Consider the following 72,089-nt stretch of genomic DNA (forward strand, 5'->3'; position numbering starts at 1 on the left):
ATGATTCTCTTTGAAAGAAGCTTCATACAATAGCAGAATTAAATGAGTCATGGATTAAAGCCAATGGGTGTATGAAATTAATTTCTTCAGAGATAGAATTTGACTTGAGTCCTTTTCAGTTGTTCAGTACCCATTGACACACAATGCATGGTGGGTAGCAGCAAGTGCCATTTCTATTCCACCAGGCTGGGGCTTGGGGGGACAGTGGAATCAAAAAGGGTTAGCAAGGGTAAGCCTTCACTGGCTGAGCTGAGGAAAATGTCTCAGCAAATGGAGTGCTTAAGGTAGCCAGGAGGACCTTCCTTTCCAGTGGCTCCACCTCACCTAGCAGAGCTGTGTGTAATCCTTAAAGGCCCATAGCCAATTCTGCAGGCACATGATCCTGTCTGGCTGTGGAGCAGGAGAAGCTGCAAGGAAATCTGAGGATGGTGGAAAAGCCAGTAGGCTATAAGGATGTAGAAGAGGGTGTTGAATATTCCCATTCTCAAATAAGGTAATATGTGATTTGAGGTAATCTAATCCTCCTGAGGTTGACTTTGGAATACAGATGTAGGGGACATGGGACATGATGGTTCTCAATCTAGGAGGGTTTCAGGAATCATCAGCAAGGGAGGGTGGTGTAGTTATCCACCCAATGGGAAAGAAAATTGGTTTCACTATGAAAATGAGCCTGGATTTCAGCAATGGAATGCAGCATGAAAGCTAAGGTACACATACTAAGTGCATTTGTTAACAAAATTTGCATGGGATATCACAGATAATAATAATGACAACAACAACAACAACAACACTTTTTCATTTTATCATGTGTACCCCACTCATCTGGGCAGCTTACAGCACATAAAATTTTGTAAAACATTAGACATTAAACATTTCCTGATACAGAGTTGCCTTCAGATGTCTTCTAAAGGTCAGATGGTTTTTTATTTCCTTGACATCTGATGGGAGGGTGTTCCGCAGGATGGGCGCCACTACCAAGAAGGCCCTCTGTCTGGTTCCCTGTAACCTCACTTCTCGTAGTGAGGGAGCCACCAGAAGGCCCTCAGAGCTGAACAATGAGGGTGGAGATAGGTAATATTACTATATTTCTTAAACAACAATAACAGCAACACATTGTTTAGACCCAATAGATACTTTTTAAAAAGTATTTTAACAATAGAAAATTGAGAACTAAATTGAGAACTTAAAAAATCTCATTATTCTTTCTTATTCTTTAATGTTTTGTCATCTTGTCAGATATTTGTCTCTAATTATAAGTACTTAAGCCACACACATTAGTGAACTAGATCATCTGTTGGAACTGCTTCCAGAGATATGTTCCTTCTTGTTGGCCAATCCCTGCAACCACATGTGTCATTCACAAGTGGACAGTAGTGATTGGCTGGCTAGAACATCATTATGTTTGGGCAGAGAGGGAAATCTGCTTTGAAAGTTGTCTCCCAACTGCCTGCAGAATGAACCACCACACTTGTCCCTCCACTTCTGGAGCTCTGATGGTGGAAAGGACAAATAGAAAGTTGGGGGGGGGGCATGTCAGAGGTGGTGGGGGGGGGGTTCCAGATATATTGTGCCCAAAGTTCGCCCCATTCCTCCAGCATAATCCTCGAACTGGGGAAAAATTACATCAGTCCTGGAACTGGCATATTTCCTCCTCCTCCCTCCCTTTCTGTCCTGACTAGTGTGAAAAAAGCAACATTGGGGTTTTGTGTTTCTTTCAGCACAGATTGGCCGTCCTCACCTCATTGGATTGCTCCCTCTGAGGTAGAGCACACAGAAATCATGGATTGATGTTGAATAAAAATAACTTAACAATGACATATTTGGATCAAATTCCTTACCCCTGCGTAAGGGTTTGTTTAACATGTAACAGTGGTATAAACTTTGATATTCCTCTTGCTGAACAGCCTATGATGTTGTATGATGGTACTGCTTTGATCTAATTTTGTTTATTCATTTGATTCATAGAGAAAGTGAGCCCATTTACTATGAGAGATGTGCATTTACATACATAAAACCTTCACATTACCTTCGATAAAGAACAACACATCTATTGCAAAGTGCCTTTGAAAAATTCACTTGAATGCATAATAGGTCACATATTCCCACATAATGAGACAAGATTGCTTTATTGCATAATGAGAAGAAGTGAGTTTGGAAGTAAAATTTGATTGAACTTTAAAATAAGACCCTCACACCAAGTGTATGTGCCCTATGAAGGAAAGAAGGCCTGGATAGGTTGTCACAAGCTGAAAATCCTGCATCGCCTATACAAATCTTTCATGTTACTGCTATAACCAGAATTAAAGGAAAGCCTCCACAAATGAAATGAATAAGTGGTTTAAAATTGAGTTACATCTCTACTGTCTACTTCTGTTGCTTTGAAACAAGCAAACTTTAACTGGAGAAAACAGCAATCAGTCCCTGTTGCCCTCAGATGTTGTTACAACTGTTCCATCATCCCATTGCCTAAAGCTGATGGAAGTTGGATTCCAGCAACATCTGGAGGACCACAGGTCCTCTAGCCCTGTTCTAAAGGGACATGTTTGGGCTACCATTCAGTCGGGAGGATTTTTTTGTGATTCATACTTAACACCCTTTTTTGTTATTTCCTAGGAGAAGTGTACTTTTCAGAAGCAAGCAGACAATAGTTGAATTAATAGGTGACGTACAATTTGCCACCAAATTGCATCCATGTGCAACATGCTTTTACAGCTGTATAAAAATATAAGCAACAGTGGATTATGATTTAACCAGAGAGATCTTTAGAATACGCATATTCCTTTTTTCCAAAGCATGCACGATGCTTGTACTCCTATACTACTCGGTGACCTCATTTATTTTTCATTCCGTCACTGTGATTATGAATGACGATAGGTTTCAGATCTACAAAGTATATCTCAGAAGCACAGTGGTGAAGCTGCATGCTCCACTACCGGGGGTGGAGAGCAGGCGGGGGCATGGCTGGTGCCCCCCAGGGGTGTGACATGTGCCCTGGGGGCGTGTTGTGCATCCTGGGGGCATGACGTGCCGCCTGTGGGGGCATGGTGCCCGGTGCGCAGAGGGTGTGCAGCATGTGTCCGGGGGGGGGGGGATGCCATGATGGCACCCTACCGGAATAGTGGTGCCAGGGGCGGTCTGCTCCCTCCGCACACCCTTTCCTCCGCCAGTGCAGAAGCAATAGTTTTGGTCTTAATGCCTTAAATATATGTTTTATCACATTTGTATGCAGAATTTTCCACACCTATTTAATATTAAAAATAATAATGAGAAGTTAGTGGTCCGGTGGCCATCAGTCTGGCAAAAAAATGGAACCAGTTTCTGCATATTGAAAGGTTTCCCAAACATGGAAAACGTAACAGCCCTATCAAGGGGTACTTTGAAACCTTGTAGAAATCATGTGTAAAGTGGGAACAAAACTGGAAGTGACGGACCCTTCCCAACTGGGGTCCACTCTGTTAGTTTTTATCAGCCCTGGTGAACAGGGGCACAGGTGTCTGTCCAGGCCAAAAAACAAGCATCTTCCAGCCTTTCTAACCATGGAAAGCACATGGAAATGGATTGTATTAGGAAAATTGCTTGTAAAAAGGTGTATCACTGGTATCTCGGGTTACAAACACCTCGGGTTAAGGCCTCCACTAACCTGGAAGTAGTACCTCGGAACCTTTCCTCAGGATGAGAACAGAAATCGTGTGCGGCAGCAGCAGGAGGCCCCATTAGTAAAGTGGTACCCTCAGGTTAAGAAGGGACCTCTGGAATGAATTAATTTCATAACCGGAGGTACCACTTACAGATAGGTAGCCGTGTTGGTCTGCCATAGTCAAAATAAAAAAATCCTTCCAGTAGCACCTTAAAGACCAACTAAGTTAGTTCTTGGTATGAGCTTTCGTGTGCATGCACACTTCTTCGGATACACTGAAACAGAAGTTGCCAGATCCTTCTATATAGTGAGAAGGTGGGGAGGGGGTATTACTCAGAAGGGTGGTGGGAATGGGAGATGGCAGATAGCTGAGATGAGCCTGTTGACGACTCTTAACGACTGCAATAGGTCTTACAGGAAAAGGCAAGGGGTGAGAAGGTGAAAAATGGCTTAGTCATGTATAATGAGATAAGAATCCAATGTCTTTGTTCAAACCAGGTCTCTCCATGGTTTTAAGTTTGGTAATGAGTTGCAATTCAGCAGCTTCTCTTTCCAGTCTATTTCTGAAATTCCTTTGTAGTAAAACAGCTACTTTGAGATCTTGTATAGAATGTCCTGGGAGATTGAAGTGTTCTCCTACTGGTTTCTCTGTTTTGTGATTCTTGATGTCTGATTTATGTCCGTTTATTCTTTGTCGTAAGGTTTGGCCTGTTTGTCCAATATAGAGAGCTGAAGGACACTGTTGGCATTTGATGGCATACACAGTGTTAGACGATTAGCAATTAAATAGTCCCGAGATGGTATGTGTGATGTTGTTGGGGCCAGTAATGGTGTTGTCCGGGTGTATGTGGCAGCAAAGTTGGCATCTGGGTTTATTGCAGGCTCTGGTACCAGTGTCTGTGTTAAGTCTGGTTGTGGTATTATTGTGGGTTAGGAGTTGTTTAAGATTGGATGGCTGTCTGTAGGCAATGAAAGGCCTTCCTCCAAGAGCTTGAGAAAGAGAACTGTCATTGTCCAGGAGAGGTTGTAGATCTCTGATGATGCGTTGTACTGTTTTAACTTGGGAGCTGTATGTGATGACTAGAGGTGTTCTGTTATTTTCTTTTTTGGGTCTGTCTTGCAGCAAGTTCTCTCTGGGTATCAGTCTGGCTCTGTTGATCTGTTGTCTAACTTCATCTGCTGGGTATTTTAGTTCTGAAAAGGTTTGCTGTAGATCTCTTAGGTGAGAGTCTCTGTCTGTAGGTACCACTGTATCTGACAAACCTGCATGCATAAATTTGCATATTAGGAGAAATGTGTACTAAAATGCTAATTAATTTTTTCTGAGAACTATTTAAAAATCACAAACTAATGCTAAAATGTGGTGCACTGAACTGCAAAATGCAAAAAAATTGAGAAACCAATACTAGCCTGTACTGAATATGTGCCAATCAGTTTTATGAGAAGACCCCTCCGTCTCAACTATCCCTTAATCTTTCTAAGGTAAGGGCCAAAGCCTCACAGGCACCCCAGATCATTATTCCACATTCTTAGCCCCATGCAAATAATAGAATAATGACTGTCACGTTCACATGGAGTGATGTGCAGGGTTTGACACACCATTAGTTTTTATCCTTTCTTAAGATATATTCTTTTCATTCCTTACAACTGTTGAAATGTGAACTGGCAAAGTTGCTCAGCACAATGTAGGATCAAATGAATATGCTGTAAGTCAAAAACATTGAATCTATATGTGTCAAGGACACAGTTTAATTTGTTGTCCAGTGTCCAATGGAGCATTCCTAATGCTTACAGAGGAAATCAGACAGAGGAAACATTTCAGACGCCACTTTGCTCTGATGGAGATATTGGCCTAGCATAACAATCACATTCTTTGGTTCCATCACCAGAGAGGGAGGATCCCAGCTGCAGAGAGGTTATGCCCATCCTTTATTATCATTTTTATATGTAACAGGAGCACTCAGTTCTTTTCAAATGAACACTTGAAAGGAAGCCTACATGCATTTAATGGACAGCACCAATTCAAAAGCCATTAAACAAATGGCTTGTTCTCATCTTTGTGTCTAAAATATACCTGATTATTTACAGCACACCATAGGAAAAGAATTCATCACCGGGAATTTATCTATCATTATCCTATTGAAGTGCCCATAGTAAGTGTCTGTTCTCCAGTATGTTATAATAGTCAAAAGCCAATCCATTACTGAAACAGGATATGGGGAAGCTTTCTCAGCAAGTCTGTGAGCTGTCCCCTGTTCCATTTGATCATTGTATTAAAGCTTGACTTTGACCCTTACCTCTTTGGTTGCTCTCCACACTGCGGTCATGCAACACACCACTGAATGATGCAAGCACACACTGTATGTCTGTTAGGAAATAGTTCCATTCCACCTTAAAAGGGTCAGGCATGATTGTTGTGTATCACATCCAAGCACTGTCTTGCTGGGAACTTCTGTTTTGTATATAGCTTTTGTTCCTGCTGTTTTCCTGGACACGGAGGCAAGCAGTCATGTTTTTCCTTTGTTCTGAACTACGTTGAATAAAGCTGCAAATATGCTCTCCTGTCTGAATCTTTCATTGTGGAGACTGTTGAAAGGGTGTGCACGGGTCTTGGAATGTCTCTGAGGCTCGTATCTCTAATTGACTGATGCTGTTCCACAGGAGACCGGAGATCATCCGGAGATGGCTGGGGGCCTGCCTGATGCCTCCGTCTCCCTGGCAGTATCCCAACACTGTCCTTTTGCCAATGATTCTTAAAATGTGAGGTTATTTGGAGCGCTGAGCCAAAACTTGCTCACCAATTTTGCAGGGTCATTTACCGAACGGCAAACTGGAATGCTATTTTCTGCAACTTTTGGAGTTTGTATCAATTTTGTATGTATGTGTACCATTTACCTTGTTTTACTGTATGAGGTTTCTCTGATTTGTGTAAGCATGAAATGGGAAAACCAGTGGCCCTGCACCTTCTGTTGGACTTTAATTCCCATCAGCCCCAACCAGCATGGTAAATGACCAGGTATGGTGAGAGACCAATAACATCTGGGCAGCCACAGGTTCACCATTCCTAGTGTAAACAAAAGCATCACAGTAGCGCAAAGCAGTATAGCTATGGTTTCCAGTTATTCAGGACTCTCTGGAACATTTATGTGAGCATCGCAGGAAAACATCACCAAACTGTAAACCAACACACATTGAGTTTATTGTGAGTGCATGTAAGGCCTTTCCAAAATGCTCAGCCAAGAATCAGTTTTGCATATAACTCTTTAGAATCCTCAAATGAGTAAGAATATCTTCCACTTATATTACCACCACAACCAAGATATCAAGATATATCTCCTCCCACCCCCTGGTTTAGTTTCTTTTAACATGCTTTGTCTATATACACTGAACTGGAAAAATTTCCATAGCCAGGCATATAGCATCATCATTTGCTGAAAATACAATACATTGTTATGAAATTGGCTAAGGGTTGCAAGGTGCCTTAAGGTCAGGGCTTTAATAACAGGATGCTAACTTTCTTAATGACAGTGGATGGTTGCCTGAAGGAGGAATTCACCTGCAGGGGTGAAATCTGAGATAAGTGCTGTATGCATGAGTATGCATGAGAAACTCAGGTTTTGGAGAAAGAATGAGGAAGAGAAAAATGAAAGGTGAGAGATTTGTTTAACTTTGCAATTTCAGCCTTACGTAGGGAAAGTTACAACTATTTTTGCTATTTTATATTATGACTTATTCAAATCCAGCAAATATTTTTCAGATATATTTATTAAACCAGTTGTGATATGTTTGATATATTCATTACAATTTGTAAGTATTTCCTTATGATTTCATCTCAAAGGGAAGAGGGCTGTGTGTTTCTCATTTTTAGTTCAATTGTTTTATTTATCTGTCATATTTAATATCTTTATTTACTTTTCCCACCCAGTGATTCCTATCTACTTTATAAGAATCACAGTAGGGGTGAGCACTGCAAACTTCTCAAATTTGGATTAAAATCTGAGCCGGAGAATTCCTGTTTACTTCCCACTTACCTTCACACTGCATAAATCTCCTCAAGATAGCATCTGACAAGCAAGGGAGGTCCTGCTGGGATCTCTCCTGAACATGCAAAACCAGGTGGAGATTGAGAAAGATACATCCATCACTGAAGGGGAAGCCTATTTTTCTCAAATGCTTCACATGGCTATGAGAGAACATGAACAAAAGAAAAGGTCTATTGGATCAGGCCAAAGGTCCGTCTTGGCCAGTGTCTGTTTCTCACAGGGGCCCAAATCAGGTACATATGGGAAGCCTACAAACAGGCCAAAAACAGTCAGTTCTTTTCAGACAGAATGACTATGAGGAACTTACAACTATTAAGTTCAGTGCCCCTACTTAAGTGGTCACTGATTTCTTATAGGAAGATGTATAGAAACAAAATAATAATAACATAACATCCACATTTCTCCCTGTCATGCTTCCAGAATATTATGCGGTTTGTGATTTGCCCACAGACAGGGACTATGATGGTTTCAGACAGAACATGTTTCACAGAACGGGCATGAAAAGCACAGCTTAATTTTACATTTCTCTTTTTGTATTTAGTTCTAATTGTTTTTGTCTTGCAAAAGGTAAGTTCTGCTCTCATAACTGAAATGTAGCTATTCACAAAATATGTGTGGTAATCTTGAATAAGTATTAGTGCACTTGTAGGATATTGAATTTTTCATTACACATGTCTCGTTTGTGTTTGATTTGCTGATCTCACTATTTATTTCTTTAAAAAATATTTAATCATTGTTCATGTGGAGCAGGCATCAATATTGCAACTTCTTACTTTGAAGTAGTCCTAGCCATGCCAGCAGGACTACTCCAGTGCAATTAGAATGGAGATTGCTGCTGATATGTCTTAGTTATATGCCATGAAGTTATATTGAATGGAAGTTATTGACTAAAAGTAAAAGTTCAAAGTAGAGAACTCTGCCTACTTAAAGTTAAAACAGAAATGGATAACAATAATAATAAACTTAATGATCCAAGAATAAAACAAATCAATGGCCTCATCTAAACTATGCTGCAATAAATGTCCCTTCTCATTGCTTATTCTCTTTCTAATAAAGAAAACCTATTAAACAAACAGATTACAACGGGGTGGGGGGACAATAAAAGACCAATTGGTTCTTTTTAGATCCTCTCGGAAGAATAAAACAGCACTTTCGATTAAGCACACAGATTGAAAGGTAGCAACTCTAGACTAGGAGAAGTGTATATTCGAGGACGATAAACCTGCACAGTGTTATATGTCTTATGAGGGACTTAGGGTGCCTTATTAATCAATACAAGATAACATTTTCAACATTTTACTCCAGCTACTTGTACAGATTAATTTCATGGCATTGTGAACAGTTGCACACAAAAATCTATTTGACCACTTGCTTGTTTTACAGTGCTTATGCATCTCAAAACTTACATCTGAACTTTCTTCCATTATTTATTGTGATGTATCACCCAGTGGAGGGAAAGCTCCTATGATAGATGATCCATAGTAAATAAGCAGACCCTTTGACTTTATTTTAACATTTCTCTTTGTTGTCAACTAGGTACTAGGTTAAGTAACTCTTTGGGCAAGCAGGCACTGAGAACTGCTAAAAAATGCTGCAGTAATACTAGTGGGGGACCATCCAAATAGCATCAGTTGTCAAGTTCAAATCTGCTAAACCAGTTGCTGTGTTTTTGTTTTTTCAACTGCCAGTGATAAATCACCAAGAGCAAGCACTATCCCTAAGCCCAAATGAAACCACGTGCACGCCACAATAAATTAAAAAGTTAAAGCAGGTACTTCCTGAGGATAGAAAACAGAATAAGAAGGAGGGTGGCAAAACTCGTATGGTTGTATAAGATGCATTTTGCTTCAGTTTTGGAAAGTAAGTAATGGTACACTGATTCCCATTTCTGCCCTTAATGGAAGGCCTTCAAGCTTCTGACTACATTCCATTAAAGTACACAAGCCCTATTCATTTGAACACATGAGGGCTTAAGCTGGGGCAGAAAGGAGTAGGCATGCACATGCCAGTCACATCTCCACTGTCCCCACATACATCAGAAGTGCCTGCTCCAAGCCCAACTTTTTTTTATGGAGAGTGGCAAAATCAGAAGAGAGCCTATGAAAGTGTTTGAATGAACACACTTAACAAGACTCTTTGTTGTTGGGAGCTCTGAACTCAAGAACATATGAAGAGTCTGCTTACCAGGCCACTCACCGGTCTTGTCCAGCACCCTGTTCTCACAGTGGTGAACCAGATTGCTGTGGAAAACTGGCAAGCAGAACCTGACCACAAGAGCATTCTCCCTTCCTCTGGCTTCCAGCAACTGGTTTTCTGAAGCATTGTTGCCTCCAGCTGTGGCGGCAGAGTACATCATGGCTACTAGCCATTGATAGCTGTATTCTCAACAAATTTGTCCAAATCCTTTTCTAAATTGTGAAAATATTAGCCAGGATGATGTGGACAGAATGGATTACAAAAAACAGTTTTGATTATGCTAAGTTCCTGGTATTGAGAAGATTTGTACACACGTTCAGGCAGAAAGATTTGATGTGAACCTGACAAGCACACACACTCTTCCTCGGAACTGGTTTAAACCATCCCATGTCTTTTCCAGTGCACAACTAGGGATAGAGATGCATGTTGGGAAACTGTGTACGTGCAGCTACTCACACAGAGTCAATTAAGGTTTGGCAGACAGCCAGAAGGCAGTCTGAAGGAGTAAGTCTGCCTGGTGATAACAGAGACACGGAGACAGCTCCCTGATTGGTCACGCTCTCTCAGGGGAGTGATAATTAATGGCCTACTAACTGGAATGTGTTAGTTCAGTAGTTCAGAGGTTCAGTAGTTCTGTGTGTCAGTGTAGCAGTTGTGAGTCATGTATAGGAGAGCAAGCTAAAGATCCGTGTTCTGTTCCTGTAAATAGTCCACTGTATATAATAAACACCTAACTACAAGTTCCTGGTTCCTGCTTCGTCTATCCTGTCTGCAGCCAAGTCACCAATTGCTTTCGTGGATTCTGCGTTTACTCTGGAGGTCTGGCTAAGGTCCTGCAACTAGTCGGAAAGTTGCGAAACACCAATAGGTTTTGCCAATAATGCACGTATATGTTTTTCCATTTGTGATGCAGCTAAATAACTTACACATCCAAAACCCTATCATTATTTAGTGAGCTTTTCCTTAGGCTGTTTTACAAGCTTACCCATTATATACTAAGAAGTATAATCAATGGGTTTCCTTTCCTCCTTTTTCATGTTCCTAAATTTCCCTCAAGCAGAAGCTGGACTCAACATGTAGCTATGCACCTATGACTAGTGGCACTGTGAAAGCAAAGAGTCAATAAAAATTAGCTAAGCACACCTAACTTCTAAACAATTGCTTCAGCATTACATTTAACTTAATTAAATAAATTCCAACATATATATTCTATACATGTAGAACACACTTTCTCTCAGCAGCTCCAAGAATATATGTGTGAGGGAGGAAACCCCAGCAGCTGTGCAGGCAGGGTGGAGATTCATTTTGCAGATCATACAGTTGTGTGGCAGATCATATCCAAAGCTCCATGAACTTAAGCTTCTGACATTTTAAATTACTAGTACTTCTCCTGCTTTAACTTAGAAGCCTTTCTTATTCCTAAGGGTATAAATAGTTAAGTTAGCTGAAACCCAATTAAACAATGAGAAAAACAATGAAAAGTTCAGCATTGCTTTTCAACAGCATTTCTAGTCAAGCATTCAGAGAAGAGGAACAAGGATAAATATTTGCAACTTTGGGTGATTTCGGAGGTGGAGCGCATCACATTGGAATGCGGCACATTGGCTAGCTTTCTGAATTAGAGGTTCACCTGAAGTGGAAACAATGTGCATCTTGATCAGGCTTCCCCAGCCTGAGGTTTCCAGGTGTTTGTTGCTGATGGGAGTCCAAAACAGGAGACAGAGAAGTCTGTTCTATCTTCCATGTCTTGTCAAAAGGCTATCTGCACCCCATCTTCTTGATTTGCAACCATCACATGGGAATAAGAAGCAAATGATTCTTGAACTACTCTGGATTTGACATTTTATAAAAAAGGCTCACTTTCTTCAGTAGTCGCTTTCCCATGTAACCCACAGCATTTCAATTGTGATAAGTTTTATTTTCTTGCTGTGTTGTCTATTAATAATAGAGCAAAGAAAACATTAATTTTGCATGCAGCATTTTCTGTAGTAGCTTTCTAGGTCACCTCAAAGCTTAAAGGATAAACTTTTCATTTAACTTTCTGGAGAAACTCTGTTTTTAGGTGATAATAATATTTATGTAATCATTTAAAACTGCATGCAGACTAAAGGGTGGGTTTAGGAACCAGGAGAATGTTCCATTCTTCTTTGTCTGTCACAAGCACCCATTATGATGTTGAACCATCCTCACCCCCAGGTTAGATATATACAAAAAAAGAACAAGAAGAGCTCATATGAGCCAACAAATTTGAAGGTTCCACTGGCAAGAGAAATATGATAAAAGTGGGTGCGGTAATTGCATGCACACTTCTCCACATGTCAAGGCTTCTACCACAACTCTGTAGGAACAATGGACCAATTGGCACCAGCTGAAGCCAAATCTTCATGCACAAGCAGTCACAACCCACAAGCGAACACACAGGAACAACTCCGTAAATGGGGACAGCTAACCACCTGTCTGGATTGTGTGCTCCCAGAGATGGCAAAGTTAACAGCCTTCAATCAGCTCTCTTAAATTCCCATGCCTCCCTTATATGGGTGGGCAGAGCTAACAGGCCCCACAAGCACATGACCTAGAGGGGCAAGCAGTTACCATACAGACATTTTGCTACTTAATTTTTGCAACTCAACACATGGGCTGATGTGAACTGTTCACCTGCACTGCAGCTCCTCCTTCTGCAGCCAGTGGTTAAGAGCGGTAGATTCGTAATCTGGTGAACTGGGTTTGCTTCCCAGCTCCTCCACATACAGCTGCTGGGTGACCTTGGGCTAGTCATACTTCTCTGAAGTCTCTCAGCCTCAATCACCTCACAGAGTGTTTGTTGTGGGAGAGGAAGGGAAAGGAGATTGTTAGCTACTTTGAGACTCCTTAAAGGGAGTGAAAGGTGGGATATCAAGTCCAAACTCCTCCTCCTCCTCCTCCTCCTCCTCCTCCTCCTCCTGTCTTCTACATATGCCCTCTAGTAAGATTTCATGGCTTCTCTTCATCTCAGGAGCCACAGGGGGGTGGACTAGATGACACTTGGGGTCCCTTCCATCTCTACAATTCTATGATTCATTTACAATTTTCCACACAATTTCACTGGCTACAGTGGCTTCTATTTTTCAGATTCACAGGATCCTTACATACTTAACCATTTTGTGTTGATCATTTTGTGGTGCTAAGAAGTACAAAATGTATCTGTGTAGAATTCTTAGAAGCTCTGGTGCGGATAACAACGGATGATTGACAGAATGAACCATGATCTGGTAAGATTCATCTACATGCAGCCGAATCCACAGATCTAAATCTGAGCACTAGCATGGGAGATGCAAAATAGGGATGCTGGCACCAAATTGCAGAGTGAACAAAATCCACACCCATCCCTACAGGAGAACTTGATGTAAGTTTCTAATTTGGAAATGAATTGCAAGAAAATTTGATTAGATGAGCAGACAAAGAGGGAAAGGAAAAGGATATGCAATTAGAATAAGATCTATTATTTGATTATTGAAATAAACCCCCATAATGTATTTAGTGTAGTCAAGTTTTTATGTCTGTCTTCAGTACACTGTATTTTATTTTATTGCTATGGCTAGTGGCTGATGCAAATAAAGATTCTTCTGATTCTGGTTTGTAATGAATGGGAAATGTCAAATTCATGGACCAGAGCATGTCCTTTGTAATGAGCATAATGGCTGGATAGTGATAAGCAATGGAACAAACTGGCACAAAATTAACCAATTAGGTATGTAGGAAATCAATTCAATAACATATTAACCAAATGATCAGGAAGAGAATCAATAGACCAATGAAGTAACTAAATAATAAGGTAAGTAGAGATCTGGGTAGGCAATTAAACAAGCAATAAGAGTATATCAGTCAGACAATTAGTTAACCAATTAATTAGTCAAGCAGAGAATTAATTAGATAAAGGATCAATAGATTAATTTTAATTAAACAGTAAGCCAAGCAGAGAGACTTGCAATTCAGTCAGCAGCCAAGTGTTGGTTCAAGAAACTAATATGTTAAAAGGGGAACTGGGGCTTTTAGGTATTAACTAAGAGGACAGTTAGCTGTGGATTACCTTTTGGGTGTCTGAAAGTAATTCTTTGGGAATCTGGGGTCAGTTTTCTACCTGAAAGGATTTCACTGAATAAACCATAGGTCCCTAATTTCTAGCCTGTAGCCTGGAACTTCATAATTTAAACTGGTGTTATGAAGTTGACTTTGTGCATGTGCTTATAAGTATGTAACACACCCTCCCCCTCCCCCCTCTCTGTGTGTGCAAAGTTGCTGTACATATAAGTATAGTGGAAATAGGTTTTTGGAAAATATAAGGAAAAAGTGAAGCGTAAAATAACATCTGTTTAATGCTTGTACAAGTGGTTTCCATTTGGCTAGGAAAAATACAGAAGTGTAAAAAAAAATGCATGTACACTCAAGGGATGTTTATGTAATCTTCCTCTGGCCTCGGTTTTGAAGTTCCACTTTACTAGATATGTTCATTGTAGCAGAACTCAAATGTCAGCATCCATTACTTTTCTGGATTCCCCTCCCGAATTTGGCAAGCTGAAGAGGGGGGCGATTCCTGCTCCCTTTTCTGTCTTTCTCCAGGAACCCATTGCACATCAACAAAGTAAATTTAACAATTCAACAACTCACCTCCCTCAATAGCTTTTGAAAACTATTTTCTACACTATTTTCTGGGGGGCGGGGAACTATTCTGCTGCTGGTGAATTATTATTATTTTAAATCAGCAAAAATATAAAGGCAGAGAAAGTGACAATTATACCTTTAGAAATCCTTTGTATATTTGTTTTGAAGTAACCTCTACCACTTTCTCCCAGGAATGTGTGCATAAAATTACAGCCTAATAGATAAAATATGGTTATATATATATAAGTATGTTGTTTGTTAGAGAAAGAATCATGGTTCTTTTTCTTTCTTTCTAAGACTTAGAAGATGCTAAGGGAGTAATGATAAAAGTACAGCCATTTCTATTGCATGCTTTGTTACAAACAATTTATAACTAAAAACATAATGATTTCTATACATTGGATAACAGACCTTGTCATCAAATTTAAGGGTTTTTTATTTTTTTATTTAGGGTTTCCCACTTTCCTCGTTTTGATTGCCAGGTCTAGAAATACTTCAGTTTGGGCTGTGATTCATCATTCACCAAATTTAACAAAGTGAGACTTACTTCTGAGTAGACACAGGAAAAGTTGTGCTATTAATGAACTATTTATAGACATTTGTACAGGAAAGAAATTCAAATATTTATCTATGTTATGTTTTTGTTAGTAATGGACTGGGTTTTGCATTCATGTACCAGGACCATAAAATTCCAAATGAACCTTGTGGGTCAGCATGAATGCAATTAGCAGTTATGAGGGAAGCTTATCATTATTGGAACTGCAACATGCAAGGAGCAGGAGTTTTGATGAAAACAAACAAAGAAATCACACAACATTTGTCTGAAGCTGCTATTTGCATTGGGATGAGAAGCTGCAATTGGTGCCAATGTTTTCATCACAATGCAAATAGTGAGGGTATTTTTCTATTAAAAAATAGGATCACAGCAGTAAATAAAGGCTTAAACTCTCGTTCTTTGCCTACTGTGTTCCTGACAATCCTTTCCCCTCAGCAGCTTCTATTTGTCTTTTTATCACTGTGCATATCACATGCAAAGACATATTTAACACATCTAGGTTTGCTCCTATGCCCCCATTTAAACTGCAAATCAGCTATGGTGCAACCAGTCTAACAAATGGCTAGCACAATTTCCAACTCATTCGCTGATTGATTATTTACAAGGATTTATCATAACTTCTTATTGATCCTGCTTTTCAAAGCAAACATTTACCCCATCCATCTGCTTTTTTATTTTATTGCTAAGTTTTTACAACCCCAAATTATGCCTGATCTCTCTCTCTCTCTCTCTCTCTCTCTCTCTCTCTCTCTCTCTCTCTCTCTCTTTCTCTCTCTTTCTTAAGGCTGGAGATTTTGGTATGACTTAACTTGCCATCATTACAGTTTAAGTTATCAATGATTATTATACTTTAATGACATTTTACTTTCATGGCAGAAGTTAATCTGATTCACTGAGACAAGCTAATTGCAGTAAAATGTGCAGATGCCTTTTTGATCAGAAATGAATGTATTATTAATATTCTGTCTTCATTATGGGGCTCAGTGAGCATATTGCATATCAATACATTGAACAGGTGGGTGTGATGTTTTGTCCTCTCTCTTTGAAGCCTTCCTTATTTTATGTTTAAGTCACTGACCAGAAAATGCAAAACTCCTGAAAAGATAGAAATAAAGTTAAAAGGACAATTTTCTCTAAATTAAAAGACAAGACACTAATGATTTCAGCTAAGCGTTCTCAACAGGGGACTTTCAAGCTACAACCCGGACTTATTTGAACAGCACTTTAAATGTGCATGCCATATTTTAATTGTGTAATTCAAAGACAACCTCTTTGCATTGAGTGTTAATGGTGAGTAACACTCTTTTTAATTGTTGTTTAAGGCTACAATCCAAACCCCACTCATTGGGGAGTAAGTCCCACTGAATTCAGTAGGACTTCTTTCTGGTTAGGATTGTGCATTCAAAATTCCAGTTATGCCAACAAGAGACTGTTCCATCAAATGTGTTTAATTTTATGGCCTTGAAGTGAAATCCACATACAAAGAGATTTCTTGGAACAATGTGGGGTTTACCCCCAAGCTCCCACATCAAGGGGTATATAATATGTCACTTTCACTGATGGGATACCACAAATACTAGTTTACTCCATGATGCTAAATAGAATGAGGGCCAAATGACACATTATGCGAGAGGCTGTTAGTTGACCTCCCAATGTTGCTTCACTTCTTTTCATTTGTATCTGCTATACAATTGATCCATGACTGATCTTCCCCCAACCTTTTGAAACCGAAATCTAGTTGTGATTAGTTGCTAATTTGTTCAGAACAGGAGGATGCAGTGAGAGCCTTTCTCATCTGTTATTCTCAGTAGTAGGCAAACTTTTTGGCAAGAGTCAGAGCTGGTTTGTAGGCAACAGCCTGGGGTGAGACAGGAACCATGGACCAACCAGTAGCCAGGACCCAAAGAGCAAGACAGGACCGAAAGACAAAACTTGGAGAGGAACTTGTCTGAGGAACAAAAAATCCAGAAGTCAAGACCAAAGAATAGCCAAGGATGCAAGAAAAGGCCAGATCTCAGGAAAATCTTGTTGCCTGAGCAAGCCTCAACTAGAACAGGAATAATTTCTCTTCTCCTTCCTGCTCATGGACATCCAATGTCCAGTCTGCCTGGGTGAGCAGAGTCCTTTCATTGTGTACCTCATGGAGATGTTGCCTCCTGCAGTTCACTGGTTCACTAGACAGAGTAGGTACACACAGATCCAGCAGTTCTCTGACCTTGACAGACACAATTCAAATGCTGGATATTAAAATGTGACTCGAAGCTATGCTAAAATATGCTAAAGTGCATACCTAGCTACACATGGCATAGTGGGATTTTGTCTCTAGTTTTCTGAGATAGAGTGGCAGGGAGCAGTGAAAGCCTGATTCTATGCCACACTATGGGCCGTGTGCCCTCCTACTCTTCTTCCAGAATGCCACAAACTCCTGATGGTGGCACCGATACCAGAGTTTGGCTACCTGTTATGTGCAAGCCATAGCTTTGCAGGGATTACTAGCATGATGTAGGAACAATTATTCATACAACAGTTCCCAAAGTACCACTGGAAGTGCCATTCAGCTTTCCACAATTTTGGGAAGTCGTGGCCTATATCAGAGTGTGCAAGAAGTAGATTGGAATTCGCTGGTAGATTTCCAGGTGATCTGAAGTAGATTGACAGGGATTTTTGACTCCCAACAATACTATTACTTCCTTACACTATACTGTTTAAATTAAGAAAACTGGGGTGGGGGTTGACCAGTAGCAGATATTTGTGTGGAAGGGGTATAATATCAGTTCTGTTCTGGTATTTACAGCTAAGTGATGGGTTCAGAATTATTTAATTCTGCACAACTGCAGTATATATGCTAGTGGCACAAAAAAGCAAATGTACATGAAATACAGGCAAGGGACCCAACTTGAATAAAATACAGATACGCCCCAGCCCACATAATTGATCACAAGATGTGGCACATGCACACCATTTGAAGAGCAATGCCCATCAACTTTTTGGAGAGACCCTTCCCTGTCTCAAATCTGGACCAACCACTGCCACAGCGCTGGCAATACTGAGTTAGATGGACCAGCGTTTGGACTCAGTATAAGGCAACTTCCTATGTTACTATGACTAATGAATTACATGCTTTTGGATTTCTGAAATGTTTGGTGTAAGGTATTCCTTGTATGTACGTATGGTGTACGCATACTTTGATCAATACATTTGATCTTTCTCCTGAGAAGCTTAAACATTTCCCCTGGTAATATATCTATATAATTATTTAAACAGATTGTATGTGTTACTTGCATTAAAAATTGATTCTCTGTTTGAAGGGGCAGGGGAAGCCAAAAGAGAAACAGGATAAGAAGAGTATAAACCCAAGGCCATTGATCTTTATAATAGAGCCTATTTCCTGAAATGGTAGAAAATAGTTAAATAAATACCCAATGTATATAGTTCAGTAAAATAAAATATTTCCATTGCTGCAGCATAATCTGGCTGTAAACACTGTCCCACTTCTATAAATCTGCCCTAATATTCATGGCAGTTTCATTAATGTGCTTACAATAAATATCATAGGGATGACATAAACACATTAATAATACACCACTGCACTTAATAGCTTTTTCTCTCAGAAAGCGAGCTGCAGATTCTCACTAGAGCTAAGGAATCTTGCCCCTGAATTCATTCATTAGTGGAAGAAATGGGCCTTGCATTGTGAGCAGAAGGACATGATTTTGGTATGCGACAGACAAAGGCTCACACACACACACACACACACACACACACAGTCTTTTTCATTCTTTATCATTTTGACAACTTGTTTGTCATTTATAGTTTCACATAAACCAATTTGGAACTTCTGAAAGACGCCTGATTCTCCTGAGCATAGTATGATATAATATGTCAGGCCCAAATCCAAAGTGTTAGACCCATGGTTCATACATACACTTGTTTTTGCCTAAGGTTTTGCTGGCTAAAATACCTTTAGGATGGTGTGTGCATTCTATCCATTCTTGTATTAGATCATGGGTTTCACTTTAGCCAGTTGAAAGTGAACATAAAAAAATACAAATGGGGCGGAGAGTGGCATTCAGATGACAGAGTGTGCCCTTGACTTACAAGGCTACATTTAAATATCTAAAAAGATCTGCTATAAGTACATGTATGCTGAAATATACTCGGAGTCGAGTGTGAATTTCCTGCTCTTTATTCAGCTCGTAGTAGCAATGAATGAAACCTTCCCCAAAACGTCTGCTATATATACATTATTTATACAATGGGCCCCATGTGATTGGGCTGCTCCTGTAGGCCAATCAGGTTGCAGATTCACTTCCTCTAGAAGCCTGATTGGCTGCTCCTGCAGGCCAATCAAGTCGCAGATTCACTTTCACCTGGAGCTGGATTGGGTGGTTCCTGCAGACCAATCAGACTGCTGCATTCTGGATCCTATTGTTCTAGGATTCAGCTCAGTACATAACATATGCATTCATTATGTTCACACTGAGAATCTGTAGAAAGGTTGTGGTGGCTATTGATAGCACTACTTAAGGCACACTTCAGACAAAGTGACTTTTATGCATTAAAGCATAATTTGATTAATATCGACTAATAATTTGATTTGTTAGTCACCAAACGCAAAAAAACAACAACCCCCTTCTAGGGAATGTAGAAATAGAATAAAAATACCAAAATAAAAAGTACCATTCCAGGGAATGTACAAACAGAATATTAAAAAATATAGAAATAGTCATTATACTAACAAAACAAGCAACCCAAGGATCAAGACAAGAATAGCAACAGGGCTATGGCAACCTGTCATAATCCATCAAATGCCTGGAGGGTGGAGTGGGGGAGAGATATTTTAACCTGACACTAAAACGATGCTAAAATGAGTGCCAGGCAGGTCACACTATGAAGAACATTTCATAGCCAGGGGGACACAGATGAAAAGAGTCCCTCTTTGGTCTTGTCAATTTCTCTCACAGAAAAGGGCCTCAGGTGATGAATGTAGAGTCCAGGTTGGTCTATATCAGGAGAGGTGTTTCCACCACTGCCAATCTAAAAGGTGAGAAATGTTGAGGCCACATCCCTGAGCTCTGAGAAAGAGCCATACAATGCATCACAGTGGAAGAGTGGGAAAAGATGGGACAAAGAGAGGAGATGGGCTTTATATACATCTGCCTTTGGTTTGTTTCTAAGAAGGCTTCATTCCTGCAAGGACCATTGGTTGTGGGCTTTCCTGGTGGCCTTAGAAGGGGAGATCGGAAGCTACAAGCAAAAGTAGTGAGTTTATTGTTGGGCAGCAGTAGAGGAGGTACGTTGTGGGCAAAGGAAATTGGCAGCAAGGATGAAGTCCCAAGGTGTGCGCAATTTCTTTTCAGCAGTAATGTTTTATGGCAGAATGTCTTTTTCCAGAACTTCTGTTAAAGTGTATTATTATTATTATTATTATTATTATTATTATTATTATTATTATTATTATCATCATCATTATCATTATTATTTGCAGCAATCGGATTTTGTATGTAAAAATATTGCTTCCAAGCAGGAGAATGTTGCAACATCAACTTTTCGTAGACATGGGGGCTAGGCCAACAATCATCGTACTAAACTGCAAGTCTGTTCAAGGTTGGGCTGAAACACAGCAAAATAAATATTGTTTTATTTTCAATTATATTAAAATGCACAAATGGGATCTGACACAAGTCCAAAATTAGTTATTGTTTATTCTGTGAAAGCATATTCAGGCAAACAATGAGCCAGGTGATTTATAACATCTGAACTACCCTTGTGGTAAAAGAGAGAGGCGGGGGGAAAAAAGACTTACTGCAATGTTCTATGCCTAATTTTAAAGGATTAATTCATACCCTCCAGCATTTATTATTATAGCATTCTATACTTAAGTATTTCTTAATAGGAACCTTTACAAGAATTCCTATTAAGGGGGCTGAAAAGTTAAAATACTCAGCCTCTGCTTAAAAGTTCAATAAATGCTGAGGTATTTTGTGAAAATTGCATGCAAATTGCTGCTATTACCAACTCTTCATCAAGCTTGCTGAGGGAAGTGTTAGTCATCTTTGCTTTTCTCCTCAGACTAGATATTGTGACCAGCGGCAAGGTGATGGGGAAATCTAAATGGGAAAATGAGTTGTTTTTGAAAAGGCAATGTGAGACGATAGTGTTCCCAATTTAGACACACCAAGTTTTGCCCTGGAGATATGGAAAAGATTTAGCAGGACTAGGAAGACTAGTTCTTCTGAGGCCCAATTGTTATTTTTGAGACATGTTGCTAATTATTCCCCCCCCCCAAACATGAGGGCAAAAAGACAGGCTGAGATTTTAGTGATACAGTGGTACCTCGCAAGACGAATGCCTCGCAAGACAAAAAACTCGCTAGACGAAAGGTTTTTCCGTTTTCGAGTTGCCTCGCAAGACGAATTTCCCTATGGGCTTGCTTTGCAAGACGAAAACGTCTTGCAAGTTTGTTTCCTTTTTCTTAACACTGTTAATACAGTTGCGACTTGACTTCGAGGAGCAACTCATAGAACGCAGTGTACATAGTAGCCTTTTTTGAGGTTTTTAAAGACTTTGGTGATTTTTGAAGCTTTTCCAGAACTTCTTTTGCAGCCATTTGGTAAGTTAAGTTTTTAAAACTATTTGGGGGGGTTTTGGATTTTGGGTTCGGGTGTTTGGAATTCAAGGACTTGGTGTTGGGGAGGGGTTTGCAAGAATCTGGAAGCTTGTGTGTTTTTTTCTGCATTTTTATGATTTTTTGTGACCATTGGGGCACTCTGCTGTTTTTTCAAAAAAAATTCTGGATTTGAATTTCTGTGTGCTGGGTGGCTGGGGGAACAGTTGGGGAGGGGTTTGCAAGAATCTGGAAGCTTGTGTGTTTTTTTCTGCATTTTTATGATTTTCTGTGACCATTGGGCCACTCTGCTCTTTTTTAAAAAAAATTCTGGATTTGAATTTCTGTGTTCTGGGTGGCTGGGGGAACAGTTGGGGAGGGGTTTGCAAGAATCTGGAAGCTTGTGTGTTTTTTTCTGCATTTTTATGATTTTCTGTGACCATTGGGCCACTCTGCTGTTTTTTTAAAAAAATTCTGGATTTGAATTTCTGTGTGCTGGGTGGCTGGGGGAACAGTTGGGGAGGGGTTTGCAAGAATCTGGAAGCTTGTGTGTTTTTTCTGGCATGGAGAGGCTGCCAGTTCTGATGTTCCTGCGGCTGAAGACTTTGCAGCGGAGTTCCTGGAGGTTGTGAAGACGGAGGGCTACGTTCCACAGCAGGTCTTCAACTGCGACGAGACCGGGCTGTTTTGGAAGAGGATGCCCAAAAGGACTTTCATCACACAGGAGGAGGCCAAGTTGCCTGGCCAGAAGCCCATGAAGGACCGTCTGACCCTGCTCTTCTGTGCCAACGCAAACGGCGACCTGAAGATCAAGCCCCTGCTGGTGTACCACTCGGAGAACCCACGGGCCTTCAAGAGACACAAGATCGACAAGGAGCGGCTGAGTGTCATGTGGCGATCCAACAGCAAGGCTTGGGTCACACGTGTGCTGTTTGTGGACTGGGTCAATCTTGCTTTTGGCCCTGCTGTCAAGCAGTACCTGCTGGACAACGACCTGCCGCTGAAGGCTTTGCTTCTGATGGACAATGCTCCTGCCCATCCTAAAGGCCTTGAGGTGGACTTGTTGGAGGAGTTCAGCTTCATCAACATCATGTTCCTGCCGCCTAACACCACGCCACTGCTCCAGCCGATGGATCAGCAGGTCATCGCCAATTTCAAAAAACTCTACACCAAGGAGCTTTTCAGGCGATGCTTCGAGGTGACTGACTGCACCACCATCACCCTGCGGGAATTCTGGAAGGACCACTTCGACATCGTCACCTGCTTGAAGATGATCACCACGGCCTGGAACAGGATCAGCCAGAGAAATTTGAATTGCGCTTGGCGCAGCCTGTGGCCGGACTGTGTGGCACCAAGTGACTCTGATGCACCAGAGTCAACAGTGGTGCAGGACATTGTTGCCTTGGGGAGGACCATGGGCCTGGAGGTCATGGAGGAGGACGTCTGCGAGCTGGTGGAGGAGCACGACGACGAGCTGACCACCGTGGAGCTGGTCGAACTGCAGGCAGAGGCTGCGCAGGAGCAGGCCTCACTGGAAGAGGAGGAAGCAACTGAGGAACGGCTGTCCTACGAAAAACTGAGGGACATTTGCCTGAAGTGGAAGGAGGTGCAGACTTTTGCAGAGCAGCACCACCCTGAGAAGCACGTGGCACATGACGTTGGGAACATTTTTGATACGAGGGTCATGTCGCCTTTCAGGGAGGTGCTGAAAAGGCGGATGAAGCAGCACACTATGGACAGGTTCTTGAGCAAGAAGCAAAGAGTGGAAGAGGAGCCTTCTTCGAGTGGTCCCCCAGAGTCTTAGAAAATGTACTGTACACTTTGTTGATTTTTAAATGTTTTTCTGTCATGTTTATAAAGTTAATTTATTTTCCCTTCAATTTTTGAACTGCTCTTTACAGTATGTGTGACTTTAAAGAGCAGTTAATAAACTGTTGTTGTACCAAATTTGGCTTTGTTTGGACTTTTTTTGACCATAGGAACGCATTAATTGATTTTCAATGCATTCCTATGGGATTTCGTGATTCGCAAGACGAAAAATTCGCTGGACGACAAAACTTGCGGAACGAATTAATTTCGTCTTGCGGGGCACCACTGTAATTACCTGATATGGGGTGAATAACTGAATCATTCATTTCCATAAGCAAGCAACATGTTCATAAAGACGTATTTTGTAAGCTTATAATAGTATCAGGCCAAGTGTAGTCCTTTTTCTGTTCAAAATCTTTTGAAATATTTAAGCACTGTCAGCACCTCACTCCTAGTAACATTGATAAGGCTAAACAGATATATTTTTCCAGACTTTATCCAGTAAGCAAGTCTTACAAGGGCAGACCAAAGATCACTAGGATTAGTTGTAGGGTAAATTTTGAAGGGAAATATTCTGATACTTTTAAGAAGAATCTTAGAAGGAGCAGAATCTTAGAAGGAACAGAGGAAATAGTAGTTCATCGTCCAAGGAAAGCTAAGGTGCATTGGTTTTAGAAACAAAAGTCCACTGCAGATTAGAGATGAGAAGAAAACGTCTTAGAGAAGTTCACTATTGGAACAGCTGCTCTGGGAGAAAAGACTGGGCTATGTCTCTAACAGGGATGTTTTAGGTATACTATTATTGCTTTACAGCTATTACATTTATTATATAAACCAGTCTTACATTCTGTAGCTCTACAGCAGGCATCCCCAAACTTGGCCCTCCAGATGCTTTGGGAATACAATTCCCATCATCTCTGACCACTGGTCCTGTTAGCTAGGGATGATGGGAGTTGTAGTCCCAAAACATCTGGAGGGCTAAGTTTGGGGATGCTTGCTCTACAGAATATGTAGCAAGTACCCCAGATCATAGTGTTCATTTGTCCTTTCTTCTTTTTAATGGTTTTTAATAATAATAATAATAATAATAATAATAATAATAATAATAATAATAATAATAGCAATCTAAATAATAGGTTGCTTAAAGCTCATTATTGTTATTCCAAAGCTTACCTTATAGGATTGCTGCAAATATTAGTAAGATCATAGAATTAAGCAGCTGGAAGGGATTTTGGAGTTTCTTCTAATTCAGCCACCTGCTGAATGAAGGACTGCAACTCCAGCATCCATAGCAAGTGGCTGTCCAGCCTTTACTTAAATACCCCCAGTGAAGATAATTAGCAAAAGACTTTGAGTTCACAAGGAGAAGTGTTGTATACATGCTTATTTGTTCGGAAAGTAACTTCACAAATGTATCGATAGCAGTCTGTTAAATCTGAAGAACCCACAATATAGCAACTTATCAGGGATATGGTGGTGCATATGGTACGCTTCATGTAAACACTAATCTACCATATTTTTCACTCTATAAGACGCACCAGACCACAAGACGCACCTAGTTTTTGGAGTAGGAAGACAATAAAAAAAATATCCTGAATCTCAGAAGCCAGAACAGCTGTGCAGTGAAAGCAGCAATCCCTCTTGCTGTTCTGGCTTCTGGGATAGCTGCGCAGCCTGCATTCGCTCCATAAGACACACACACATTTCCCCTTACTTTTTAGGAGGGAAAAAGTGAGTCTTATAGAGCAAAAAATACGGTATATGTTCAGAAGGATCATGTGATTCTACTGATACAGCGCTTTTGGGTCAGTGGTGCCACATCAGAATGAATACAGACAATGGATTATATGAATGTTCTTCACATAAACTCTCACTGTGAAAATATAACTTTTTCAACATGAAGGACTCGAGCATTTATGAATCAGTGTGCAGGGTTGGCCAAAGATACTTTGCTGTCCTGATTCAGCACATAATATAATATGGTAAGTTTATCCCAGGTTCTCTTGCAGTATTTCAGAGGCTAAAGAGGAATTCCTGTTTAGTTGCACACAACCCAAGGATTGTGACTCAGACTTCATTAGCTTCTCTGAAACATGGGCACAGCAAGTTATTGTTTGGGGTGCTGGGAAGTATCTATTTATTTTTAAAACTATTTATATGCTGCTATTCATAAATAAGTATAAGAGTGGCTCGCAACTGTGATACATAAAACCATACAATTAAAACTATATAAAATGTTAAAATGAGATACCAGCAAACTGTTATAAAAAATATCTATTCTTAATTGGCAGAAAGGCCTGGTGGAATGTTTTCACGAGGTGTTTAAAGGTTGAAACAGAAGGTGCCTGCTGAATCTCTGTTGTCAGAGCATTTCACTGGACTGGAGTGATGACGCTAAAAGTTCAGATTCTTGTTGCTGTCAAATGAGCCGCATCAACCTGGGGAATGGCTGGCAACACTCCTCGCAGCACTTGATCCATGACTGAGCTGATAAGGGTTCAAGCATTTCCTACTATACAGTGGACTTAATTTGTTCTGGCATTTGTAAATTAATTCAGCCTCAAGATTATCAGTGCACAGGCTACAGTGAAGAGGCTATTCCTGCCCACGAATGTCCGTAGCTAGTGAACCAGACAAAGCTGGTATAAGGCACTCCTAGCCATACAGGACACTTGGGCCTCTAGTGGCAAAGATGTATCTAGGAGTACCCCTAAAATATGCACTTGCTCCTGTTGCGCATTTAGCATATTAACTGCATTGCAGAAAGCGTGCTGAGGAGACCACACGTTCAGGAAACAATGAAGAAACACAAAAATATATTTTGCTTGGCTTTAATTACAAAAACAAAAACTCCTCTTACATTAAATCTATAAGAACAACCCATTCACCAGGGTACTAAGAGAGGTACATGCTGCTCTTTATATACTATTCCCAAATGCTGACACAGCTTAATTGACACAACTTAACAGCACCTGCTATTACTGCTTCAAAACTAGGTCATGATATTTACTCTGGCCTTTAAAGAGATACACATCTTGTGAAACAATAATGAACCTTAATATTTAAATAAACCGTTCAACAGCTCCTTCAGAGGAAGTATAATACCATCCAGAAGAGGGAACTTGCCTATCTCCTGGACACAGGAAACACTTACACAAAGAGCCACCACCACAGTTTATTTGCCCTCATCCAGTCCACCACCATATCCAGTCATTGATCCAGAACATTCACAACCTCTCCTGATTCAGATGTATAGAGAAGTAGAGCTATGTTTCATCAGCATACAGCCAAACCTCAGTTGTCAAACGTAATCTGTTCCGGAAGACAGTTTGACTTCTGAAACGTTCGACAACTGAGGCACACCTTCTGATTGGTTGCAAGAGCTTCTTGCACTCAAGCGGACATTTGGGTTCCGAAAAACGTCCGAAAACTGGAGCATTTACATCCGGGTTTTCGTCGTTAGGAAGCAGAAATGTTCAAAAATCGAGCTGTTTGAGAACTGAGGTTTGACTGGACTGATGATCTCTGTGGGAACCAGGAGGAAGCTTCTAAATTGTGAGAGAAGTCATCCCAAGTACAGCAGCTTCCCACTGTAGAAGTTCAATGTAAATGAGTAAAGGCTGAAAAGGATGGGGCATCTGAAGCAGGGCCAGTGAGCATGTCCCTGCTCTCCACGTCCCATGCAGTAGGGGAATGAATGAAAAAAGGGCTCTATTTAAGGCCTATACATTCTCACGTGGAGACACGGGTGGCGCTGTGGGTTAAACCACAGAGCCTAGGACTTGCCGATCAGAAGGTCAGCGACGGGGTGAGCTCCCGTTGCTTGGTCCCTGCTCCTGCCAACCTAGCAGTTCGAAAGCACGTCAAAGTGCAAGTAGATAAATAGGTACCGCTCTGGCGGGAAGGTAAACGGCGTTTCCATGCACTGCTCTGGTTCACCAGAAGTGGCTTAGTCATGCTGGCCACATGACCCGGAAGCTGTACGCCAGCTCCCTTGGCCAATAAGCGAGATGAGCACCGCAACTCCAGAGTCAGTCACAACTGGACCTAATGGTCAGGGGTCCCTTTACCTTTACCTTGTACATTCTCACGTGGTAGTAACTCCCCTTCTAAACAGTGGGAAAAGAATGGAAAATTACTACCAAGTGGACATGTGTAGGGTTGTACAATAAATTACTTTTGTTTCAAGCATTTGCAACCTTGTGCTATGTCAGAATACTCAAGTCTATTCTTTTGCATGCAGGCTGAACCATTGTTTCTGATGCAATGACCAGATCTATTCACAAAGGCAAATATGCACTGCTTTTTCTCTTCCATTGGAGTGATTAGGCAATCTTTTGCAGGTGAAGAAGGTGACTGTGTGCATTAGAGCTCCTGAGCCCTGTATATATTGCTGGATTGACTGAGGTATCTTATTAAAGAGGAAGAAGTCAGTGTAGGCTAGCCTAAGGACAATAAATCTAACTTCAAAGAATAAAGTACAAGTGAGGAACTAAGCATAAATCAATCTGAAGTCCAGAAACTGGACTTGAAAACATGAATTGAACATGGCTAAATATAATCATATTGCATGTCATGTAATTTTTGATGTCTGGCTGATATGCATCGGAAATACAGTGAGCACTCTGGTTTTTAAGTAATAAAATAAAATAAATTCTTGCTTTAAGAATTTGTCCCTTAATGTTGCTTAATGGATTTGTGTTAGTCTAATGGATCCTTAATAACCCACTGGAAAGCACTATAATATATGCTTAAATATATGTGAGGTTGGGGGAGGATTGAAAATCATGTACTGTATATAGTGTTACTTCGAAGCACAACTGATCTAAGTCACTCAGCTCCAAGTACATGTTTAACTTTAAAAATAATCCTATGTCACACATCTCATCTATATAATGTACCAGCACACACAGCCAAGTTCAGAAAATGGCCATAATGATAGAATTTATATAAAGATACAATGTATAGCTGATGGTAGACCTAGCCACTGTCTGGATAAGAGACCACTTGGAAACCACATGGAAGCCAATGTCAGCTGTTTAGATAAGCTCTGCTATTGTTAACCTTTTGGCACCAGGTTAAAACTGATCTGTTTGCCTGGAAATCTCAAATGTTATTATTTTGATGATTCTTTTAGCTGGCTCTGTTCTTAGCTCTGTTGAGCCTGTTCCCATTTCCTATTGTTGTTTATCTATATGCTAGTTACATAGTTCATTTCATGCTGTGCCCTGCCCTGGTATTTCTGCTGATGGATTATAAATATTTTAAAATAGCATAAATAATAAAATAATAAGTGCTGCATAAATGTATCAATAAATTCAAGTGTATCAAATGGCAAATGAGGCCCCAAATATCTGGCAGACTGCCTCCCTCCTTAAAGATTCTCTTGAGCAATACACAACAATCTTGGTGGTTCTATCATTCTTGGAAATTGGGGGAGTGACAGTCAGAGAGAGGCAGCCCTAAATTGTGGGTCACCCTCCCCATAGAGGTGCAGCTAGTATCTACATTGCATAGTTTTTGCTGTGTGCTGAAGACATGACTCTTTACCATGGCCTTTGACAGTAAATGTATTTTGTTTAGGGCAGCCATGCTCTTTGGCTAGATTTATATTGTTCTGATTGGAACAGTGGTTTTGTTTTTTTAACAGTTCTTGCTGTTTTATTTTACAATAGCATACATTATTTCCCTGTGAGCTTACGGGTAAAGAGCAAGTTAGAAATCTTAAAATAAATACGTACATGGCTTACCTGTATCCCATGAGCAGAAAAAGGAGTGGAGTTACACTGTTTAAGTCATCCATTAAAGTAGGACTGGGAGACTTTCCTCAGCCCAAGGGCTACATTTCCTAGAGGGGCTCCTTGCCAGTCAAGGGTGGGGCCCAAAGTCAAAGTAGGTGAGGCTAGAATCAAAATGGACAGGGAAGAATACAAAATGTGGAGGAGGGGGAGAACCACACACACCACCTTGAGATCCTTGGAGAAAAAGTTGGGAAATAAATGCAAAAAAATAAAAATAAAAATAAGGGAAGCTCGTATAGGGAATTGCCATCTTCTGTTTGTTCCAACACCTGGAAATCAGGAACTCTGAACGTGAGAGTTCTTTTCTCAGCAATCACAGCTCATAATCATTCTGCCAAGCCTCTCATTTTCTTTAGTAATCCACCTATGCAAATTTTAAAGCCATCTATGCTGGCAGCCATCCCCACATCCTGTGGCAGTAAGTTTTACAGTTAATTATGCATTGCTCAAAGAAGTATTTCATTAATATGTGCTGGAGTAAAAACAAACAAACAAATAAGAGACAAAATAATTTAGATCTCTTTCTGATCTCACACACTCTGCTTGAAACTAAGAGATAAAGAATTTGTCTGTTCTCAAGCATGCCAAGATCACTCAGCTGCATTCTTAGGCTGAAGGAGAGTGCAAAAATTTATATTTCTTCTATTCTGTCTCCTGTTCATGAACATAAAAAACCTCCACTATTTTTCAACATCTAATCTATACGAGAAGTCTCTAGTTAACTCTGTTCTATCCTATAATAAAATCTGTATGCTTGGAATTGTTTTTGCTTTATGTGAGCTGCCACAAGGCTCTGTGGCTCTAGGAGGATTCTTTTCAAACTGTCATGCACATTACATCAAGGAATGTGCTCACACTCAGTATTCACTGCATGTTTTCTTTCATCACAATGTCATATTTCCAGATATTGTTGCACTGGGAAATATTTCCTGAGAAATATATATCATCTATATTGAAAGGGAGCTGAATGCTCCTGATTAAGAACCTTGTTTTTTCTTCTTGTTGTGTGATTCCAAATCAGAGGCCTAATTGAATATTCCTTTTCACCTTCATAAGCTGTGATACCTTCAGGGCTGTCTTCTCCCATAACACCGTACATGCTGCCTGAGAGCTGGTGTTTTATATGGTGAACACTGTTAATTTGTATTTGTATTTGTACCTCGCCCATCTGGCTGGGTTTCCCCAGCCTCTTTGGGCAGCTCCCGGCAGAATAGTAAAAACACAATAAAACATCAAACATTAAAAACTTCCTTAAACAGGACTGCCTTCAGATGTCTTCTAAAAGTCCGATAGTTGTTTATTTCCTTGATATCTGAAGGGAGGGGGTTCCACAGGGAGGGTGCCACTACCAAGAAGGCTTACTGCCTGGTTCCCTGTAACTTTGCTTCTCGCAGTGAGGGAACCAGCAGAAGACCCTAGGAGGAGGATCTTAGTGTCTGGGCTGAGCGATGGCAATGGAGATGCTCCTTCAGGTATACTGGGCTGAGGTCATTTGTAGGTTTAAAGGTCAGCACCAACACTTTGAATTGTGCTCAGAAACACACTGCGAGCCAATGAAGATCCTTTAGGAACAGTGTTATATGGTCCCGGCAGCCACTCCTGGTCACCAGTCTAGCTACCACATTCTGGTTTAGTTGTAGTTTCCAGGTCACCTTCAAAGGTAGCCCCATGTAGAGAGCATTGCAGTAGTCCAAGTGGGAAATAACTAGAGCATGCACCACTCTGGCAAGACAGTCTGCAGGAAGGTAGGGTCTCAGCTGGTGTACCAGGTGGAGCTGGTAGACAACTCCCCTGGACACAGAATTGACCTACGCCTCCAAATTTGGACCTATGTCCAAAATGACTCCCAGGCTGCACACCTGGTCTTTCAGGGGCACAGTTACCCCATTCAGGACCAGGGAATCCCCCACACCTGCCTGCCCTCTGTCCCTCAAGAACAGTACTTCTCTCTTGTCAAGATTCAACCTCAATCTGTTAGCCGCTATCCATCCTCCAACCGCCTCTAGACACTCACACAGGACCTTCACTAGTTCTGATTTGAAGGAGAGGTAGAGCTTTTGAGGCTGTTGTTATATTGTAGTTTTATTCTACGCTATGGTATTTTGTTTGTTGTAAATTGCTTTTGACCAATGCAAATACATTATGTTGGGCTATAAAATATTTGAATAAATTTGTGTGAAGCTCTCTAGTTAGAACTATTACAGCTTAATGAACACACATGACTCTTTAAGAACAGATGAATATGTAAATTTCAATTTTTTTCAGTTTCTCACTTCCATATACTTCAGTTTGCTGAATTTTTGCACCAGCCTTGGTTTTTTTCTTTTTTAAAAAAAATTGCCAGCATTTTAGTGTGCATTTCTGCTAACATGCATATTTTTGTATACAATTAAGTCTTAATGCGCATGCTCTTGCAATAAATCCCTCTAAAATAATGTATTTTTGTATGCTATTTTCCTCTATTATATGTGAATTTGTACACATGTTTTGGATGGAGAACTTCATTGCGAAATTCAGAGAAGTGCAAAGTTTTGAAGAATTATTGCCTTTCGGTTTGCTTTTGTCAATTTGGGGGTCCATTCAATGTGCTTAGTTGGCCAGTGCACCAGTGTTAATTGGGTATTCTAATCAGGGTTAAAATTCAGGAATAAAATGGAAAGGACTCATATCTGTAGGAATGACTTTACAGTGGTGCCTCGCAAGACGAAATTAATTCGTTCCGCAAGTTTTGCCATCTAGCGAATTTTTCGTCTTGCGAAGCACGGTTTTAACGGTTTAACAAAGTCGCAAGACGTTTTCGTCTTGCGAAGCAAGCCCATAGGGAAATTCGTCTTGCGAGGCAAATCGAAAACGGAAAAACCTTTCGTCTAGCGAGTTTTTTGTCTTGCGAGGCATTCGTCTTGCGAGGTACCACTGTATTTTTTCCCCCAGAAGATATTTATTAAAGTTTTTTAAAATATAACAATGAAAAAAATAAAAAATAAAAAAGAAACAAAATGCAACATAAAAACAGTTAAAAAACAAATAATTTTCCATAATATATCTTCCTTACGCTTATTTCCCCAGACCTCCTCATACCTCCCTTCTTTGTATTCCACTTCAATTTGTTAGTTCAGCAAATCCTTACCATTAAGCTTTTACCCATTTATAAACCTTTTGTTTTCGTATCTCCTAAAGCATTACAGCTGGAAACCCCTTAGTTTCTATCCAACATCCTTCTAACATTCATTAATTTTACAATATTTCTGTAAATAGTCTTTAAATTTCTTCCAGTCTTCTTTCACCAACTCTTCTCCCTGGTCTCGGATTCTGCCAGTCATTTCTGCCATTTCCATGTAGTTGATCACCTTCATCTGCCATTCTTCCAGAGTGGGTAAATCTTGTGTCTTCCAATACTTTGCAATGAGTATTCTTGCTGCTGTTGTAGCATACATAAAGAAAGTTCTGTCCTTCTTTGGCACCAATTGGCCGACAATGCCCAGGAGAAAGGCCTCTGGTTTCTTCAGGAAGGTATATTTAAATACCTTTTTCAGTTCATTATATATCATTTCCCAGAAAGCCTTAATCTTTGGGCACGTCCACCAAAGGTGAAAGAATGTACCTTCCGTTTCTTTACATTTCCAACATTTGTTATCGGGCAAATGATAGATTTTTGCAAGCTTGACTGGGGTCATGTACCACCTGTATATCATTTTCATAATATTCTCTCTTAAGGCATTACATGCCGTAAACTTCATACCTGTGGTCCATAACTGTTCCCCGTCAGCAAACATAATATTATGTCCAACATCTTGTGCCCATTTAATTGTAGCAGATTTCACCGTTTCATCCTGAGTATTCCATTTCAACAGCAAGTTATACATTCTTGACAGATTCTTAGTTTTGGGTTCTAACAGTTCTGTTTCTAATTTTGACTTTTCCACCTGGAAGCCGATTTTCTTGTCATATCTGTAGGAATGACTTTGGAAGGGGAGGGTAATGGAAAGCTTTGGTGGCATGGGCACTGGGTGAAGGTGAAAACGGGTGCAAAGCAGGATTCCAGAATAGAAGATGGGTGAAAAGTCAGCTTAATTGTTGCATGGGCCTGGAAATAGAAGATTTAGGTGGTTAATGAGGGGTGGCAATTGAAGCACAAGTACAGTGGTATCTCGGGTTACGAACTTAATTCGTTCCGGAGGTCCATTGTTTTTTTTAATATATTTTTTATTAACAGGCCAATCAAATCACATTAATTCCAAATCACATTAGTTCCAAATTATACAGCCAAATTTTTAAATTTTTTGTTGGGGGTACCCATACTTCGAGCTTCGAAAGGGATCCAAACATCACTCTTGCTGCTGCTTTAATTACACAATTCTGTCCAGTTCTGTCCAGATAGTCTCTTTGTTATTTTCCTCATCTTCTTGTTGTTATCATATATTCCTTTCTTTGTGATCTCTGATAATCTTCACAAGCGGGTTGCAAACAAACATATTCTGTGTGGATTTTACACTCTCCAATAGTCATATCACATAAAGGACAGACGCCATTTCCACACCTCTGCAAAAAACATTCCCACAGTCTGTCCGTTGATTTCCACCGGCTTGCCAATCTATATCTCAGGGGGGACCTGCCAGGTCAAGATCACATTCCGATAACCATACATTCACATTCTGATGACCCTGGTCCTCCTCCCCCTCATCCTCCGGCAAGCCTGTCTTAACGGAAGTCCATTTTTAACTGTGTCATAAAACTTTCCTTCCATTCCCCGCTGTTTCCACCAGTCCTCTCTTTGATCAGTAATTCATTTCCACACAGTTCTTAGCTCCTGCTTGTGATTAGTAATTAGCAACGATTCTTCTCTCTGGAGGGGAGGGTTATTGGTACTCACATAAGACAAAATAAGAAAGGTTTTTTCCTCCCCCCCTTTCCGTTTCACTCCAACATACCAGTCTTTTAATGATGATTCTTCACTTGATTTATTTGTCCAACCCGTCGCTCCACTTGCAGAGACCCCATTAATCAGCAGTCTTTACTCCCGATCTTCACTTGATGTATGTGCATTAGCTTCTTTCCAATTATATATTTCCAATTATATATTTCATGCTAATGCGAACCAGTGCGCTATTAGAGACAGCGTCAGGGAGAGCCGACGTCACCCGAGGGCTTTGTGCCAAGTGTCCTCACCCCCTTCTTTCAAATCCGGGGGTGAATTATGGACATAGCTGGCAAGGCAGTCCCCCCATTCCCTGGGGGGGGGGGCAAGGAGGCTGCATACTCCCATCACAGCCTCTTAATTACCTCGTGTGGTTTGGAGAGATGTTATCGTCGGCCATCTTCCAATGCGCCCCCTGGTGCCCCCCCCGAGGTCCGTTCTTAACCCGAAACCGTTCTTAACCTCAGGCACGCTTTTGCTAACGGGGCCCTCCACTGCAGCCGTGCTGCTGCCGCGCTAGATACTGCTTCCGGGTTAGCGGAGTTTGTAACCCGAAATGCTTGTAACCCGAAGCTTTTGGGAGCTTTTGGGAGCCAGTGTGGTGTAGTGGTTAAGAGCGGTAGTCTCGTAATCTGGGGAACCGGGTTTGCGTCTCCGCTCCTCCACATGCAGCTGCTGGGTGACCTTGGGCTAGTCACACTTCTTTGAAGTCTCTCAGCCTCACTCACCTCACAGAGTGTTTGTTGTAGGGGAGGAAGGGAAAGGAGAATGTTAGCGGCTTTGAGACTCCTTAGGGTAGTGATAAAGCAGGATATCAAATCCAAACTCTTCTTCTTCTTCTTTTGTAACCCGAGGTACCACTGAAATAAATATATATATATATATATATATATATATATATATATATATATATATATATATATATATTAGCTTGCACTCTCACCAGAGCAAAGACACCGTTTAATGTTTGGCAGCAATGTCTAGTGCTCTGTAGCCACTATTTTCATCTGAGTGTCAGTATGTACATATGTATATAGCAAGGTAAGGGATCACTCCATATGTTTATATTGTATCTGTGATGGACTAGACACACTCTAATAAACTTACATTTAAGAAATAAAGTAGCAGTTGGTTTGGAGGCAGATTATTTCTCTTTTACAATTTACAAGACAGGTTTTTTTCCATATTAGAAAGTGAAATCAAGGTGACTGAATCAATCCTTGGCCAAAGTTATGCAATATTATGACATGCGGCCAATGGAATTTATGGGATTTGATGTTCTTTAATGTGCCCCTTCTTTCCATGGAAAATATAAGTCAACCAATTGTTTTGTTTTTTTACAGAACCCAAAAAGAGAGAAAACTTGAAAGCAAGCAACTAAAAGCAGATGTGGGGCAGGACAGCAATCTTAGACATTAGACAAGCCACTTGATCAGAAATGTATGTCTGAAGTTGAAGTGTAAATTGAGCATGAAATCGTCAGGCACAACATTCATGTGCCTTGAGATGCAGCTACTTAAAGCCCCAACCTCAGAAACCCCAGAACTTGAAAGCTCAGTAGAACTGCACTTTTATGCGGAATTGAGTAAGAGAGAGTTGGATCAATGGTCAGGATATGCAAATAGTTATGCAAATGTCCAGGTCACTCAAAGTCTTCAGTACTTGCTGCAGAAAGTAGTAGTTACTGTACCAATATTTACAGATGGCAATTACCATTTTCATTTGCTGGTTGAATTTCAATAAAAAATGGGACTCTTCCACTGATGTTGCACAAATCTTCCTCAGTTAAGTCAGCACTTTTCTGCATGCAGAAAATAATTACATCTGAAAGTAGGTCAATGTACTGCTATTATATGCATAGAAAAAGGAATCACAGGCGCTAGTACAAAATCCAGACACATTACATTTTTTTCCACACCTAGAAAGAAGTTAATAATGTGTATACTTAAAATAAAGTTCTGCATGTTGATTTGGAGCATGGTGGCAAAATTTAACAAGCTGGTTGGATGTATACTTTCGCTCAAAGCTGTTTAGGGAATGGCTCTTTTCCAGCAATTTCATCATTTTTCTAGCACTGACAAAGAGTGACATTTACAAAGCATTAGCCATGGGGAAGTATTTTGGGTGGCTGGGGCAATCCGGTCAGATGGGCGGCATACATATAATGAAATTATTAAAATTATCATCATCATTATAATAAAATAGCTTGCTAGTGAAAGATGGGGTTAAATCTGTGTGCTAGAGTCCTGACAAGAAATTTTATTCCTTGTAGTTGCTGCTATTATTATTAAAAGGCTCAACAGCAAGTGATGAATTAGAATCAAGTCTAGGTTGGGCTTAAATATGTTGCTAGAAGGGTTCATTTATTTATTTTAAGAATTCATATCCCACATCTTTATGGAAAAATATGTGTTTCAGGTTGGTGTATTCAAAAAATCTAAATGCCACAATGCAATATTAAAAGTGTATGTCAGTAAGCAAAAACAAAACAAAACAAATAACTGAGAGGGATAAAGGAACCAAACCAGCTAAAAATGCAGCAGTTTAAAATGCCAGGTTTTAATCTGGTGATAAAAAGAATGGAATGGGTTAAAACACACACACACACACACACACACACACACACACACACTTTATTTATACTCCTCCCCCCCCCCCCCAATGTTCCATCCTTCTAGCACTCAGGCACTTAGGGCAGCTTACAACCATTTCAAATCATGATACACAAAATCACCACACAATTCTAAAAAAGCAATTTAAAAAAATCAATGCATTAAATACGTAACATGAAAAATACATTTGGTGTAGTGGCAGGGAACACAGATAATGCTCAGCATGGGATACATGCAAGAAAGCTGTCCTGTGTAGACCCCACCTACTTGTGGAATACCACTTCCTCCCCTTCCTCTCTGAGCAACCCCAACTCTTACAGAAGGTTGTGGGGACGGGGACCCAGAACAGATTTGGAGGAGCAGAGAAAGTTCTTTTGCACCAGCGGAACTCCTTGTGCAAACAGGATGACTTCATTGACCACAACCTCAGGGGGGGGGGGAAGCCTGTTCCACCTTAAGGGTTAGTTCCTAAATCCAAAAATCCTCAGTCTGAATCACACCATGCCTGGCACCCTCTTCCCTCTGCTAGCATTGTCATTCTCACTTGCAGTGTGAATGGTACAACGCAGGGGAAATTGCACCATGTCATTCTGCTGTATTTGCTTAAGGCACTGTGAGCAACAAAGAAATCAGCTATGCCACTGCTCCCATACATTGCATATAGTAATATACAGTAAGATTGTATGGAGACTGAGCAGGAAATATTTTTTCTCCTTCTCAAGCATTAGCAGCATTTGTAACTATGTCAAGGAGAAGAGACTCTCTGCCATAAATACATATCTTCTACACATGCTTGTAGGATCAAGGAACCCATTTCTTTTAACAACCTTTTCTTGCAACAGCAGTAACTCTCTTTTCAAATATTGCCATGATATATTTTTCCCCTATCTGTTTTTAAAAAGAATGCTTATTTGGAAGTCTGTTTTAGTGTTCTCTCTGTTGAACTTGCTTTAAATTCTCTGATCACTATGAGGCAGTGTGTGTTCTTTTCCCTACACCGTCATGAAAAATGCAAATGTTTCAGTGTTGATATTGTATATCTCTTGTGACTGGATGAATAGATATATATAACTGAAGAAAGCAGAAACTAAAATATGCCATTTTGAAAGCTATGGGGAAAGGCTGATATAAATGTTCTATAACCACTTAAAAATATAAAAAAGTACATTTTAAATATTAAGATAAAAGTAACTCTTACCCAGTTGAATCTGTTCATTCTTTGAATAGTACACTTTTTTATCTGATCAAAACAGTGCTTTTATCTCCATCTTCCCTGCAATTTATATATAATGTTGCCTACTGCCTAGTTAGTAGCAGAAGCGGGGACAAGACCCGGTGTTCTGTCTTTGTCTAATTGCAAGACACTTTTGTAATGGTGATATCCAATGAGGCCATACTCTGAATACATTGACTGAAATAAATTAACTTAAGGACTAGTGCCTGGATGCGGTGGTGGGCTGCCCAAGTTTGCGACCAAAGTACGTATTTTTGACATCCAGCATAGGAAGGGTAAGGGCATTGACTACAATGTATATATCTATACAAAGAATGCTCTGCTGTTTTCCCTGTACATATTTTAAACTTGCTTGAGTATAAAATACACAACTTCTGGCCTCCTCTCCCCCTAACGGAGGTCTATATGTTCCACAAATTTCAATGCAGTAGTAAATAAAAAGGATAGATGATTATAAACTCTCTAAGTGCCAGAAACAATAAAATTATCAATAAACCACAATATATTCCAGCCATGTAATCTGTGCAAAAATGTGCATTCTGTGGTAAAGTGTGCCTAAATGTTCATCTTTTAGTGAAAATAGTACACAAGAATACATTCTAATACAGAAAATTGTTTTGCGAAATTGTGTATATTAGGCAAAATTGCATACATACTGATATTCACCTACCCACTACCCAATGACCAACCACAAACAAGGATCATTTTCTGGTAAAAGAATGCAATATTTGTATTTTGATTCGCTACGCAATTAAAATTCTTTAGGGAAGCTTTTAATGTTTAACAGACTACTGTATTTAAATACTTTGGTGGAAGCCGCCCAGAGTGGCTGGGAAAACCCAGCCAGATGGGCGGGGTATAAATAATAAATTATTATTATTATTATTACGCAATTAAAATCTTCATCCAGTTCATCTAAATCTCTGCAGAGATGGCAGGCCAAATGGCCTAGGAATTTTGAAAATGGTTGCTTCCTGGGGGCATCTTATTTTGTTTGATGCCTTTGCAAAACTGGAATGCAAGAGGTTTCAGGTGGCAGCTATGCCCTAGGAACCTGGGGCCCATTTTCTGCCTTGTGGCAACTTCTCTTACATAGTAGCTATCTGTGGAGACAGTGAGCAAAAGGATCTAAACTGAAGCTGAGGACTTGACTTTTGGGACTCAGCCCAACCATGTTATTGTTATTGATAATAATAGTTATAATAAAAGTATCTATGGGTGTATTTGTTTACGTGATTGCTGTGCTCCTAGATGATGCACCCTTTATTTCTCCCTCACCCCACAGTGGCTGCACCTTTGTTGTGAGTGGTCATTTAGCTCACTTGCTACAAGAAGAATGAGTTTTTCCATAGCTCAAAAGTTTAGGACCAAAGATAGGTGCTATCCTGAAAGTGAGCTGGAGATTGCTTTCAAAACAGTAGCTTGTAGGTCAGATTCAGGCTTGGAAATCTATTTCTATTGTATTTCTGAAAGAGAGCACATATTAGAACACTCCAAATGACAGTGATTTCAAAGCCCATATGTGAAATAAACAATCAATGTTCAGAGCAATTGCGGGGGGAGAGGATTAGAGATGATACTACAGACTTCACAATATAATTGCAGTTAAAAGATCATGAAGGGCAGAGGTTAGAAGAAAAAATGGCTTGGACTTTTCATTCTGCCCTAACCCTTTGCTTCTCTCAACAACCTCCTTCGCAGCTGCATTGATTTTTCTTACTGTTTTTCTCAAGCAGATAATTTCTCTCCCTGAGCAACCAGTTATAGCTATAGCATGGAGAACTTTTCCTTTCTATAAAACACCTTCCAGATCAGTGCTTCCATAATAGAGGTAAAATGCTAAAGTCGTTGATGCTTATTTTTATAAGTCATTCCATGGAAGTTGGATTGTTTGGGTGTTTAACCCTCCTTTAGGTCTTAGGAAGTCAATTTCATCTGTACCGTAATGTGAGACCTTTGCTAAAGTTATATGAATTCTATAATATGCAATGCAATGCAGCCATAAATACAGCTTTTATTCTGCTGAAAAGGCTCTTTTAAATGTACTTCACTATATTGCGTTCTTCTGTTGCATCTGGAACTCTGTATACACAGGGGCCTTTTCAGATGATTGTTTGTTTATTTGTATGCCACTTTTCCAGAAAATTGTGCCCAAAGTGGTTCACATGATAGCAATTGAACAATAAGTAGAACTATTCATTTAAAAACACAGAGAAACAATTTGAAATAATCCTAATATCAATAAATACAAAAAAAATCCATATATGTGTGTGTGTAAAGCAACATGAATAAGCTAACCTAATTTAATAGTTGAAACTAAACAACATTGTATAAGACAATAGAAAGAAGCTATCCTAACTAAATAGCTCAATCTATACAGTAGAGAAAATAACAGCAACATGAAAATATAATAGTAGCATAGTAAATAACACCATGTTCCAGATGATCCAGTGATTTGGTTCCCAGACTCCACCTTCAGCATCCAAGAACCCATTTATATCTCTCACCTGTGGTTCAAGAACTTCCACCCTGGCTCTCACCCAGAAGGCTCATATGCCAGCCATTATTGTGGGTTCCCACTCCACATAGCGAGCAATATCTTTTCTTCCACACCAAGTAACATATGCTCTTCTAGGCTGGAGCTCATAAAGTCTCAGGTGTAGCAGCTTTCTTCTTTGGGTGAAGGGATATTCCTAGCAAGCCAACCACCACCTCTGGGACTTGCTGCAAGAGGAGACAGGTAGGTGAACAATTGCTGGCTAGGAGGTGGTCTGAGACTCAATAGAAAAGAAAGCAGGTAGTACTAAAATGACTAATGCTGGTCAGGAGGTGGACACCAACTATAACCTCCCCAAATCCTATACTACTGCATGAGGAGACCAGGAGAACTTTGGCTGAGTCAGAAGGTTTGGCCAGCTAGCTCTGCTCATGAAGAACAAGAGTAAGAATTTTGCCACAACTGTAGCTATTTTCTGCGAGAAACCTATGTTTACTTAGAGACATGCTGCTCCACTTGGCCAGCCCCAGTGGGATAGCCTCAAAGAGAGCAGCACCAAAGGGTAGTTTTCCCCTTTGGGTCACTCCTTCAGGGTGTGATGAAGGCAAGGGCACTTCACCTAGACAATTAGTTGTGGATGGGTTTGTTCCTAGGTGAGAAATTGGAATGGATGGAGGAAGATGTGAATTAGCCTGGTTCTAAGGCTGCAGTGGAATGCCAGGAAGTGGAATCTGTGGTGAGAGTGTGGATAATGCTCATAGAAGAAGAAGAGGAGGAGGAGGAATATTTGATATCCCGCTTTATCACTACCCTAAGGTGTCTCAAAGCGGCTAACAATCTCCTTTCCCTTCCTCCCCCACAACAAACACTCTGTGAGGTGAGTGGGGCTGAGAGACTTCAAATAAGTGTGACTAGCCCAAGGTCACCCAGCAGCTGCATGTGGAGGAGCGGAGACGCAAACCTGGTTCACCAGATTACGAGTCTACCGCTCTCAACCACTACACCACACTGGCTCTCGCCAATATAGATGTATATTCTGTGTGTTTGGAGGTTATTTTGTGACTTTGTGACTTTGTATTGCTTTGATTGATTTTATATTTATTGTATTTATCATTTGTATTAATATTCTGATCACTGTTTGGGGGGCGGAACAGCAGCTTTGGACCAAAAAGTGGTATATTAACATAACATAACATAACATAACATAACATAACATAACATAACATAACATAACATAACAACATAACATAACATAACATAACATATGACATTGCATCACATCACATCACATCTCACCAAAAAAACCCCAATATGATAATTCCAGTTTTGCCAAATTTACTAATGGCTCGGTGCTAGCCTGAATTTATATAATAGTCTTCCCCAACCTGGTGCCCTACAGATGTTTCGAGCCACAAATACCACCACCCTGCCCCATCAGTCCTACTTGCTGAGGCAAATCAGAACTTGAGTCTAACATCATCTGGAGGACGTCATGCTGAGAAAGGCTGCTAGATGGAATGAAGGCTGCTGACTGAAAGCTAGATGAACCAGTGATCTAATTCTGTATAAGGCTGCTTCATTTGCTTGCCCTTATTTTGCTCCATGCTATTTGTAGACTATTTTAGATGTGGGAGTCTCAGTTGTGCTCAACAGAAAAAAGCATGGTTTCATTTTCTTTTGAGTGCCGTTCCCGCTTGGCTTTGTGTGTTTCTCAGTAGCTAGACTGTGTAAATTTTTAATGTCCAAGTGCACAAGAGCATTTGGTGCGTAATAAAAAACACACACAACCTAGTGAAATATGCTGATGAAATATTAATTGTCAATGAACACCTTTGTCTCGGGTGAGTCTCTGTATAAATTAGCATGTTGCACAGAAAATGACTTCATACATTTTAGTACTATAAGTAATTATAAATGATTAAAGTGGATGAGAATGCAATTAATAAAGGTTAAATAGAACTCAGCCATTTCCCTCTCCACCTTCTCACATGCACATAATATGCAAATTGCTAATCCATTTCTTGGAGCATCCTTTTGACTTATACCTTTTCTCCCACCCAACTGGTCCTTAGGTAGAAATGTTTTATTTGGAATTTTGGCAATTCCCTCCTCTTTGGGGTGCCACTGATAACTGGGGCTAACTACCATCATAAGCAGAGATGTTGGATGACATGGGCTTGAATTTCCTTAGGTTGCTATGCTTCAAACAAACTTGTTCAGGATATTAGGTTGCTTTGTGCTACATTTCTCTGTAGCATTTGGTTTAACTCTCCTTGTTGAAGCATTTCAATGGACAGTACTGTGTTGCAGTGCCTGGTACTGGGCCTGCTAAGCCTGCATATCAACCATACTCAGCAGTTATGGTACTTCTAATGCACAGAGTAGAGCCCCCATGCTGGGTTGAGAAGGATTACACTGTTATGTCTGCAATTTTTTGTACAAGCTGCTTGGAACATTGTGCTAGATTGTGGACTTCGGCCCCCTGGAGGTTGATAAAAATAACAGGAAAACACCCATTAATTCTGTTGTAAACTTTACTGTCTGTTTACAGCATACTGGGATTTTATCAGCTGAGCAAGTGGGAGAAGGAGGAGTGGCTGATTACTGATCTCTTCCTTCTAGATTCAGGATTCAGGGGTAGCCAAAGTAGTGCCTCTACTTTGTGGACTACAACCATCAGCCCTACCTGTATGGCCAGTGGTGAGGAATGATGGAAATTGAAGTTCACAACATTTGAAGGGCACCATGCTGGCTGCCCTAAGATTATACAGCCTCTTGGCTCCTGCATGCTGTTATGGCATCTGTCTCATCATGGTTTCCAGCAAATGTATTGATTGCATCTCCTAACAATTAATATTGATAGCATCATGCTGAAATCAGTTGCCAGCTACATCCATGGATTTTAGTGGAACATTATATGCACATGTAGCTACCCTGAGAATTCATTAAAGGATAGATAGAAATAGTCAGTGCTTTTTTTCTGGGGGTACGCAGGGGTACGCATACCCCTAAATGTTTTGTGAATCTAAGTTTGGCATCATTGAAGGGCAGTATTTCAATATGAGTAGAAAAAAAGCACTGGAAATAGTCAAACAAATAAATAATAAACTGGAATAGGCTGAGACTTTATTCATTAATTGTACAAAGATGTGCTAGTCTTTTAATGCGCTTAGGTTCTTACTTAAGGTCAAGGCATATTGCATCCTCAAAGCTTTTTCTCCAAATTTCATTTGTCATTTCCCTTCTGAAGGCAGATGCCTCAGAAGAAAAGGACCTTGAAGAAGGAATTATGATTAAAGCAATAACAACAATTGTATTCTCTATTCTTCTGTAAGGCTGTATCAATATGTCTGCATTTTTCTTGTTATCACATTGTCCATTGACTGTCAGACGGGAATGCGTTATAAAGATACCTCCAGTGGCATCAGCCTATCTAGTTCATCCGTGAACAACATTTTCTTTTAATTGACATGGTAGGGGTAGGATGGGTTCTTTTTATTTTTTTATTTCCTCACTCAGAGTTGATGAAAAATATGAATTTCCCTTTTTAGAAATACTGACTAGAAATATAAAAAGATGTTTTAAATGCAACTTGCATTGTTTGAGACATCCTATTGGCTTCAAAGCATGAATCAGAAGCAGCAAATGGCTCATTAAAATAAAAATGTCAAGCCTAAAAAAAGAGTTCTGAAGGACTATGAAATGTAAACTTCTCTTTTAAATACCATGACATTGCTAGCTCATTAAGTAGGGACTAGAAATGTTAACTAAGCTGTCAACTGGAACTCCAGATGAGTTAAGCAGAAATAGCACTCTGATTTAGCCACTGGATATAGAGATTTAAATACCACCTCTTTGTACCTAATTTTTCTCCTAATGAACAAAAGGAGAGACTTTTTAACTGCAGCATATTGTCTGGGCACACATGAGTGGGTGTCACATTTAGCTATTTTTAATATAAGAAGAGAACGGACAAGGTGTGTGTTAAAACATGATGACAATTGGAGGAAAGAAATATCTCAGTCTGCAAAGAAGGAGACTATAATGGTGCAAAGAAAAAGGGATGTTTGAGGAAATCAGCCTTTGAACTTGCCTCATCAGCACGAATATACAGATTTGAAATCAATGAACCATCAGGCTCCATTTTCATATGGGTGAACATATAATATAGGGTGATAGAATTTAGCATTTAAAGGTCTCAAGAGGGAGATGTTGGAATTACTGCAACATGACTCCTTTCTGCAACACTGAATAGCACTGGAAGTTGTGGGTCACATGTAGGGATATAAGACAGCATCATTTTTCATTCTGCCATGTATGTTACATGCAACAATGTTTCTGTTTCACTGCAGTTCATCTTCAGTCAAAAACAAAATTATATCGGTGCAAAGTTACATTAATGTAAGAAATTTACATAATCAATTACAAAATCCCTTAAGTTACATTGATAATGCAATGAAACGAATGGGTTGGAATAAAACAAGGGGGGGGGGGACAAAGCAAATGCTGGTGGTGGGGATGCAATCAATTATATATTGCTTGTAAACTCAAAGCAGCAATGATGACAAATACTGATCATATTTGCTGGATTGAATTAATAAGTTATCTGATATATTCTTATCCATATTGGAAGATGGATGGGATAGAAATCTATCAAATAAATAAATGAATACAAATCTTCTGGAGCCAACGTGGGATACTATTATCATAGGGGATATTATTCTGAATGAAAAATACATTAGTCTAACAGTATTTACTATTCTATTCACTTATTAGCTGTCAGTGATTAAAGTTAATATCTCTGGAGGAGACTTTCTGTCTGAAAATTAGACATCAATTGGCTTGTTGCACTCAGCTTAAACTACAATTAACTTTAGCTTTTTTGAGGATTCAAGCGACATTCTAAAATCTGAAGAGTACCAGCATCCCTATGGGATATATATCTACATCTATTTCTCGATCGATCGATCTAGGAAGGTCTGTTTCATTCTCTCATGTATGCTCACTTCACCTGCCAGATTCATTTAGCCATAGGGGTCCAAGCTGTCACTGTTGTCTCTTTTAGTCTAACAACCATACTTGCGACGAGTGGTGGGTGCAGGCACTTACCTGACCTCCCAGAAGATGAGTTGCTGCAGCTTCCCAGGAGAGAAGAGGGGTGAGGCAATGACAAGGTCAGTGTGGTGCAAACGAAATGGCTAAGCCAATCCAGCACTCCTGCTGCTCACCTTGCTGCCTCGCCTCTCCCCTCTCCCTTCACAATAAGTTGTTGTTGTTGTTTAGTTGTTTAGTCGTGCCCGACTCTTCGTGACCCCATGGACCAGAGCACGCCAGGCACTTCTGTCTTCCACTGCCTCCCACAGTTTGGTCAAACTCATGCTGGTAGCTTCGAGAACACTATCCAGCCATCTCGTCCTCTGTCGTCCCCTTCTCCTTGTGCCCTCCATCTTTCCCAACATCAGGGTCTTTTCTAGGGAGTCTTCTCTTCTCATGAGGTGGCCAAAATATTGGCGTCTCAGCTTCACGATCTGTCCTTCCAGTGAACACTCAGGGCTGATTTCCTTCAGAATGGATAGGTTTGATCTTCTTGCAGTCCATGGGACTCTCAAGAGTCTCCTCCAGCACCATAATTCAAAAGCATCAATTCTTCGGCGATCAGCCTTCTTTATGGTCCAGCTTTCACTTCCATACATCACTACTGGGAAAACGATAGCTTTTACTATATGGATGTTTGTTGGCAAGGTGATGTCTCTACTTTTTAAGACGCTGTCTAGGTTTGTCATTGTTTTTCTCCCAAGGAGCATGTCTCTACTTTTTAAGACGCTGTCTAGGTTTGTCATTGTTTTTCTCCCAAGGAGCAGGCGTCTTTTAATTTCGTGGCTGCTGTCACCATCTGCAGTGATCATGGAGCCCAAGAAAGTAAAATCTCTCACTGCCTCCATTTCTTCCCCTTCTATTTGCCAGGAGGTGATGGGACCAGTGGCCATGATCTTTGTTTTTTTGATGTTGAGCTTCAGACCATATTTTGCGCTCTCCTCTTTCACCCCTAATAAAAGGTTCTTTAATTTCTCCTCACTTTCTGCCATCAAGGTTGTGTCATCTGCATATCTGAGGTTGTTGATATTTCTTCCGGCAATCTTAATTCCGGCTTGGGATTCATCCAGCCCAGCCTTTCGCATGATGAATTCTGCATATAAGTTAAATAAGCAGGGAGACAATATACAGCCTTGCCGTACTCCTTTCCCAATTTGGAACCAATCAGTTGTTCCATATCCAGTTCTAACTGTAGCTTCTTGTCCCACATAGAGATTTCTCAGGAGACAGATGAGGTGATCAGGCACTCCCATTTCTTTAAGAACTTGCCATAGTTTGCTGTGGTCGATACAGTCAAAGGCTTTTGCATAGTCAATGAAGCAGAAGTAGGTGTCTTTTTGGAACTCTCTAGCTTTCACAATAAGTAGCAGCAACTAATTAACCAGGAGGTCAGGTAAGCATCTCTACTCCACTGTGGCATTTACTGGTTACTTGTAAAGACCAAGAGTGTCCAAATGTTGTCATAATTGGCTTCTCCAAGAAGCAAATAACTTGAAAAGGGAGAAGAGAGTGCGCTTGTGCGTGGTTTCTGCTCATAGGCTTCCCATAGGCATCTAGTTGGCTACAGTGAGAACAGGATGCTGGTTTGGATAGGCCATTGACCTGATCCAGTAGGCTCAACTTATATTCTTATGACTTTTAACCATTTATCTAGTTTAGTCTTTATCTTACTGCCATAACAATTAAATGGTTAAAAAACAACATGTGTAATATATGGAATTGCCTGCCTTCATCATGCAAAGTGAGCACCTACAAAATGTTTAGCACTGAAACTGTGGGTGTTATAGAGCAGCTTTCCCCTTCCTGCTGCGCTCCCGGTGTCCCAGAATCCCTGACTATTGGGAAAGCTGGTCAGGGCTGATGGGAATTGGAGTACAAAACACCAGAAGAGCACGAGGCTGGGGAAGGCTGTTCTATTGAAAGCTTATTTTATCTTGTTACAAAACCTGAGGAACTTAAATGTGTGTGAAGTGCTGGTTTTGACTGATAAAGCCAATGGCTCAGGACAGTAATACTTCAAGAATCATCTCCCCTCATATGAACTGATGCAGACCCTGTCATCATCATCTGAGGCCCTTATTTGTGTGTCTCCTCCACAAGAGGTTTGGAAGGTGGCAAAATGAAAATGGGACTTTTCTGCGATGACTCCTCACTTGCTTTCTTTAGGGAATTATGGTATGTGTTTTTGTGTTTTAAATTTTAAACCACACTGTGATCTCCAGATGAAGCGTAGTATAGTGGTACCTCTGGTTGCGAATGGGATCTGTTCCAGAGGTCCGGCTGCATCCTGAGGAATCCGCAAACGGAGGTGCTGCTTCTGCACATGCGCGTGGTGCATAGAGTCCTTCTGTGCATGCGTGCGCAGCGAAACCCAGAAAAATACTTCTGGGTTTGCCGCGTTCGCATCCTGAAAGATACAACCAGAGGTGTGCGTATCTAGAGGTACCACTGTATACAAATTTAATACATGATAATAACAACAATAATAACACTGGGCAACAATTTTTTACTTTTTGAATGTTGTCTAGATTTCTACAACTGATTTAGGGTATTTTTGTACTGCTGAATCAGGAAATCCATCTCCATCAGGTCAGGTTTACTGTAAACTGAATGGTGGGCATTGATAAAGGTAAGTACATGTAAATTGCATGTTGCTTCACCATTTTTCAAACTTCAGGGCTTGAACTTCCGTTTCTTGGAACTCCAGCAATGCTCAGCGGCAGGGAGGTCTCTCTTCAGAGTCCAACAGTAGTCAGCCATCATGACTGCGTCCCAGCGACCCTGATACCTGGTCTCCATCTCTTTCATGTCCTGAAGGAATCTCTCCCCCTCCTCGTCACTCATTGAACCCAGGTTCTCAGGAAACCGGTCCATATGTGAAAATAGGTAGTGCATCTTGACGCTCATGTTTCAGCCCAGGTTTCTGAAAGCAGTCAGCATGTTGTTGACAAGTTCTGCGTAGTTTCTGGCCTTATTGTTGCCAAGAAAGTTCTTCACTACCAGAACAAATGCCTTCCACGCTTCCAGTTCCACTTCGTTCATTGAGTTTCTGAACTCTGGATCTCTGGTGAGCTGACGGATCTGAGGACCGTCAAAGATGCCAGCTTTCAACTTCTCCATGGTCAATCCTGGAAAAGCCTGGCATAAGTAAGTGAAGCAGTCACCATCCTTGTCCAGAGCCTTGGTGAACTGCTTGATTAAGCTGAGCTTGATGTGCAGTGGTGGGAAGAGTATTCTGTCTCTGTCCACCAGAGGGTCGTTGATGACGTTCCTTTCTGTGCAAGGCACCAATTCCTCCCACACAGGCCAGTCCTTCGTGTAATGCTGAGCACGGTCCCTACTATCCCACATGCACAGAAAACATGGGTACTTGGTGAAGCCAGACTGTTGTCCCAACAAAAAGTTCACCATCTTCAGGTCAACACAAATAAAGCACTTATGCTGATCATAACCAATTTTCTCCAGCACATACTTCACCGCTTCATAGTTCTCCTTCAGTGTACTCGAGTGAGCCAGGGGTATAGAGGCAAACTGGTTGCCATTGTGTAGCAGAACACATTTCAGTGATCACTTGCTGCTGTCAATGAACAGTCTCCAATCTTTGGGTTCGTACTGTGGCACTCCAAGCTTGAGCAGAAGCTGCGTAATATCTGCACAGTACACCAAGTCCTTCTCTTCCGAGAAAAAACGGAGGTACTCTTGATGCCTGTTGCGGAAGAAGCTGATGCAAGCACTGTCAGAGAGGGGGTTTTTCCCCTTCAATCTGGATGCCAACAGTTTGGCAGAGTCCTTTGACAAGCTGAGGTCGTGAACTAGATCATTCAACTCCTTTTGGGAAAATGGATGTGGAGCATCATCTTCAAGAACCACTTCTTCTTCATGTCCTTCAACACTGGAGGCATCTTCGTCACTAATGTCAGGAAGTTCTCCGAAGATAGGCACTGGAATTTCATCACAAGGAGCTACAGGACGACATGCTGATTGAGGATTAGGATACTTGAGGCTGCTCCGGTTCTTTCTGTTGATCCCACCAATTTATGGAGCCACACCAATTTATGGAAGATTTCGAGGTTTTATGACTTCAAACTGATCCCTTTTCAACATAATCACCCAGAACTATCGGACCTGAATACTTCTTGTCATTAAAATAATCATTTCCAATCAAAACAGTTATTGGACATGGCATTTTACCCCCACCAACTTCTTCTAAAATGCTCCACACAAGCGTACATGTGAACAAAAACGTAAAAAAAGACATGTGGCCATAGCTCAAAAACTCGACCTGATTGAGCAAAACCAATGTGATTTTTGGATTCAGCGCATCAGATTCGTCCTAAATCAACTGAAAAAACGCAGGCAACAAATTTGTTGTTGACCAGTGTAATCTTCCTGGGAATTTAAAGTAGTCAATATATTCTTATTCTTTATTAAAATTGTATACCATCCTTCATCCAAAGATCACAAGGCAGTTCACAACATAAAGATACAAAAATAATCTTGGAAAGCCTATGGAAGGAAGTTATTGCAAACTGAACTCAAGTATATTTCACTATATATGAAATAAATCAGCATTAAAAAGAAGGGAAAATGCTGAAGTGGAAGGATCCAAGCATGTCCTGTGCTTCTCTTGACAAACCCACACTGCCTGTTAAGCCAACTGTAGTCTGACGCTGATGAATTTCTCCCAAACTAATTAAGAAAACTGGACTTAGATATTGGAGGTTGAAGAAGAAGACATGGAGGAGGAGAAATGAGAGCAAAGCTGCAGCTTTAAGATGATCTGAATTACAAGTCTGAGAAGGTGGTATTATTTAAAATGTCTGTGTTTTAATGGTGGCACAAGAAATCATTTTTGCTAGTGGCAGTTTTCTATGCTTCTGCAGCATTATGAACTTACAAAGATAACTATGACACCCATGAACTTTTGAAGAATAAAGGACAATCTCATCAAAAAGGTGTCATATGTGAGGTACTGGACAGGCCAAAAGTATTATACACACATTTTAGAGAATATAGGAGCATCTGAGCCTCATACAGAAACTAAGGATTTGATCCACATTTAGTCAGGCTTAGAGTCAATGCTTTGAATTCAGTAGGACATGTTACTATGATTAAGTCTGCACACCACTTAAAGTGTTTGCATACTTTCCCATTCTTTAGTTAAATGATGTCTACAACTTTTCTAAGATATCATCATTTGGAGGCATATAAATGAGCTCAGCCATATACACAGATTTTTGAATATGGGCAGGGTGAACCACTAAGTGTAAAAATCGTCATAAGCACAGTCACCTACATTTATAAGTAGGAGTTTCACCTAACTTAGAAATGTGCTTAGAAACTTAGAAATGTGCACATGGATCTATTTTTGAGATCCAGTTGTTGATGAAGACTTTTGAAATGACTGGAGAATTGTGAAATGCAAATCAAGAGGCGGTGTGTTGTTCATGTGGACTCTCTTCAAGTTTCTGTGCCAGCAGTGCCTGACAAAATTTACTAACTCAATATGTTTCCAGAAATTTACATATGGAGGGAAAAGGAGTCTTCCGTAAAATCTGCAAGTTTTCAGAAATGTGAAAGTGTAAATTACAGCAGCATTTCATTCTTCTTCAGAAGGCAAAAGCAGAAGCAAAGAGCATATTGCATTTTATTTGTTTTAACACTGGGCATAAAAGGAACATTGGTTATACATCTGAAAACAAATGGGGTTGTAAAACCATCGTGCAGAGGAAACAAAGTACACAAAATAGCTATATAGTGCAGAATGGAATACCTGATGTATCTAACTGCTAACTAATAAAGTTAAACAGAGCATTGATTTATCGTGCACTTTAACAGAAGAGAAGTGTTTCGATCTCATCAAATATAACAGTACGTTTTAATGTAATCTGGTTTATTCAGAAAAGTTATTGAATCACAGTGCTGTCGGTATCTTTAATTAGCCAGTTAAAGATGCAACTGAACCATTTTAAGCAGTGCTGTGATGCACCGATCCGGCTAGCTGAAATGACTTGTTTTCAAGTTATCTTTTTACCCCCTCAACATCTTTCCCAGGAATGATCCTACTGTTAAAGTTAGAAGTTCAATGTACATAAAATGCTGTGTCTGAATGCATTGTATTTAAGATGCTGTAATGGGAAGTTTACCTTAGACAAAAAAAAAAAGTTACACTCTGGCAAACAGCATCAGAGAAGAAAGGTATTTTTCCATTAGAGTGACATAAGCTACCCAATGATGCTTCTCCAGAAACAGAAGCTGCAGAGCTCTCACAGCAGGAAGATGAAACTTGAGAAGCCTGTGAGTGCTTGTTTGGAGATTGTTAGCAGCAGCAGCTGTGCTTGCAGAGAAGTTTGGTAATGATGACCAAGCTTAAGATCTTCCTTTGGGACCAGAGAGAGGAAAGGAAGGAAGCCCTTTTCTTGTTTGCAAGGTTACTTTGTAATGTTTATCTTATTGTAGCTAGTATTTAAACTAGCTTTGAAGCACATTCTTGTGGTGGAGAGAATTAATTTCTACACAAGATCCAGATCAGGGATTCCACTGAACAATTCTAACATCATATAATGCCCATCCTGAGGACAGTAACAGTATATGTGTGGCTGCTGGGCTGCTTCCAAGCATGTACCTTGTCTTTTCAAAGGTAAAAAGGGGGCAAGGAAGAAGCCCTTGGACTCCCTAATAAATAATAGTCAAATGTCCACCCCACCCATTCCTCAACATGCACATTCCTCAAAACCACAAATATTTTGTGTGTCTGTATACTGTTTTCATATTTCAAGAATATAATGGTCAGCCCAGCCCTTGTTAATGGAGTCATACAGGAAGAGCAGCCACAGAGCAAGGATAGAATATAACGCAGAAGTGATCTGAAAAAGTCTTCTAGTCTGCATGGTCTTCATTTCATGTTGTTCCTTTTAACCCACTTCATAACATATACCAGAACTTCTCTGTATTAATGACACAATAAAGTATTTGCATTTCTAGGTATAACAAAATAGAAGTGTTTCATGTATTAGGAGTTACAAAAATTATGTTCTTAAATGTTCAAAATAAACCCATATGGAATCATCATCATTGTCGTCATAATCTATTGTGAGATTTCTATTTCTATAACTGGAAATACACACATTGGTGTAGAACATAATCATAAAAACATATGCTTAATAAAAACACAAGTTCAACAAGTATTTTCTAATAGCAATAAGAACATACAACAGACACTATCAGCAAAACAAAACACAAACACTTTGCAGGAAGAGCAAAGATGTGCATTGTAGTGGTAAGAGTGTCAGACTAGAAACATGAAAACCAGTGTTCAAGTCCTCACTGAGGGGCTCACAAGATGACCTTGGCCTGTCTGTTCACAGGGCTGCTATGTGGGTGAAATGGCGAGAGGGAAGAACCATATACAGTGGTACCCCTGGATACGAACAGGATCTGTTCCGGAGCCCAGTTCGCATCCTGAAGTAAACATAACACGCAACTGTGCGTCTGCACGTGCCACGTTTCGCCACTTCCGCACATGCGCGTGGCATCATTTTGAGCGTCTGTGCATGTGGCAAAACCTGGAAGTAACACACTCCATTACTTCCGGGTCGCTGCGGAGAGCAACCCGAAAATACTTAGTTTGAAGCTACTTCAACCCGAGGTATGACTGTATACCACATGGAGCTCCTTGGAGGAAAGATGGGGTAGAAATGCAACAAACAAACAAGATTTTGCCCATCACAATCTCATCACAGGACAAACAAAGAAGGAGCCTCACAAATTCCATTTGGGAGGACATTCCAAGTCACACCCTCATTTGCTGTGCTCATTCACCAAATCTCCGGAGACGAAACTGAAAGCAAGACAGTGATTTGTTTTTTTAAATTCACAGGCAGGGCCTACATGGGAGCAAATATTCTCTAAGGTAACCTGGCATGTTCATATGAACTATATCTATTCTACATCTGTGTTTGTTTATAGGATTATATAGTTCCTTGTTATTAGAATGTTAGGCCCTACTCTTGCAATGTTTTATCACTGAGGTGAAACACAGAGGAAATTGTTCCAATGTGGGGAGGGCGAGGAATAATAATACTGAAACAGGTACAAAGCACTTTTCTTGCTTGTTTTACAGTTTACTTACAAGTTGGCATCTTCACTAATGCTTTATAAGAAACTATGTAATATTTAAGAATTGAATCAAATTTAACCCCTTTCAGCGAGTCGAGCCCTAACTACCAAGGCTGACTATGAATTTATGATGTTGCATAATATAGAACTCATTTGCTGGAAACAGGGTTGTGGCTTACCATTTGAATATTACATTGCCCTCCTAGGGCTAATATCCTTGATAGCAATGCCTTACATTCAAATATCAAAGAGCTAAAACCTTGTGTTGAAACCATTTCTTATTTGCTTATGCATTAGATTTTTTTGCTCCCACACTTCTTTTTTTGAATTGCTGCATGCAGTTGAGAAAGCGTGTTCTCACTAAAGGAGAGCACGTGTTGCGGATGGGTCAGACAAAGCACCCTGTATTAATTAGGTGGATGGGTTTAAGGGGCCTACTTTTGGCTGGAGTTGGTGTTGCTGGGGTAAATTTGATGTGGCAATTTTAGGGGAGGGGTCAGAGGTTATTTAAGGAGGGTCCACAGCAGGGTACTTTCTCTTTCGCTGTGGACAACGGATCTAGCTGGACACAGTGAAGGACTGGTTGTATTAAATAACCATTTCTCTTCTCCTATCCTTTTCCTCTCACCCCCCCCCTCAATTTGGTACTTAATCTCTTTATTAATCATTTCCTTACTATTTCTAGATTCATTTGCCTGGCTGCATTACCCCTTGGCAGGGCCTTTTGGGGGGCTGGGGGGGTTGGGGCGACCCTAATCGCTCGCGGCCTGGTCCGCGGCTGAGGCACTGGTCCCCGGCCTTACCCCTGGCACCTGCCCCCCACCCCTGTTGGGTCGGGCGGCCGGGCAAAAAACGTTAATTTAGCGTTGATTTATTTTCAATTTAATTTGTTTTAAAAGGGGGACCGCGGCTCTTACCTTCCTCGTCGCTGCGCGGTGCGCTCCGGCGCGCTCGGCTCGGCGCGCTGCCGGCCCGACTTGAGGCCTTGTTACGGCCTTCGGAGGCTCGGGGCTGCTGGGGCCTTTTCCCCCCTTCTGATCTTGGTGGCCGGGATCGGCCGTGGGGGACGGTCCCGCGGCGGGGCGGCGCGCATCGGAGGAGGTGGCGGCCGGCGCTTCCCTGACCCCCTTGCCGCGGCCGACGGTTCCTGCGTAGCGCTTCGGCGCGCGCGCCGCGGCCTAGCCGGCATCGGGCGGCGGGGGCGCCGCGGCGGAGCCGCTGGCTGTCTGAGCCCCATCCTGCGCCCAGCGGTATTTAGGGCTAATTCGCCCGGTTTTGGCAGCCAGGGCCTACAGGCCTTACGTGCTGGGCTAGGTGGGGGATCGCGGGTGGGCAGTTTGGCGGGAGCGCCATTTTTCACTGCTACCCAATTGTGTGGTTGGTTGCCCCCAGTGGCCGTTGGTGGAAGTGCAGCCTGTATTGGGTTTACTTGCAGGCTGCGCCACCTGGTGGTCCTTTGTATGTTTACACCCCACTGAAAGTGTTCAACTTGTGGTCCACTGGTCTGGTGGGATTTGACTGTTGCATTTATTCGTGTGTAATTTTATTTATTTTAATTTTTATTTTTATTTTTTTTATTTATTTTTTATTTTTTTATTATTTTTTCTCCACTTAGTAGTAGGTATGGCCTCAAAACGGAAGGCGTCTGAAAGGCCTAGTACGGCGTCTTCGGCGAAGAGGCCTATAAAGGGCCCGTCCCAAGCATTGCGCTCACCTGAGCCGAATCAGTCACTGCGCCGCATACAGTCTATGGTCACGGGCTTGGCCAATGACCCCGCTGCTTTGGCTCGTGTGGAAGCTGAAATGGGCGTTATGTTGCAGCGATGCTCAACTCCATCGACTTCCTCTGCAAGGCCTGCACTTCCTGGAGGCGCTCCATCGCTGGCTGCCTCATCTAGTGACGATGAGAGTGATTTCATAGCAGCTGGAGGCTATCTGCCTGATGCCTCTGGTCAGCCCCCGAGTTCACCTGAGCTTCCGGCCGCCATGACTAGGGGCCGTAAAGGAACTAGGGGTACTGCCAGGAGGAGGGCGTCTGCCAGGGGGAGGGCAGCCCGCGCCACTGGTGTGCCACCCTCGCGGGTGGCAAGGGCGGCTTCTGGTCACTCACTGGTTGTTTCTTCTCAGCCTATCTTAAATACAGATCAGCAAGGTGACGCTTCCGAGTCTTCGGTGGAGGACAGCCTGCTTCCCCCCCCCGAAAGTTTCTTCTGGGGGTCGCCGCCGCCGAAGAAAATCCAGGAAGCGTGCCAAGAAGAGTCGGAGGGACACTTCATCCTCCCTTTCAGGTACCTCGTCCTCTAGCTCCAGTAGCGATGAGGAACCTTCTCTTAAGCTCTATTGGGGCTTTGGGGAGTCTTCGGGACTTCCAAAATGGGCCTGGGAGCGGAGGGCAAACTCCCACAGGGCTAAGTATGGGGCAGTACTGGAGTGCCGCGATGGGGCTTTGGTTCCTGAGGTGAGAGTGGCTACCAATTCGGCTAGGGACCTCATACCCGGTGCCCACTTGTCTACCAAACTCCGCTCTAGGATTTTGGATGGCCGTTACGTGGACATATTCAGTCTCGCCCCCCCATTGGAGGGCCAAGATATTCAGGAAAAAGGTTCAGTTGCCTCTAGAAAACGACAAGCGGTGGCAAAGGCAGACAGGACATTCGAGCGGTGGCTTGACAGTTTTCAGGTTTTTGCCGGAGTGGTATCTGCAGCTTACCCTCGGAGATCTTTGCACCTGTGGGTGTATTTGTCTATCGTACGTTCGGCATTTACGATGGCAGGCGAATCGGCCGCGATTTCATATGATGAGAATTTTAGGCGCAGGGCAGCCAAGATTCCCACGGCCCGATGGGACCGGAAGGATCTGGATGTGTGGACCACTTATGTGGCGCCGCGTATTGACAAGAAGGTTGCGGACCCAGCGAAAGCCAAGGCCATTCCCATCAGGGTGGGTCGCAAATTGTTTTGCTGGGATTATAACAAAGGAACCTGCCTGCGACAATATTGCAGGTTCTCACACACATGTGAAAAGTGCTCTGGCAACCACTCTGCATCAGCTTGCACGGGAAGCCGCCGGTCCTTTCGGAAGGGTGGGGGCTCTCAGCAGCCCCCAAAGGCCGCTTCTCCGGCTCCTGCAGGCGGAGCAGCCAAATAACATCCTGTACTCCTTAGCCCAGACCCCGGTGCGGCTGCAGCCGCTCCTGGCGTTATTACAGTCATACCCAGACAGGAAGTCCGCCTCTTATTTGCAGAATGGTTTTTCATTAGGTTTCAGGATCCCAGTGGTTTCTTCCCCGGTGGCAAGGAACCCAGTGAACCAGAAGTCGGTTTTGGATATGCCAGAGGTGGCTCGAAGGAAAATTGGGAAAGAGCTGGCCTTGCATCGGATGGCAGGCCCTTTTGGGGAGCCCCCACTTCCGAATCTGCATATCTCTCCGTTGGGCATTGTCCCTAAGAAGGCCCCAGGGGAATTTCGCCTAATTCATAATCTGTCGCACCCCAAGGGCACATCAGTAAATGATGTTATTCCCCCGGAGCTTTGCACGGTGAGGTACGCTTCCCTTGATCAAGCGATCAAGATGGTTCGGAAGTTTGGGCCAGGTGCCCTCTTGGCGAAATGCGACATTGAGTCGGCATTCCGTTTGCTTCCCATTCATCCCGATGACTTCTGGTTACTGGGTTTCCAATTTGAAGGGGGATTTTACTTTGATAAGGCCATGCCAATGGGCTGCTCTGTAGCCTGTGCGGCCTTCGAGTGTTTCAGCTCATTTTTGGATTGGGCTTTGCGCAAGAGGACTGGTTTAAGCGGTGTCACTCATTATTTGGATGATTTTTTATTGGCCTCAGCCAGTGACACGGGGCACTGCGTTAAACTTTTGCAGGCCTTTGATGAGCTGACACAAGAATTGGGCGTGCCATTGGCTGCGGAAAAAACGGAGGGTCCTGCTACACAGTTGACTTATTTAGGTATTTTGTTGAACACCGTGACCCAGACGTCTAGTTTACCGGCGGACAAGATAATTGCGCTGAAGGCAGTGATTAAGGAACTGTTGCCTCTCAGGAAGGTAACTTTACGTCAGCTTCAGTCGTTATTGGGCCACCTGAATTTTGCCTGTAGGGTGGTCGCCCCGGGGCGACCCTTTTGTTCCCGTTTGGCCAGACTCATGTCAGGCTTGAAAGCACCGAGGCATAGGGTGCGTCTGTCACGCCAAGTGAAAGCTGATCTGCAGATTTGGTTGGAATTCCTGGAGGAATTCAATGGGGTGTCCTTGTGGCAGGACACCCTAAACCTTCGCACGGATTTTCAGGTGCATTCTGATGCGGCAGGGTCTTTAGGGTTCGGCCTGTATTGGGACGGTAGGTGGTGCGCGGAGCCCTGGCCATCAGCTTGGCGTGGGGAAGCGGTAGTTCGGGACTTAACGTTTTTGGAATTCTTTCCTATTGTAGTGGCTGTTTACTTGTGGGTCGAGCATTTCAGGGACCGCCGAGTTTGTTTTTGGACCGATAACCTGGCGGTGGTGAATGTGCTAGCCAAGCAGTCTTCACGGTCCCCCAGGGTATCAGCCCTGTTGCGGGCTTTTGTTTTGCATTGTCTACGTTTTAACATTGTGTTTTCTGCCCGTTTTGTGCCTGGTGTGTCTAATGTGATTGCCGATGCTCTGTCCCGTTTTCAGATGGAGCGGTTCAGATCCCTGGCGCCAGAGGCTCGAGAACGTCCGGAATTTTTCCCGGATCACCTCTGGAACCTTGGCAGCACTTAGTTTTACAGGGAGTAGCTGCATCTGTTGCCCCCTCCACTTTGCGGTCTTATGAGAAGGCTTGGTGTGATTTTTTAAAGTTCATTGGGCAGCCGGAGTTGGGAGGTGTGGGTAAGCCCCACTCTACTTCTCAGGTGCTCCAGTATCTGGCGCACCTGTTTCAGAAGCATCGGGCAAACAGGACGCTCAGACTGCATTCTGCAGCAATATCCTTCTTTAGTAAGGCATTCTTTAATAATTTGTATGAAAATAAAGTTGTGGCCAAAATTATGCCAAAAACCTTAAACAAAAATTCATGTGTGATGTGTGAGTTATTGGGGTTAAGGGTGTTTTGGGGACCTCAGCACGCAACAGCCTTACTCACCATTTTACAGTACGCGCATAAAAAGTCTTTAATGTTGCTTTCTAAAATTACTCTGTTAAACTGTATTTCCCTTTTAGTGAAGATATAAATTTGTCCACAAATGCACCCAAATGAAGTCCTCTTCATGACTTTAGAAATTGGAGGATCAGTCCATTAATTTAAGTACCGGCTTGGACTAGCTCCTTATTATAATAATAAACATGAGGTACAGTCCCTCACTTAAAGGAATTGCAGTTGAAGTGCATGGGAAGTGTAATAAGTTGTGCACCAATTACCTAATATCATGATTATGAAAGAGATGCCAGGACATCATTTTATCCGGGAGGTCAAAATGCTTCCAAAGGGTTTTCAAACAAAATTTTAACCAGTGTCTGAGTATGGGCCTTCTCAGACCTACCTCACTTTCTTCCTGACAAAGAGATTTGCTTTTAGTATGGAGAAGTATTTGATCATGTGATCCTCAATTGCAATTGGAAATGGTCTATCTCCTAAGTGACAATTAGGCAGACAAACAAAATCTCCTAATATTTGTGGCAATGGTCTGCTTTGTGTTGATTAAACAGGGCATTTTGGAGAAACTGTCCCTTCAGCATCTTATTTATTTACTGGCATTTCTTATTTATTTACTGACAATCCTAGGTTGAGTAAGAATAGCCATTGTTTTTGACAACTGTACCCTTAGGACTATATCCCTTTACCTTTTATGTCTATGTATTTACTATGCAAAACCCCCACTGCATTATTTTAAATCTCCTGATTTTGGTTGAGTAAATAGGAAATGTTTTTTAAGCAACACAACTCTTAAGTGGTTTTAGAATTGCTTGTTTTCCCTCCTTCATTTCTTGAATCTCAAATGGTTCTCCCATTAGTTCCAGCATTTGTTTACAATAGCTGGTGTATTGCTTTTGACTGCTGGTCACTGATAGTTTATCCTGTCCCTGTTTCATTACTGCCTTACTCTTTGTGGCTGCAAATGATACATGTGTATAGCTAATATGAATGACAGAAGCACATATTCATTCATGGGCACAGTAACTAACATGTACTTGTTCAACAATAGGTACAGCAGTGTTTAGTTTTCATACTAGTTATTAGTTATACTAAAAGATAGCTGTGTCCTTATTTTTTCCCTGGTGCTCTCATATGCCTTCAGCTCGATTGTAGACTGTGTGTACTTTCATTCAAGGAGTGATGGGGGGTCTATTCAACCTGGCATGTCTCTGCTAAGACAAAAGTGAGGCAGGTCCTTATCCAAGAGATGTCGTTTGTAGATGATGCAGCCTTGACAGCACACCCTGAGGAAGCTCTACAGAGACTCATCAACTGCCCAAACCTGCAAGGAGTCTTACCATCAGCCTGATGAAGCTGGGAGGAGTGCAGAGAGAACAAAAGCTATGGTGCATCTACTGCAGCACAACCATATGCCTTTATCTGTCCCACCTGCAACAAAACATGCCTCTCCTATATCGGTCTCTATAGCCACATCAGGCACTGTAACCTTCCAACAGTTTGACTTCTGTCTCCCGAGACAGACGGATTTCAGCAACAACTATGACTTAACTGAATACATACTCAATACTCACTTAGCAAGAAGAAAGCATTTCCTCCCACTCCGTGACTGGGGAGCCACATAATGTGATTGCTTACATGTTTAGGTAAGTGGAGGGATGCTTCCTTTATATACACTCATTCAAACCTTCTGTATTTACATAATTTGGTTATTGTTTGGCAGAGTTTTCATTGTCATAGTTGAATAAATATTACCTTTTCACCATTACTCTGCTTCTCAAGGTGTGTTGGTAACAAAACATTGTTCCTATTTGTTAGGTATAAAAGCGCCAAGTGAATCTTCATAATACAAGTAGTTTATGGCAAATGCAAAATTTCTTTGATTCCTAGCAGTGATTAAGCCAGGGCTCTGTAGCTTTGCTGACCCTTGGTGCCTGAACAAGATCAGGGTGCATCCTAGAGTACATTCTCTTGAGCCATCCCAGAGCCACTCTCTTGTTCCCACACTTCTTGTCAGGTCAGAAAGTTGTGTGTTAGCCTGCCTTCATTTCCAGTCATGACAAAATGTGGATTTCAGTCACAGCACTGGAATATTGCTCCTCTTCCCAGACTTCTTGTTCGTCTCTTCCTTCCTCTCTAGCTTAATTTCATTTGGCCTAGTTTTATATGCTCCCAAGGCTCCTGTGGCTGTTTTCTGTAGATGTAATAAAAGAAACCTTTTGGATTAGGTTCCCATAAAAGCTTGCCCACTTTTTTATCAATTTATTTGATAACAGTTGAGGCACACCATGCAAAGAGTTTTCTCTTTGCTAGGGCTGCATAAGGCTATTTTCTTGTGAGTGCGTGTCCCAAAGATACCCATTAAATCATCCACGTTACATCTAGTCAATGAGTTACACAGAACTGTAAACGGGGATGGGGGAATTTACCAATTGCTGCTTGTTTTTATGAAGCCTCTAACAGTTTCTGGCAGCCTGTAATCTCGACAGGTTGTTAAAACATGCATTAAACAAGGCTGTCATCAAACCTGGCTTTTACAGTTCTCACCCTCAGATGCATTTGCCGAAGTGACTTTTGTGGAAGCCACACTACTCAAAGGCATAGCTTAAGTCATATCTTCAGTCATTGGAAATGTCTTTTGTGTGCTGAATGTCTTTTGCCGGCTTTTTCAGAATGCTTTGTGTCTATCACTTTGAACATTTGGAAAAGCAGTATAGAAATTTAAATATACAAATTATATATACTATTCTCTCTAGTGCCTACAACAAGCTTAACATGACACAACACAGGACAAAACACTTCACCAGCTGACAACAGATACCACACAGACTGGAACCTGGATGGAATCCTTAGAATTGTAATATATAATATATTAATAAATTGGGTATACATATTATTTCCTTACACCAAATATGTGGAATTTTTGGTTGGACTCCAAGTCCAACACAATATGTTGAGCTGAAATAGGCCAATGTGACAAATAGTGGAGAACAGTGTGTTTCGTGTAGAAGCACAAAGTGGTAGTTATATTCCATGTTCAAACATAAACAGCAATTTGTCCTCATTTTATGAGCTTATTTCTTATATCAAATGCAGGTGGAATTTCTCTTTCATTCATAGACAGCAGTGGCTGGCCACACAGGATGGTACCTTTCTCCCCAAACCGGCATGGATGCTGCTTATTGAGACAGTGTAGAGCAATGGTGAGATTTATGCAGACACATTGGAGGGGACTCCAATAGTGTGACTGCACAGCCCGATCTCACAGTTGTCCGGCCTCCACCCCCACACCCAAGCATCCTGATAAGCATCAGTGATGTTGGTGTTGGAAGGAGATCTCTGCATTGTCATGCTGGTCACTCTTGTTTACAAAGACAGAAGCTGGCAGCAGTTGCCTTTAAAACCATGTCCCTGAGTATGCAGCCTCCTTTTTCCATATATCCTCCATGGCTATGCAGATATCCCCTTGTAAGAACACTGCTTCTGAGCTTTGACCTTATAGAAATTAATTAAAATGCCTTCCAATTTGGAAATACTAAAACCGGGGGTCATTTTGATGATATGTGGAGAGCAAAAGGAAGACAAGATTTATAGGACTTATTCAGTGCAGTAATCCTTCTCTGGGTGACCACTGCCCCCCCCAACGTGCCCTGAAATGAAAATAGCACCTACAGATACCCAGAAGAGCACTACCACTTAAAATCGCATTATACACACCATTTATAGGATTGTGTACATTTGTGTACATCCCAAAACACAAATGATAAGTGTAGGAGAGAATACAACCATTAGATGCAGAAGCAAAGTAATTAATTACAAATTTACTTTAAAGACGCCAATAGGAAAGCAGAGTTTGTGAATGGAGAAGAGAAGAAGACAACATATCTATCTAGGAATGGCCTATTTCCTATGTCAGCATCATATGTACTCAATCCTAAATCCACTCCATCCTAGTTTGTTTATTTCCAGGGTCCCAGTCCTCCCCCCATATGAATGCTTGGAACCCAAGCACTAAAGCAGCATCTCCCATCATATCAACCACCATATGTCCTACAACTGGCTGGTGAGACCCTGCTTGTAGTGCCAACACTTGCTGGTTGTCATTGAACCATGACAGGGCTTTCTCTGTGGTGGTTCTCCACCTGTGGAATGTGCTTCCTAGTTAAGGTGCATTTGCCTCCCTTGTTACTAACGTTCAGGAGAAATTTAACACATTCCTGTTTACCCATGCTTTCGGTGGGTTACAATCATAGAATCATATGCTGTTCCTGGCAAACATGAAATTATTTACTCTGAGCGTATGCAATAATTTTTGGGTGTTTGTATTTATTGAGTTTATATCTCACCCTATACCTGCAGGTCTGTTTTTATTTCATTTTGAATTGTATTGTAAAATTTAGTAAATAAAGAACCAACCATAAAATTTGAATTGAATGAATTTCTCTTCCATTTCTAGGTCTATTCTTTTATCAATTGTGCTCACATGGCTATGTTAAATGAATTCAGTTTCATGTTAGCAAAATTAGATATAATGCACATTTATGGACCTTTTCTCTTGGCAGCTGGCTGTTGTTAATGGTTGTATTAGTTTAAGTGCTCCTGCCATTTTCAAGGAGTGGTACAATTACAATAAATGGGGAAAGCTTTCAGTCAGTTATCTTTAGCCATATATCAAAGATAAAAATAATAATAAAAGAACTGGGAGAAATTGAGAATAATGTGTTGACTTACCAGTAGAATGTGACATTATTTTTTTCAGTGATGCCAACCAGGTTCATAATTCCTTGGCTTTGAATACAAAACTCAGTGACATTTATTATTTGCCATTATCCAAAGTGAGCATTAGAGGCCCCAGCCAGAGAAGAGATGCTCCCTCTTACTGACTCACTAGCATCCACCCACCAGCACGCCCCTGGGTATTCTGGGTCTGGCAGCTGCAAGGAAGGAAGGATATACGTTAGTTACAGGAGGACCTATGGTTGTGACTGGCAGTTATGAATAAAAGTGGAGGAAACCTTGAAACAAAGTCTACATCTTCCTATACAAGCGCAGCATGACACTGAGAGTCTGTTAATCCATCAGAGCAAATACAAGAGGGAGGGAAGGAAGGAAGGAAGGAAGGAAGGAAGGAAGGAAGGAAGGAAGGAAGGAAGGAAGGAGAGTCTTGTACCTTAAAAAACAATAATTTTATTATTTATACCCCACCAATCACTGGAGTAGGACCAGCTGCCTGATACAGTTTCTACCCAAATGCAATTCTGGTTTTAAACGCAGTATAAGGAGTCTCTATAGGAGTAGATTGTATTTTAAAATGGGGTTTCAGAGTTCTTAGGGTTTTTTGAATGTCATTTAGATTTTTCAGTTTCATTGTTCTGTATGGGACAATGACAAATAAAGATATCGTATCGTATTGTATCGTATCAATAGCCCTAGATGGTACATAGCTCTGCCTTTAATGCTGAAGCTCTGTGGTTCAATCTCTGACTTCTCCTGGAAGGTCTGGCAATGTCCCCTGCGTGAAACGCCACTGAATCTCTTTCAGTCATTGTAGGCAATGCTGAGCCAGATGGACCATTGCTCTTATTAGGTATCTCACAGCTTCCTAAGTTAATAAGACGATTCATGGACCTCCAGATGTTGTTGAATGACAATTTCCATCTTCTAGCCATTGGCCATGCAGTGACTGGAGGGCCACAGATTCATCATTCCTGCCTTAAAGACTAACAGGTTTGTTTTGACAGGTTGTAAGACATCATTAAAGCACCACAATTTTTTTCTTAATAGTAAAAAAATATTTTTTCTTTGTAACTGATGTAACAATAGCCACCTTAGGGCTGTGGACTTAGGCTGTGTTTTTGAAGCAAGTGTTATAAACCATGGTTAGGGGTTCCTATGTAAGGGAATAACACCTTCTTGTGTATCTGCTCACATAAGTAGACTAGCATTCACAGAATGGTAACATATTGTGTTATTGGCAGTGGAACTGCAATAAATCCTATAATGGTGATGATACCCTGCCCATCTGGAGGATAGGCTGCAATCTCTATTTATTCCTACTACCCCCTTAAAAAGTAGCCTTTTTTCACACTACCTTTACAGTAGAGTACTTCTTGCCTGCTTGGAAACTATTGCCTTCATGTTTCTCGAAGGGACAATTTAATCTTGGAAGTAGCCGGAACCTGGGCTCTAGGAGCTACTGCCTGAGAACCACAGGAAGAAGCCTGATACAAATGCTCCCATCAACACAATATAGATAATGTACATGTTACATCAAAAGTGTTGCTTGCACCAGAGATATTAGCATTTAAAGCTGGATGAGTTTTCTTTTATGGAGGGAGCAATTCCTTTGACTCCACAGAGCACAAGGATGAGTTATTTACCACCAACCCACTATGATCAAGACTTTGTCAATCACTATCTGCAGCACAGGAGAAATTCCCCCCCATCGCTATTTCAGTGAGGGAGGGAAGCAACTCCCCATGCTTTGGTACTAATGGGAATCAGACCCATCCCTGCTCCAGATTAAAGAGGTGGGGGAAAATCCTTGATGTTGCTGCATGTCACATTTTTAAACTACTATGTGGTTAGGCTGTTGGACCCCACAGTTTGGAACCCACAGCCTGCCTTTCATCCAGATCTGCAATTCTTGATACTTTTAGTCAAGTGGCAAGTTGATAAAAGTGATGAAAGCTACAAGAAGCCCTTATTGGGAAAAGGTGAATGGCACAAGTGTACATGAATGACTTCACCAGCATTTGAATCAACAATAATGCTTTTGGATTACTGAAATATGATAATGATGATTTGGAAAAAAAAATCCTCAGTGCTACAGCTCAGCAAGCCTTCACTTTAATGGAAGGGATAATAATATACAACAAGGAAGATTTTAATAGAAGACATAATAATATACTGCACAACAAAGGAGAAGTTGTGATTTGGATAAATACACAGTTTGTGCACCTCTGGATGAGTATTGTAAGCAATAGCTTCCAGCAATAAAGCTGGTGACTGATTTTGGTAGTGTATTGACAATATAGAATTTATTATTTGTTGCTTTAATAAGATGTTAACCACAACTCATGCTCCCCTAAGTAGCTGTAACATAAATCCTTTCTTATAATACTAGAAGAAGACGAAAAAGCAGCAGCCTTTGTGTCAGGTATCTGTTTTGTGTTCACCTGAATGTCAATTTACTGAAATGTTAACGGGTGCAGGGAAGACTTCTTAATGTTTTTAAATGCTTACAGAAAGTACTAGCAGTGTCAATGAGAAAAGCTTATAATTAGGTAAGGATGTACAAACCTCAGGACTCTGTTTTTGCTAAGGGAAGAAGGAACATGGTCTTTTATAGAAGGGTAGCTAAAGATGTATTTTTCTACAAAGTTTACCCTTTCGGATGTTTCTGAGCTGCTCCCCTTATCTATGCATGACAAAATGTGAATCTGAGCAGTTGGTGGTAAATCAAGGAATGTATAATCATATCTTTGGCATTCTACTAGCAACTTGATTTAACAGGCTTTGTATTGGAAGCACAATTTTATATTTGTATTTTAATGAGATGTTTTGATTTAAAATAGCTTTTATTTGAATATTTGTTTATGTAAGACAATACTGTTGCAAACTTGCATTGATATTCAGACAGATCAAAATATGTCATGGTTTATCACAAAGGACAGAAAGAAGGCATGAAGTCTTAAGGTGGAAAAAAAACTCATTAAGATCCATTGAAGGCATTGGTAAAGGTAAAGGTAAAGGTACCCCTGCCCGTATGGGCCAGTCTTGCCAGACTCTAGGGTTGTGCGCTCATCTCACTCTATAGGCCGGGAGCCAGCGCTGTCCGCAGACACTTCCGGGTCACGTGGCCAGCGTGACAAGCTGCATCTGGAGAGCCAGCGCAGCACACAGAACGCCGTTTACCTTCCCGCTGGTAAGCGGTCCCTATTTATCTACTTGCCCCCGGGGGTGCTTTCGAACTGCTAGGTTGGCAGGTGCTGGGACCGAACGACAGGAGCGCACCCCGCCGCAGGGATTCGAACCGCCGACCATGCAACATTGGTAGTATATTCTTAAACTTTAAACATAATCTGCATAATTCAGATGTGATATTTCCCCTCTTCAGCCTACAAATAAAATGTTAAAATAAAAGCAGGACAGGCTTAATTACATACAAGGGATTTACCAATGTGGTGTTTTTGCTGAACAGAAAGAAACACATCTAATTGCTGGCATTGCATCATCATGATATCATCTCAGTTGGAATATGATCTATGTGGCTATGGAGTACCCTTGTGCTTATAGGTCACAGATGTAGTTTTTTGTATATAAAAATATATAACCTACAAGCTGATGTCAGATGTTACTAAAGGAAATCAAAAACTGTATTTGGAACTTCAGTTTCCTTGCATGTAATCAAGCATGAAGAATTTGGACTTGTGTTACAAAACCCAACCCACTCCAGCAGCCAACTATTTTTTGCCTGTTTTGGAGGTGTTCCTGAGTTTAACGTGAACTTCTAAAGCAAGAAGCCACCTCTGCTCATGGAGACTCACTGTGAGTTTTACAATCCTGATTTTGCAAATCAGGGCACAGCTCATTGTCAAGTTAGAGAGACAGGATTGATAAGGGAAGCCAAGTCCAGTCACAGTCCAAGGTCACACAAGGAAGCCAAATTCCTTCACACAAAAATACAGTAACCTTCCAGTCCCCACTTTAGGCTCAGCTACTGGCTATCAAAGGAATTGGGTCTACTCGTGAGGAAGGTGCTGTCAGACAAACCCTCTGATGTCTGTCTGCTACCTGGTCCTGTGCCTTCATATGCTGCTAATCTCTTGTACTTGAAGGTGGCTAAGCTTCCCTCTCTGCCTCTGAGACCACACTCTATAAAAGGAGGCAGCTGTTGTGGGTGTTGTAAGGCCTGAGGCTCCTAGTTCTGTCCTGCTGTTGCCTGACCTATTCTGTTTCTCTGTGTGGTTCCCTTAAGAGAGCACCAGGTCTTCCACTGAAGAGGCTTCTAGTGTGGGAATGACCAAGACTGAACACCCAAATAGGGCTAATGTAAATGTATAAAGAGAGAGTGATGATGATGATAAATAGGAGAAAACTTTCAAACCAATTGTAGACTATCTTGGCTGTGAGTCCTCAAAGACATGCTCCTTGCTTTGCAGGTCTTTTCCCACCTGGTTTGTGATGGAGGAGCCCTGACTGATGCCCGCTGCAAAAGCTGAGACTGCTGAACAGATTCTTGGGCTGCGGTGTGGCTAAGGGGCTTTTTTTTTTTTTTTTTTGTAGAGGCAGGGGCTGTTGCTGTTAATTACCGTATATCATTTTTTGTATCTTCATGTTTTCAATATTCTGAGGGGAACCACCCAGAGAGGCTTGGGAACCCAGTCAGATGGGCAGCATATAAATAATAATGATAATAGTTGTTGTTTCATTATTAATGTGAAAATTATTCAGTTTGGTTGTGTAGTTTTATTTATATGACTACTTTTCTTATGTTTGTAATTGTGCTATTTCCCCCCATGTTGTAAGCTGCCTTGAGCATGGTTTTAAGTATGGAAAGCTGGCATATAAATAAAATGATGTGTGTGTGTTGATAGATCCTCAAGGATGCGGTGCACTTTATGACACTGCCCCAATGTTCCCAAATGTCACTGGTAACTTTGAGTGTAACTCTAGTTTTTACTGTGTGCATCTAAGGACAGGGAGTGCATTCTGTGAAACCCAAGAAAATTGCATTGGTGCTGATATGTTAGTTATATAGGTAATAGTTTCTGTTATCAGCTAAATAGTAATGCCAAGATATTAGTATTTTATGGGGAATGATCTTCCTATTAAAGCATAATGAGCATAGTTACAAAGTCATCATTAGCTTCAATGGCTGGATATGTAATTGACTTGTAGCAACACATCAGCAGATGCAATCTAATATGGTACATAGTGAAATGTATTGGCTAATTTGATTAGATTCATGCCTATAAAATTTAAGGTGTTTGATAATGACAGTAGAAGATCTTATTGAACCAGTAGATAGGCACAAAGCAAGGGGTAAAGAATATAGGGCAAAAGTTGTTGGCTTCTTGGCAGATTTAGCCCTCTGAATTATACCACCCTGACTCTGACAGTTTCCCCATAAATAAAAGGGAGGAGAGGGGAAGAAATCTGTGAACATTCCTCATCTGGCCCATCTGGCAAAATCTGATACTAAATTTTAAATTTTGGATTAGACACAATATGAAATTGTGCCTATGTAGTAGGCATCATGAGACGCGGGTGGCACTGTGGGTTAAATCACAGAGCCTAGGACTTGCTGATCAGAAGGTCGGTGGTTTGAATCCCCGCGATGGGGTGAGCTCCCGTTGCTCGGTCCCTGCCCCTGCCAACGTAGCAGTTCGAAAGCATGTCAAAGTGCAAGTAGATAAATAGATAAACATGACGTGGAAGCTGTACGCCGGCTCCCTCGGCCAATACGTTTCCGAGCACAATTCAAAGTGTTGGTGCTGACCTTTAAAGCCCTAAACGGCCTCGGTCCAGTATACCTGAAGGAGCGTCTCCACCCCCATCAGTCTGCCCGGACGCTGAGGTCCAGCGCCGAGGGCCTTCTGGCGGTTCCCTCATTGCGAGAAGTGAGGCTACAGGGAACCAGACAGAGGGCCTTCTCGGTAGTGGCGCCCGCCCTGTGGAACACCCTTCCAGCAGATGTCAAAGCGATAAACAACTATCTGACATTCAGGAGACATCTTAAGGCAGCCCTGTTCAGGGAAGTTTTTAACGTGTGACATTTTACTGTATTTTTGGTTTTTATGGAAGCCGCCCAGAGTGGCTGGGGAGGCCCAGCCAGATGGGCGGGGTATAAATAATAAATTATAATAAAGCGAGATGAGCGCCGCAACCCCAGAGTCGGTCACGACTGGACCTAATGGTCAGGGGTCCCTTTACCTTTACCTAGTAGGCATCATATTCCTGAAATCATACCAGAAAAAGAAATATCTAGTGGATGTTGATAGGATTTGGATTGGTAAATATCTATCTACTGAACACCTCAAGATGAAAAATGGCAACCACAAGATCCAACAATAACAGAGTGCATGCATAGTCGGAGGCTATGTTGTTGTTGGAACTTCAACTCCCATCAGCCTCAGCTGAATTGTAGTCGGGCAACATTTGGAAGGCCAGTTTTCCCACCCCTGGTTTAGGCCATGGAGCAGTTGAATGTGGAAGAAGTTTATTCCTTGTGAACAGCTGGAGAATTAAGGCTGCAATCGTGCATGATCCAGGTCAACAGGAACAAAATACAGTTGCGAAAGAAGGTACTTTTATCAAAACCATTTTATACCATCTGCATGCTTTTCAAGTTCCTAAGCGTATCTAAATGAAACAATTGATCATAGGAGAAGCAATGCATTTTCAGTCAGTCTTGTTTCCACATAGTCACTTTAAGATGCAGAGAACTTTTCTTTTTTACCAAGGTGAAATTTAATTCTCCCATATCATATAAACCAGCAATAAAATGTTAGCAGTTAGTCTTTCCACACCAAATCAGTTTCTATCTTCCTTTGTTTTCTTACCTTGGCAAAGGACAATGACATGTTTTATTTTCCTTTTCTTTATCAAGGTGTGTTTTCTTTCTTGCAGCACATGAGAATTTTTCTGATTTTGCAGTTTAATAGGCTCAAGGGCTTACTGGTATCTTTGGGAATGATAAATATAAACTTTGGAACACCAGGAAATCCTTTCTGAAAGAGATGACTCTTGTGAGTCTGAAACAGTCATCTTACTATGTTTACCTTGTGGTGGGTTAGGAAATAAAATATATTTAGAATTTCTGAAGATAAAAAAAACAACCACAGTGAAGTAACATTGGTGTTTTATTAAATTCTGTAATGAAATGATTGTAAGATAATGATTCTGACACAGGTGTAGCAAGAGACTTGTTACTGTAAAGCCCCCAAAAGAGAGATTGAGATTAATTAAATTAGGAAAGCATATTTATCATATATCTTCTGGAAAGAGAGAGTCAAGTTATGTTTCCTTGTGTTACATTAATAAATAACACATGAGTACTAAACTGAATTAAATTGATGTATATCTCTTTGCAATATTTTTATCTCTTTACATGCCAGTTGGAAATCCAACTGGTAATCCAAATCTGATCTTTTGATGGAGTTCTGCCTTGATCATGATATTAAGATGCTACACACTTTGAGGAGATCACAGGAATGTGGGTAAATGGGAGTACATGATAGAGGTATATACAGTGGTGCCTCGCAAGATGAAATTAATTCGTTCCGCAAGTTTTTTCTTCTTGCGAGTTTTTCGTCTTGCGATGCACGGTTTCCCATAGGAATGCATTGAAAATCAATTAATGCGTTCCTAGGGAAACCGCCTTCAGACCAGGTCCGGGGACAGTCTGTCCCCCGACCTCTTCTGAAGGCTGGGGGGGGGGGCAAGGGCTTTTCTTCCCACTGCCATCCTTCAGAAGGCTGTTCTGAAGGCTGGCGGTGGGAAAAAAAGCCCTTCTTCCCACCTCCCGCCCCGCAAGCTCCGGGGACAGGAGGGCTTTGCTGCCGACCGCCAGCATTTTAAAAGCCCCTGCTGTCCGGGGCGATTTTAAAATGCTGGTGGGCGGGAGCGAAGTCTCTGCTGTCCCGGGGAGATTTTAAAATGCTGGGGGGCGGGAGCGAACGCTTCGCTCCCGCCCGCCAGCATTTTAAGATCGCCCGGGGCAGCAGAGACTTCTCGCCCAAAGCAAGGGGAGCTCTCCGAAGGGCTCCCCGTGCTTCGGGCGACAGGCTGCCGCCCCAAGCCTTGCGCACCCGGCGGGACCTCCTGCCGGGCGCGCGAGGCTTGCAGACACTCGCCCAAAGCAAGGGGAGCTCTCCGAAGGGCTCCCCGTGCTTCGGGTGACAGGCTGCCGCCCCAAGCCTTGCGCACCCGGCGGGACCTCCTGCCGGGCGCGCGAGGCTTGCAGACACTCGCCCAAAGCAAGGGGAGCTCTCCGAAGGGCTCCCCGTGCTTCGGGTGACAGGCTGCCGCCCCAAGCCTCCCGCACCCGGCGGGACCTCCTGCCGGGCGCGCGAGGCTTGCAGACACTCGCCCAAAGCAAGGGGAGCTCTCCGAAGAGCTCCCCGTGCTTTGGGTGACAGGCTGCCGCCCCAAGCCTCGCGCACCCGGCGGGACCTCCTGCCAGGCACGCCAGGCTTGCAGAC

The 72,089-nt window shown here is 41.5% G+C and overlaps 1 protein-coding gene across 1 annotated transcript; it reads left to right on the forward strand.

Moving 5' to 3' along the window:
- Positions 1-22,431: 22,431 nt before the first annotated feature.
- On the forward strand, positions 22,432-50,008 carry LOC308588542 (tigger transposable element-derived protein 1-like; the record flags this gene model as incomplete). The annotated part of the gene is made up of 2 exons (XM_081196953.1): positions 22,432-23,773; positions 49,333-50,008. One exon carries the CDS (start codon positions 22,432-22,434, stop codon positions 23,479-23,481), a length of 1,050 nt encoding a protein of 349 aa, XP_081053079.1. The 3' UTR covers positions 23,482-23,773; positions 49,333-50,008.
- Positions 50,009-72,089: the final 22,081 nt, after the last annotated feature.

This window comes from Podarcis bocagei (genome assembly GCF_964188305.1).
Source record: "Podarcis bocagei genome assembly, chromosome: 6".
In the NCBI taxonomy this organism is placed as follows: domain Eukaryota; kingdom Metazoa; phylum Chordata; class Lepidosauria; order Squamata; family Lacertidae; genus Podarcis; species Podarcis bocagei.